The sequence below is a fragment of the Suillus clintonianus genome (assembly GCF_016758775.1).
Source record: "Suillus clintonianus strain FC179 chromosome Unknown DEU56scaffold_151, whole genome shotgun sequence".
Lineage (NCBI taxonomy): Eukaryota > Fungi > Basidiomycota > Agaricomycetes > Boletales > Suillaceae > Suillus > Suillus clintonianus.
The window spans coordinates 1-66,783 of NW_024539375.1; the positions used below are offsets into that span (position 1 = coordinate 1).

The window sequence follows — 66,783 nt, forward strand, 5'->3', positions numbered from 1 at the left end:
AAACCACTATAGTAAGGCTTACTTAATGGGAAGCCCAGGTGGCCATGTGACCTCCCTCAAGAGTGTGACAGCTGAGAGCGGTACAAAACATATCATTTTCTATTTACTGCTGAAGTACGAATCTATTGTTGTCTGCTTTGCTCCGCGAATTTCCTGCGCACACAAGCCCTAAGTGCCCGCAGCCGTTTTGAGAGATCAAATGAGAGCTCTAGTTCACCAAATTGAAGGCAAGCATCTTCGAGTTGCTGGCACAGCGTGAATACTTGTGTGAAAGTGTACTCCGGCGTCACGATGAGGTTTGGCCGAGGCAGGGGGTGCATCTTTATTCTTTGTGACTGTCTCCGAGCGCTGCTTGTAGGGAGCTGGCTTCTCCCGCGGTTTGCGGGTCTTATTGGGCATTTGAGAGGAGAACAAAGACAATTTTTGACACCGCTATGCACTTTAGATAGTCTAAACTACATTAGTATAGGTGCTGACAGTGACTGATGCTGACCCGAACACGGCCTCATAATGCATAAATCAGCCCGGAGGCTTATGCGTTATGCGTTATGTGTTTTGCATGCATAATGCCCGCGTCCCACAATGGGACCCACCCAAAGGTGATGCATTATGAAAATTATGCATTATGAGGCTATGCATTATGAAAAAGTGTACTGTAGTCAGGTGGTTTTTTCCTGATGTTACCGCGTCCTATGGTGGTAGCATTCTAGTCTTCATCATATCTACGAGGATTTTCTTCGATCTTGACGTCGACGAAGTGGCGGTGGCAGCGCCAATACCTTGGAAACTTCGGGGCCGTTCAAATGCTCGTATTTTCCGGCACCGAATCGAACATGGATACAGGAGAATTGAATGAGGAATGTATTGGCGATGCGCTGGCGGTTATCGTTATCAGGGATTTGCCTGGTATACCACGGTCCGTAGTCATATCAATTCGCACTCTCGGGTCTTCCTCTCTTCGTCGGTCATACACAACGACCTTATGCCAACTCGATGTGCTCCTTTTCTTGTTCGTCTTCAGCGGGGCAATTTCGGCAAGGGTAATTCCGGCCCTCACGAACTGATGTACGTCATACCCGTTATACCAGTCACCCCAATATATCTGGTACTGACGAACACGATATGTTCACGATGGCATAGATGTGCGACGGCTGCTACGTCATGTAGGTTTATTGCATTCAACGAGGCGGTCCCTCCCCAAAACAACAAGCTGAACTTGGCTGACCAGTCCTTGATGCGAGCTAGTATTGACCTTCCCCCCAAGGGTGATATTTTGTTCCACGCCAACTTGATGAATTGCCAATAGCCCTCGCTTCGCAAGGTAGATTTCAGTAGGTAGCAATAAGCTGGCACCGACATTGTTGCGCATGGCGGCATCTCGCTCTATACTGAATTACCAATAGACCTGGCTTGAATTCACAAGGTAGATGTACGGCGGCAATCCGCTGGAATTGCAGATATCATCTGTTCGAAGTGGGATTTTATGTGGACAGGTTCATCCTATATCGCCGTGGTGGCTATATTCAGCACATAAAAGCAAGGAAGGCGTCTTCCTACTGTCCACTTCAGATTGATTTGACCCCATACCAATATCACATCCTCATAAACAATGCGTTTCTCCTTTATTCTCGCTGCTGCTGCTGCTTTGACAGCATCAGTATCTGCCAGTGACGCTGTCAGTCAGAGCACTCAGGGCAGTGAAAGTTGTCCTTGGCTCTGCATTAAGAAAAGCCAGTGTGCAGGCTGCCCTCATGGGGCCTCTTGTGTGAGTACGAGTAGCTTGTGTCTTGTGGATATAACTAACCGACGTCGTAGATCTTTTTTGCATGCTGGTGGTAGTGTGGCAGTGAGTCGTGTCTCTGTTTTCACATCGACGCAGTGTGGTTGATGGGCTATTGGAGGTGCGTCTGGTTGAAGTTGCGTCTTCAATGGCTACAATTGGTCAAGAGAGTGGGGCTATTATTAGACTCAAATTTGCTATACTTAGACGTTCAACTCAAACGTCACTGACATGAACTCATTCCCGAATGCAATTGTTGTCAAAGACTCATCAGTGAATTTATCCGCCCGCGTTTCTCCAACAAAGTGTCTTACCTCGCAGTTCCACGTGCACCTGCCCACTACCCCATCGATTCCACCTGGCCCCCACATGCTATTTTCTTTTCGTCCGGTGTCAAAAGGGTTGTGTCTATGTTTATGCCCTCGCCTGCCCATGGTTCACCGAAAAAGTGTCATGTTTCGGATTTCAACCCACCCACTGGTGTGCCATCGACGAATCACTCGTGATGAGGAATCTCGGTGTTGTCATGCAAGCAGAACGAAATTTTCAACGATGTTCACCAGCTACTCAAATTCGTACTTCGGAGTTGGTTTTTTGGGCTGCGGTGGGGATGGATCTTGCTCAATGGTCGACGTGACAATTGATTCAGAGGACATGGTGCGTTACGGTAAGTCGTGTGTATTTTTTCTGGCCCTGACGCCGTTCATGATTGAATATGAAGTGCACAGATGGCTACTACTTACCTTTCTGCTGCTGGTCCCTTACTGGTAGAAACCTGACCTCGAGGGTGATCCCTGAGCGCTCGAATAGTAGCCCACATTATCAGGTGATTGATCTTCGTGTTCTTGTGATTCCGCATGCGATTAACGTCTCTTTGCCTACCACAATGGAACAAAGGCTTTATTGCCTGTCTGCATTTCACTTCTTCTCGGGCTCATGTTTTCCATCCGTCATTGGAGCACGGAAAACTCGCTTGTCTGTGCTCATTTGGAGTTCAGCTTAACTGTCTCTCGGGCATGTTTTATCGATATGGTTTGCCAGTGTCTTGTTTCGGCAAGAGCCATGAAGAAATGAATTTAATACAATTGTCAACTCCCTTTTCAATGACGGGTGCGTTACTTATCTCGGCTTACTCTCGCTCATTGTCTTCTAGTTTTCTTGACCTACGACAGCTCGGGCGTATTTCGTCACCAATCTATGGGACGCTGGTTCAAGAACAGAACCTTCTTCCCCTTCGCCCTTGGCTAAACGTGTGTGGTTTCTGCTTTGATACTGAACCACTTGCTGGAACTTCGAGCGTGCCATCCAATTTGCCCTCATGGAGTTATGTGATCACGCTGGCAAGGCTCTTCTCTCCGTTCTCTTCACTGGCGAATATATTGGCGCGCTGATTCTGTTCTGTATTCAGTTCAAGTATCATATTCGAAGATACACATCAAGACCTGTCACCCGCCACCCCATTACCCATTCGCGTGGATCGAGCGTGCGCAGACATGATTTCCAAGCGTGTTGAGGGGTAAGTGCCCTTTCACGTCCAATCTGAGACTCAGCCCGGACTCAGCCTTATCCACTAACCTAGTCCATGCACGCAGAAAATTCTCCTTGGAAGAAGCACTGGGTTTGGCTGAAGCCAAGTAACTTGGAGCCTCACCCGACAGATGAGGACGTTGTGGGATATGTCGTCTTATTACATGGGGAAGGTGAGCTTGAGTACCGTAGGGTGATCTCTGATGTCTTGATGACAGGTGACCAGCGTCTTCACCATCTCAAATTGATGCATAGCCAGACTGGTTGCGAGTCTAGTGTCAGGTGAGCATATGCACTGTTTCGCTCGAAACTTTCATTTCATATACATATATGCTCATCCTGACAAGATGAAGACCCCTACGACACAATTTACGCTTCCACCCACAACAGCACCTTCGCTCTCACTGCTCAGCGGATCATCCATTGACCTCACAAGGAACGGCTCACGCACCTGGCTGCCTCCTGGCTTTCCCGAGGCTCCGACACGAGTCCACGATCTGGTTATGATTCACCCCACCTCTAGTCGCCGTTGTGTTCGGCGAAATCTATCAACGACAGGACGTAAATGCATACAGCCCCGTGGTTATGGGATCGTCGATGGTCACCTCCGAGTCGATCTGACGACGGATGCACTCACCCTTAAAACGGCGATTCTCGAAGGTGCATACCTCCATCTGAGCTCAATACTGGCACATCTAGCTAGCTTCCTCACCTTTGAATATCCATGGAACTGTGAAAATAAACGACGGAAATACCTCGTCGATATCTGGTTTGCGACGCGCTTAACTTATACGAATGGATTGTTTGTCAGAAACAATTTGACGCCCGGAGAGACGCCGACGGGTACAAGTAATCATAACAGCAAGGATCGTTCATTTTTGACGAAATGATGTCCTGATATCCGTACAATGTTACAAGTCTCTTATCGAAGATGATATAGTCCTGCGACTCAGCCAGTGTATTCGCAATCACCTTCGATGTTTCTACCTGGCTGTTCAGCATCAATCACACTGCCCACCATAGTGCGAATCGGACAGCATCAAACTAGTTTCGCTCGAGATGATGGGGTTACCAAAAGGTGACATGTTTGCCTGCTGAGCGATTCTTCAAAGGGAAGCAGCAAGATACTATGATAGTTTACCCGGTTAGTCGAAATATCGAGACCAACAGGATTAAACTCACTAGAATCGGATCCGGTGTGCGCAGCTTGCGCTAGTCCTCTATAAATTCAACATAGACATTGGCCATGCCAGAGGCGTTCGTACTTCCGGTGCCAACCGCCATAAAGAGACTTGTTTGCAGTTGGTTAGAAAACAAGCGGATCAGGCCCTCAAGAGCTGTGATCCAACTCAATTTAAATCCTTGAAGAGGAATAACCACATCAGTGGCAATGATACTAGTGAGTGTTGTGTTGAGTCATAATGGTTTGAGAAACTGCGGTCAAGTAAATGAAACATTCAGCGAGATATGGATATGATACGCACGCTGATGTACGCAGGCGCCTATTTGTTACCCTCATCGAGAGGCGCCTATGTGAAGGCAAGGGAAATCCATCTGGCGTGCTCTCATGGAAGCAATGAAAACGCTCGCATCTCCGCGCGTGCTGGAATGGCGAATATAGCTTTCACGAGTTTCTAGAATGATATTTTCATATAAAACAATGAAGCAATATACCGCCTTGATACCATCGTGGTGATTGCTTCAACAGTGACGCCTACAGGTGTCACAATATCTTTAGAACCTAGGAGATCAGATATTTTATCCGCCTTGAATGAGCATATATGTTTAGAACGAGGTGGCACACTCACTGTCATCTGTGAGGTACACCAGAATATCACTACAATAGCGAATGTGCAAAGAGAAGTGTATAGTTGACAGATGCAAAGCTGAAGCACCGCGCATCAAAGAGTGATAGCTTGCAGTCGAGCCGTTGAAAGTTGCCATATATGCTGACCGTAGGGACATGTCAGCTGTGACGCTAGGCGTGAACTTGGAACAGACACACCATACGCACGGTATCACTGGTACTCGCCCGTTACTCGATGATTCTCATCATTCTCAACACCAACTTCATCAAACATCGAACTTGGGCTCCACCCTGCACCAGCATCCCCTCCTGTACACGCATTCCTCGTGCAAAGCGAAGACGAGCTCGCAGCCTCTGAACTGTGAAAACGTCACACGAAGGACCATGGTCCCGCAAAGAAGCATACTGGTTGATACATGAATAGTCAGAATCTCTATCTTTAATCATAACGGTCGAGAGACGTCTCACGATCGCGATCCAACCAGCTCATCACCGACTCCAAAGTAGTGCCTTCGCGGTCATACAGACTTAGCACTGAAGTTGCGCCTGCTCTGTCCTGCTTGAATCGATTGACATTAACATTAACGCCAACAGAGCCTGCCCTCTCACGTTCGAACCTTGCACCAGACCCAGACCCCTCTCTCATTCCCCATCGAGCAGCCCAGCAGCAAAGGTTTCGGAAGTCCTTGGACCGAGCCATTTCATGGTTGGAGGTCCTGGTGTAAGTGTGCTACGGGTGAGTGGGGAGGACACAAGCCTGCTTTCTCCGGGAGAGGTTGACTCTTCTTGTTTTACCCCCAACGCCAAGCCCGGACATCTCCGTCCCATTGAGACGATTCCTGGTCTCTCAACATGAGGCAGACAAGGATGAAGACTCGCCGATACTTAAGCTTCTCTTCTGGCTGAAAAAAGGTGTGGGTGATGACGACAACAGAGGTGAGTTGGGTCATGGGGGCTAGATTTTGATAGCCTTGCGAAAGAAATGCTCCAAACCAGGCTCCTACATAGGCAGGGTTGAAGTCGAGGTGTCGATGCGGGTTTGGAAGTCAATGAGAATAGATAAGTAGGAAATGCCCCATAGCCTGTAGAGTTTGCTTCCGCTGCTAAGTCACTTGTTCACACGCTTCGAAGCCGACTCATTGGCAAGCACGTCTCTACTCACCACTACAATGTTGATGCGATTCAATCTTGGTATATCGCAGAGCTGAGGACAAGGCTACCTGCAATATGTTTGGAAATTGCACACCTACCCCATCTACGAATTCCTACTGTGTAACTCTGTGTTCCTCAGGAGACGTGAAGTCAGGCACGATATTGGGTTTACGGCCCAGCTGGTCCCTGGATGAGTAAGTAATGGCATCTTCTGACCTGATCATATATACGGGCGTCTTGCGCAGGATGACACCGACAAACTTATACGTTGGTCTTTTACTTCGTCACTCCTTCTCGCCATCGCCACCATGTCGTCGTCTGCACCAGCATCGACAAACTGAGCGGCGAAATCAGTTGCACAAACAACAGCAGCCCCTACTTCTACTCTACCTGGTACTACTTCTCCTATCTTCTCCTACTAGTCAGCCACCCTCTATTTCAACACCAAGTATTTTTCCCCCTCTCCTTCTCTTCTTCCGAATCAACATCCAGTACTTACTGACTGTTCATCGGTTTCTACCGTTCCACAATAACACCACCAACAACACCCACAACACCCACTACGACACCCACATCTTCTATGTCATCTTCCTCGTCCAGCAACGTACAAACGACTTCCTTTACTATGATTACAACACCAACTACAACCTTTATGACCTCCGTGTCAACAACGGTACCTACAACGATAACGTTGGTAGTCTTTTATTTGTTTTTATACCCTAGCTCACCAGATCTATCAGGTCAATAGATCCATACGGATCAACAATCACAATCACCACCGAGATCTCCACGACAACTTCTATCCCTGTCCCAACTCCCACTTGCATACATGACTCAACCAGCAGTGTTATTGTCCTAATCGGCGTCTTATTGCTCTATTGCTTCTACCCATGCAGTGACAGACGTCGAGACAAGTTAGAGAGAAACTTGGACCCCTCTGATGTTGTATCCCATCCCTCAGGGGGCGGAGCCCCACCCCAAGTCGACCTCGGCGACGAAATAGAGGTTACTCCCTACCCTGACCGTGACGGAAGCATGCCCCAGTACAGAGAAAGCCCCTTCTTCGCTGCTGGCGCGAGTGCCACTGCAGCAGGAGCAGGTATTCACCGCACAACGCCACCACTCAGCTCTCCTTCTCAGCACTCCGACGCCGCCACCTCTCCCGGCGAGGGGTACCCCTCTCAAGGCTTCGTACGCTCAGGCCTGGGCCAGTACCTCCAAGGCGGGCCGAACACGTACGCACTGCTGCAGCAAACAGACTTGGACAACCCACGACCGCTCACACGCCCCGCCCCAAGCGTCAGCAACACCTCAAGCGGTCGTGAGATGAACGACCAAGAAGCTGCTGCTGGGCGTCAGGGGCTCGCGCTCACTACGCAGCAAGAAGTTGATGGGGAAGGGTCAGGTGTTGAACACCACGATGCGGGTCAGGCGCAAAACGACGAAGGAGGTGAAGAGCCGCGAGATGTACCGCCTGCGTATGAGTCTATTAGGCCGTAGACTTGCGCATGCTCAAAAACGCACGAGCATGACCCGTGAATCTGAATCTGCGATGCCACCCCCTACCACGTTTCATGTGTACGCCACGATGGACACACTACTTTTGGACGTTCATACATATGTAAAGTACATCATCATGATCTTTAGACCATTCATTCACTTGTTTCATTATTTTGACGGGTGTTGTCGGTGTCGTTGGTATTCTGTTGAGGCGTGGCGGCTGAGTACTCGGTCAATTTTTCTGTAGTATTACCAGCATACGTATTCGTATTTCATGCACACATTGTCATATGATTTTTCTTTCACTCGTTTTACTCTACATCAATGCAAATTGCGTATATGATATTGACATTGTTGGTAATGTATTCCAAGTATTCCCTGGACGTCACTATATAGATTGGGTGTGACAGTTGTAATTCAATTGGACTTGGAAAGGTCAGGAATTGAACTGTGCTTGAGGGATTCACTTTGGGATGCGAATAATGGGGGTGTGCTCCCCAACACATACAGTATACAGTGGTAGTACGAGGTAAGAGACATGGCTTAAACGATACAGTGAAACTGTGAACCACTTAGCACTTTGAAGGAAGGAGATAATCAGACGAAGGACAGACTTGTTGGCGAAAGCAGGATCATTCTTGTCGACATGAATCACTGCTGCGAAGAACTTGTGACCGACAGTGGGGGAAAAGGCCTTGGGCTGGGGCTGGGAGGTGAAGGATGTACATCGGGAGATCGACTGCGTGGCGTTAGTGACATAGTGACCAAGAAGGGGAGATGACTTACATTTGGTATATCAGTGGCGCCGTCACTTATATTTGTGAAGTGCTGGAGGGAAATGTGTAAGTTATTGTGATGTCAGACAGAGCAAGGATATACAGCCTACATGAAGGAATGCGTGCACGAAATTGTGATGTTTGCGTCGGGATGTGTTGTTCAAGGACGATCTACCTGAAGTTGCTGGGCGGAGGTTCCACAGGGTTTATATGCTCCTTATTGACGATGAACATTGTGGGTCGGCCATGACACTGTAGGGCGATGAGAAACTCATGGACATACCCGTGCTGGGCATGTCGGTAGCCAAAGTTGAGCTGGATCGCGTCGGATCTCTGCCATGTCGAGCGATCCTAGAATGTACTGTTTGAAGAAGTCCGTCTCCATCTTTCTGACACGCGAGCTTGGCGCCAAATTTTTGGTGCAGGGTGTGTTTTCAGATACGTACACATTAAAGAGTTAACATTGGGAATGTTTAAAGTGTAGGGGTGACATACTTGGGCGACCGAATCACCACAAATTCAACGGTGTACTGCCCAGCCATCTTGCGAAACTTGTTCAGCTTCTCAAATTCCAGACTTGTTGCTGCTCACGGACGAGGTACTATCTAGGTCCTATATTACAAGAACAAGACCACCAGAGGGTCCGAACATGTGAGCAGGCGGGGGTGTTAGAGGTAGTACAACATGGTGTTGCTAGAGTGGTGTGATGGCAACTGTGCGGGAGGGTCGCTGAGTACGGGTTCTCGTCGTACTGGCAGATGCCGAGATCGATTTGGACAAGCGTGTCGCCCCCAGATATTGTGGATCGGAATCAATATTCATGGCAAACTCATCTGGACTTCACCTACGCCGTATGCAGAAAATGAAGCGTCTGAGGAGGGCGCTAAACTCGGCCCAAAGTCGGGACTTGCATCAAGTCACATGTGGATACCTGGTTGGCGATATGTTACCATACACCTGGATTTCCTGAATGTCTGAAGTTAAGACTCGGAAAAGACAGTCACTCAGTGTGCCGTTAGTAGTAGTTACGGTAAGGGGGTCACGTGCCACAGTTGAACTTCTCAACCCCCTATTTTTTCTCTTGCATTCGCTGATCAGCTTGTCTGCCTGCAATGGTCTGCATGGATCTATTGGAGGAGTGATTTGAAATGTGCTTCGCAAACCAATCGCAGACGTACTTTGATTTTACGTACACAATCACTCTTCCACATTTCTTTTCATTCTCCGTTTTAACGTGTTCGTTTCCCTTCGAAGTCAAAGTGTTTACGAGGGTGTTTACGAGTATACTATACAACTCCTAATACTCCGCGTAGTTTCTTTCTCTGTTCTAGGTATGCACATATGCAACTGTCATACCTTCAATCGAAGACTGATCAAGTTTTCACCTTTCTAGTCCGAGCCTCTTATCATTTGAGACGCAGTCTATAGCTAGAGCGCACCTTTACCACGCACCACTAGGACGCTCGAGGTAAGGCACCGAATATTTTACATATATTCGGGGATTGAACATATTCGGACCATTGACAGATTGAATCGACGTTGTACTAATCTCCGAGGTGAGTAGGATTATATCGTACTCGAGATTCCAATGTCTCACAGATAATCTGTAGTCGGACAGGGACCTTTTCAACATTTTTTCGTCGTGTAGACATTGCATCGGAGGGGCTTGACATCCACGCAGGTGAGTAGTATGTTACATTATTTTGTTGCCCAAATTCATCGTGATTTGCGGCTGGTAGTGACCTGTCATGGATGAGCTTACAAGCTCGTGTCTAAACTATTTCGACGAATATGTGATGAATGAAATCCCAATCCGCCTTATCCGCCTGTCAGACATGAAGTTTGTCGGCCGTATTGATGTGAAGAAGCTTTTCCGGAGCTCTGTGTATTCAAGTCTGGAATATAGTCCCTCCAACCATATCCGGTACGCTATGCTGTCTCACCGATGGCTGGATGAGGGAGAACCCACATATGAAGAGATGAAGACAGGTACAGCGGCGGGCCCAGGGTACGAGAAGCTGCAGGCATTCTGTCAAGAGGCAGAGGAGTACGGCGTGGAATTTGCGTGGTCAGATACCTGTTGCATTGACAATAGCAGCAGTACCGAGCTCGACGAGTCAATTCGGTCCATGTTTCGGTGGTACAAAACTCGGCTATTTGTATCGTCCACCTGGCGCAAAGCGAGACCATCGATAATATAACTCAGGACGAATGGACTGAAAGGGGATGGACACTGCAAGAACTCCTTGCGCCTCGTAATATCAAGTTCTTCAACGCGCGTTGGATGCCCATGACGGATGATGCAAATGACAAGGAACCCGACGAGTCACCCTACTTACTAAGGGCTCTGGAGGAAGCCACTGGCATCCCTCATGATGTCCTCACGTCGGACCTTATACCAAGTCTTGTGAGGGTAGATGAACGGATGGCGTGGGCAGCCGGACGCCAAACAACAAGGGTTGAAGACGCGGCCTATTCCCTAATGGGCATTTTTAACGTGAGCCTGCGGATTGCATATGGTGAAGGAAGAATGCGCGCATTCTGCAGGCTCATTGAAGCCATCACGCGCGTTGGTGACCCCTCTGTCCTCAACTGGACCCCCTCCGTCTCCGACAATCTAGACCACATGTCCATGGAGCACTACAGTGGCTCTCGTGCTATTCCTGCATGTCCAGCGAATTTCAAGGACTGTCGAAGTCGACAGTTCGATTTCGATCGGCCTCTGGAAATGACCATGACCAGCCTCGGCTTGCGAATGCCTGTAGTAATCCTCCCTCTCATCCTCCATTCGATTTCAAAAGTGACTTTCCAAACCCAACTCACGCTTAGGTGTCCGTTCTGTCCAACCATTGAATTTACAATTATCGATTCCTCTAACCCCAGAGGGTGTCAATATGCATTCGGGATAGTCAACTATTCAATTATTGGCGGTGGGATACGCGAGGTCCTAGGGATCCGAGGCAGGTCCGCTGGTGTGGTCCTATTCCGACGGCCCGAATCCTTACCCAGATATCAACCTCCCAACGATATCATTGGGCTAAACTTCGCCTCCCCCCCCCAAACCAACACTCTCTGATTGGAAATTAGTAAACCATTATCACGACGGTGGGCGATTGACCGTGGTCGACTTCCCGAACAGACCGAGTGACTCCCATTTCTACATTGGTCGTGAATACCTACAAACTGTCTACCTATAGCTTTGGCTTCGCTTACTCACAAACTATACTTACATCTACTGGTGCCAGTTTCTTCTTGAGACACCCCTTCCCACATGTTAGTATGATCCCTGATACGGGTTCTCCTATTGACTCTGCCCCACGTCATGCTACCCCAATAGAATCCACCTTGACCGGCTCCCCACAAGCCCTGCAGTCTGCGCTCACATCCACATTCGACTGCTTCTTCAACAGTGGATGGAGACGTACCCACAAACGATACCATCCTTTGGGGCTGTCTGTCGCGATGAACTCGCTCTCGCTGCCGCCTAGCTTGACCGCTCGTATTTTGCGATAGCGACGACGTGATCAAATGTGTCACGGGGTTTTGACTAACCAGATCATGCTAATGATCGTGATTGCCTTTCACATGGTGCCTATCCGCATCACAATCAACAAAAAGGACAGGTTCGTGTCGATGTAATGCATTATTTACTGTAATTGTAACGCACCAGTGATGCATTTTCCTTGCAGTTGTAGCGCTCTTTCCTCCCCTACAGTAGTGAGTACTGCTAATGCATCACTCTCCCCTACAATACTGGGTCCTGGTGCATCCCTGATGCATCAGCCTGACTCGAGCAGATGCATCCCTTTCACTGATGCATCCGCTCGAGTCTGGCTGATGCATCCCGTCTGATGCATCGTCCCTCCCGCCCTTCGTGCGTTGCTGCCCTGATGCATCCCGTCTGATGCATCATCCCTCCCGCCCTTTGTGCGTTGCTGATTCATCCCCTCCCGCCCCTCGTGCATCCCGCCCTCCCGTCTGATGCATTGTGATGCATAATTCTTCCCCTCCCGCCCTTTGTGCGTTGCTTATTCATTTCCTCCCGCCCTCGTGCATCCCGCCCTCCAATATAATCTGGCGCATTGCTGATTCGTCCCCTCCCGGCGCCCTGATGCCATGGCACGTTATGATCATAGTGCATGTATTAATCAATCTACGTCTATCGAGGCCATTAATCAATCTACGTCTACCAAGGCCAGTGTCTCCGCCCAGCGTGCCTCAAACGATGACGCTAGATGTCGGCGCAAGTCAGCCTGCCGTTTCGCATACGCCACACAGCCATCCTCGTGTTCTGCATTGGTTAGTGTAGCGTCGTCTTGCCTTCCATCCCAGCGTGCTGCTTCCCACCTTAGAAAAGCTAATATACGCCGCATTTCTTCCTGCAGGAGTTGTACTTCTTCCCCCCAGCGCATTGCGCGTGCCCTTGCCTTACACCACTCTATCCTCATATCTGTTGCACCATGAGTAAGAGAATCATTTTGTAGTATCGCGCTTACCTTCTAGAGCACCGTTATCGTCCTTCTCACTTCCCGCAGCGCCACGCATATTCCATATCCACGACAATTTTCGTCTGCCCTCCGATTCACCCCAGAGCAGGTCAGACATAGAACGAATATCCTGACGATTTAAAGGACGCAGTGATGACTGCCAGCCAGACTCGTTCAGGAGTCCGCCCAGGATCACCAGGGCCTTGTGTGCGCCTTCGTATTTGCTGGCGGCAGCATCGATTCTCGCGTCGATCGTCTTAAGCGTGCTACGTGCTCGAGTATTGGCTCCTTGCCCTCGAAGGTTGCGGTCCTTGTACCTGAGTACGGCAGTCTGTGCACGAAGGTTGGAGCGTAAGGAGCGGAGGGCATCATGGCCTTGTGCGTATCTCAATCTCCATTCTGTCCTCTGGAGTCGTTCGTCACAAGGCGCCAGCCTGCCGATCTGTGATGGCAACCGCAGATTGAATGTTTCTGCAGCAGGGACGGACGTGGCGTTGGCAGAGGTTGATTTGTCCAAGAGACGCATATAGTACAACCGCAGCTCGGCTACGGCCCGCTCCGGCTTGGCGTTCATCGGTTTGCAAGTATTTTGGCTATCCTAGTGAGCCAAGCTACTTATATATAGTTTGGTCTGGTTCATTAGCCGTTTGGAGTCCCACGAACCAACTGTGAGCCAAAAATAATCAACAGCGGCTCGAGCTGGCTTGAGGCCAGCTCAAGCTGATTTATAAATACGAAATCACGTCTTTGTCGAAGTCTCATACCCAGTTAGTTCGACTGTTGCTCCTCGAGGCCTCAAGGCTCAAGTTATCTCATAGTATACCCACCATGAACCATAAGGTCCCGATACGAGTTGACGGTAGATTCAGACTCGGAGATGTTTTGGGATCTGGTTCATACGGTGTGTTGTTCACAAGCTGACTATAATTATAAAAATTAACATACTATGGACCCTACTTAGCTGTTGTGTACCACGCTCGGAATATCATCAAAGATGATGCAGTTGCCGTAAAACTCGAATCCATCACAGCCCAGCCATCTTCTGTACAACGCGAATACGCCATTCTGAAACGACTTGAAGGTGGAGTTGGGATACCCCGCGCTCTCTGGTTCGGTCGAGAATCAACATATCATGCTTTGGTTCTCGGCCTCCTTGGGCCATCACTGCATGATCTTTTCCTCGCACATGATCGAAAATTTAGCCTTCATACTGTTGTCAATCTAGGAATCCAACTGGTCAGTCGGTTCGTGCTGGGTTGTTGCAGATAGGCTAACCCGTTTTCCAGCTCTCACGTCTTGAGTACATCCACTCAAACAATTATGTTCACTGCGATATCAAACCGCAGAATGTCTTGATGGGCCTTGGACATTTGAAGCACACTGCATTTATAATCGATTTCGGTATCACGAAGGAATACTGGGACACCGCAACCAGAGTCCATATTCCCTTTCGTCAGAATCAACGTCTCACCGGCACTCCTGCCTTCGCTTCAATCAACAACCACTTAGGAGTTGACCTGGGTCGTCGTGACGACCTTGAATCGCTTACATACATGTTGATCTATCTGTTACGCGGCTCCCTTCCATGGTTAATCAGTGACCACGAGAAACTCTCCAGCTCTTCCATACTCGAGCGCAAGGTCAACACCACCATTGAAGTCTTATGCAGTGGAATTCCCGTCGAATTTGCAAGTGTTCTCATCTACACGCGCTCTCTTGCGTTCTCGGAAGACCCCGACTATGAGCATCTTCGTTCATTGCTTTGTGGTCTTCAAGACACCTTGGCTGCGCCATCTACATGCTCGCTGGATTTCAGCATGCCTGATAATCACACCACACATCACCCTCCAATCTCCAATGAACGCTGGATGGTCGAGGCGGCCCCATGTCTGCCGGATGCAACACCACTTTGCAGATCTACTCGTGTGTGAGTATTCTGTCTCATTTTCTCATTCACAATCTGAAGCTAATGTAATTTCGAAGTTTACACCAACGTAATGCCTCTCCCATGCACCCAACTGCACTGCGGAAAAAACCATTAGTTGCTAGATCACGCTGTTGAATATGTCTTTCTATTTCTACATAACTGTACAGTGTACAAGTCTACAATGTGTTTCTCATAGGTTTCAAATCTTGATTCTTGAATCCTACTGCGGCTAGGCCTGATTCCTGACCCCCGAGGGCCGACTCCACGCTGAGTCACGCAGCTTCTTATCTTTTTCTCACCCTACCATCTCCTTGCCCATCGTCCTTGCAACTTGCAAGTGCTGTTTTTCTGCAAATCGGTCGGCCTGCTACAGAAACAAACTTGTCCTGGATACCTGTACCTTACTCCTGAAGCCTGAGTCCCAACATCCACCAGCCTCGCCTTATTGAATCATATCACCATCATGACCAACCTTCTGGATGACGCAGGGGGGATTTTCCACTAACACCCCAATGCCTTTCCACATCGCAATTAAATGCACAATCAATCAGCCATCGACTCCTGGAATGAAGGTAAGCATTAACTTGCTCGACCTTGACCCAGTGGTTGATATTTGAAACACGTGTTCAGTGATCGTCAAACCACGCACCCTGGGTCCCTGACAACCATCGCAAACCATTTGCAAACATGAGATGTCCCTTTCGCTGGATGCCCTTTCTATATCTATATTGCAATCTGGCTTCTGGACAGCCGATTGACTCTGAGGATGTAGGTAAGCCTTACTGTGCTCGATATAACCAACTGATTGCAAGATCTAGGGTACATCTGAATGCACATCTTATGGTATCAGTATCCCTCTCATTGGGCAAGGTAGTGGGCATTGGGGAAACCCCACACATATATTGTGCTGCCCAGGACCACTCGAATGAACAAGATCTTCCAGTACGTACGCTGGCCATACGTTCAGTTGTCCCCTGGTGTCATCACAATTAATAATGTTGTCCAGACCTTCCCTTGTGCGTACACGTTGGACTTGTCATTGGTTGACTCGGCACTGGCATTTCCCCGCTGTTTCCCTTGACGAAGATACATAAAGACTGTGTCTTTGAATCTTTACTCTCACTCAAACATGCCTCCTCGTCGACGAGGGCAGAAGTCTCGAGTTACCAATGTGCCTACTCATACTGCCGCTGCTCCCATTGACGCTACCCCCATCGTTACCCCCATCGCTGCCACTATCGTGCCCATCGCTGCCAATGTTGCGCCCCCCATCGCTGCCAATGTTACGCCCCCCATCGCTGCCAATGTTGCGCCCATCGCTGCCGCTGTTGCGTTGAACGTAACTATGCTTCAACACCCCCAAAGGCAACGTCAACTGCCTTCGAGGTTCCGCAATAATAGCCCAGTTCGTGCTGGCACTGGTCGCACGCCAGATGATGGAGAATACATTGACATCCCCAATGTCTCTGGGGATGAAGAAGATGACTTGCCTGCACCCAACGTCAGGGCTCCTCCAGTTCCCAGCCCTCTGCAGACACTTACCAGTACTATCTACTCCACCCAAGTCGATCCCTTGGCTACGGGTGTCCGAGGAGCGCAGCCAAAAACCAGTGCTGATGTCAATTTCTTCTTTAGGGAAGATCCATTGACAGCTACTAAACACAGGATCTGCCGAATCTGCGAGTGAGTTTTGCGTCTGCAATTATTTCGTTCTTTCTAACGGCCTTGTCCAGGGGTTTGCGGGTGGAGGACCCTTCACACCTGGTTATGTCGTATAAGCACTCAACCGGCACTTCTGCCCGTCGTACTCACGCTTTCTACCACCACTCTGACGTTTTCCTGCAAGAGGCGGAGCGCCTACGCTGGCCTATCTTCATACAACCACTCAATGACCGACTCGCTGAAGGATGGACTTTGGCAGCTATCCGTGAGAGGCTCCGGGACCCTGCGTATCACATTGAGTCGCTCGGTACCATCCCTAATCAGGGACACGGCAATTTTCCACCTGGAACCACCTTATCTCCAGACGATTTTATCCCCGATTTCAGCATTGACGAGATGCACCGTCAATTGGTGAAATTCATCGTTGCGGATGATCAAGCAAGTTGATATTTACTTTCTACGTGCCCTTGCTAATTCAATTTCTGCAGGCGATGAACATTATAGAATGTCTAGAATTTCGACGCCTGATACGTTTTTTGCGGGAGGATTTGACCGATTCAGACATTCTCCACCGCACAAAACTTCGTGAGCTCATAATTGTAGCGTGGCAAGAATATTTCCAGGTGTTGAAAGGTGATCTTGCCGTGAGTGTCTAGTTATCGAGAATCCCGCCATACGTCTTATGTATTCTTACAGAGGCGCAAGGAAAAATATCCTTTACATCTGACCTCTGGTCTGATCAGAAGCTCCGCCCCTTCTTGGCTCTCACGGCTCATTGGATTGCCAAGGAAGAGCAGACGTCGGTGCTCGTCCTGAAGGCAGCATTAATCGCATTTCATCACGTTCCAGGAAGTCATACCGGCAAATCTCTCGGTTTCAGTAATACTGAATCTCCTCGATCGCGCTGACGTTGCAAAGGATGTGAGTGTTCAGCTGTACCGTATGATGTGCTCTGACTTCGTTTAGCCTGGACACTTTACTTTGGACAACGCGGCGAATAATCAAACATGCATGAAGGAACTTTCAAACCTACTCGAAGAACGCGAGATCACATATGATCCAATCGAAAACCGAATTCCTTGCTTTCCGCACGTGATCAACATATGTGTAAAACATATTGTTGACGACTATGCGACAGCGGATTTCTCATCCGTGGAGAATACCTGGAATGTGTGTGGTCAAATCGTCGTCAAGAATGAGTATGTCGGCGCCATCACCGGTAAAGCTCTCGAACGGGCCAGAAATCTTGTTCGCTCCATCCGTGCATCAAACCAACGACGTTCGAATTTTAGGGATACCATCGTGATAGGTAATGAAAAGGATTGGTTCCGGGGAGATACAGGCGAGCCTATAAAGCTCCCTACAGTCGAGCTTTTGCTCGATGAGCCAACCCGCTGGGATTCAGTTTATGTCATGCTCAATCGTCTACGCAATCTACGTCAGGTGAGGTCTCATCTCACTGAATATTTGTCGTGGGCTAACCATTGCTCAGGCGGTTGATATGTTCTTCGAGTCTCCCAACCAACGTTCTATATACGACAAAAAGTTGAGCCCAATAGAATGGCATTTCCTACAGGACTTCGAAGTCATTCTGGAGGTCAGTATCGACATCTTCGTAACCTATGTTGTATTTAACCTTGTAATTTCAGCCCCCCCACAGAGCTCAGCAATCCATGTCGAGCGAGAGCACTCCCATGTTGGGTCGTGCGGTTCCAGCGTTTGAAAGGTTACTTGAGGATTGGAAGCAGGTGGCCAATAGCGCCCCGCACTGTGCACCGCTCATCAACATTGGTTTGACTTGGGCGGAGAAGTATGACGACAGGATGTCCTGCACAAATGCATATGCCGTTGCGATGTGTGAGTCCCTCACATTTTTATAAAATTTGATGTCTTATGATCGGTTTATAGTTGTCGATCCAACCTGCCGAATGTCATGGGCTACGGATCATTGGGATGAGGACCGGGTAAAGTCAGCAAAGGAATTCATTTTCAAACTAGTACGTCTATCTATCTAGCAACAGCATGCGCTCATATGTCCTTTAGATGCATATCAAAGAGCACAGCGGACCTCCAATACACCGGCTCCAATCCAACCACCCCCAAAACTACAATCACGCACGCTAGGCTCCCGTGTCTACGGACTTCGTGAGGGGGATGCACCGCCAGTTGGTGACGATATCGTCCAGACAATCGATCAGGAGTTTGCGGCTTATACCACAGCTAACATCAGCCCCAGGGGAACAAATATACTCTCCTTCTGGCAGGTGAGAGTCGTCTCCGTCAAGTGACGTATTTTGTTGTTGACCACGAGATTTTGACCAGATGTCTGAGGGGATGTTCCCAACGGTTTACGCCGTTGCTATGGACTACCTCCCAGTCCAGGCATCTGCTGTTCCCTGTGAGCGAGTGTTCTCGTCGAGCAGCGAAACGTACACAAAGAGGCGTAACTGTATCAGCCCGATCCTCATGGAAGCGCTACAGATGGTGAAGTTCTCCTTAAAAAAGGAGCGACTTAACTTCACCAAAGGTTGGGCGGCATCGCAATGGGCCATGGAAACTGGGGTGGTATCTGACAATAGCTTCGATGAGCTTTTGGGGCCTGTTTCAAGTGGACCTACAGATGACAGCAGCGCATATGACGCTGTCCTCAAAGCCATCGCAGAGCAAGAGTGCGATGACATCGACGACGAGGTTGTCGTTTGATATCTGACATGTCCTTGATCTTTCATTTTTTTTTTCACGTTTTGTTTACCCTCACGCACCTTATGATTCTTCTTGCATTGTGTTTGCATATTGAATTTCAGTTGTTATCTGACAGTCTCCTCGTCTAGGCAATCCGGATATTCTTCAGTCCACTACTGGGTAAGATCCTTGACATATGTTGAGCTCGAGGATCACCCTTTCTCGGCGCCAGTTTACTGACCGACGAACAATATACTCGAAATGACCGTGTCGCACTTCTTCTATGAAGACCCAAAGACACAACTCAGATGCCACTGACCGTGTATTTAGGTGGTCTTGGTCCTCTCAGAGCTCGTTTCTATCAGGCTGCCCCCCCTGGACTGTTGACTAACATTGCCGCCTTCTCCTCCTTACCACCTTCCTGCCTCTGCCGCCATACAAACCTCTGCCCCCCCTGGACCGTTGACTAACATTGTCGCCTTCTCCTACCACCTTCCTGTCTCTATATCGTTTGCGGACTCCCAATACCCACAAGCCCCTTTTGATATCCAACCAGATGATCCAGGACTATTCGCAGAACCGCGTCGATACCCTGCACATGAAGAACTTGCTGCACCTTGGAGAAGATCGATACCTTACTCGCTCCTCCTAAAGCACTTCCCGCTGCACAAGACCCAATTCGTTCGTGACGCCCATGCGTTTACCGTAGCGCCTGATGACTGGAAGATTCTGCTCTCTCAACGTCGTCGCTGGATCAACTCGACAGTCCATAACCTTGGAGAGCTGATGTTCTTGGAGCAGCTTTGTGGTTTCTGTTGTTTCGATGCGGTTTGTGGTCATGATCGATTTGGTTTCGACTATCATTCAGCCTATCACTGTCGGCTATGTGCGTCCGATTTCTGTTCTGGGTTTTCTTCGGATTCTGACTTGAAGTTGTAGATCGTGTATCTCGTTGTGGAAGTCATCACGAAGGCGGAAACTCTCCCTGTCATTTCGCTCGTCATGATCGGTGCCGTGTATGGCTTACAAGCCCTCGTGTTTATCCTCCGGCGCAAGTGGGACATGGTTGGATGGATGGTCTTCTACATTCTGGCCATCCCGATCTTCTCTCTCATGCTCCCGCTCTATTCGTTCTGGCGTATGGATGACTTCTCCTGGGGTGCCACCTGTGTCGTGTTGGGTGAATCTGGCAAGAAGATGATCGTTCATGTAGGTGTTTTGTGGTCCCCTTATTTTGATTGATACTGATAAAGTTTCTTTAGGATGAAGGCAAGTTCAATCCTCGCGCGATTCCTCTCAAGTCATGGAATGATTACGTGCGTGGTTTTAGGTCCCTTTGTAGATATATTACTGATCTGGTTTACAGGAGAACGAGCTCTGGGACAAGGAGTCGAACCACAGTATTGGCTCATGGGCTCCTCCCAATCAGTTCCACAAGGAGGGATATGCAGCATCTTCCCCGCGACCACCTACTGTACCCATCATCCACACATCCCTAGCGCACCTTCCGAGCTCATCGCCGTCGTGGAATGTATACCCAGAGGACTTGTATAGCGGAGGTGCATATGCTAACCTACTCTAGGGCGGGTACGTACTTGCTTATTCGTACTCGTGTTCTAGCGCTGACGTGATATACAACCCAGATGCAGTTATGGCTTATAGGACCGGAGGACGGGCGGCATGTGCGTGTGTTCGTGTGCACGAGTATCATAGCGGCTAAAGGTGCGTGCAACCGACGATCGAGGTAGAACATGTAACTGATGAACCCGCTTCTTTCATTACCACCCGCAACTATCCCCCTATCCCCCATACCCTTCAACGCCCTTCGCGATCTCTCAAACGCCTCCACCCAACGCCGCCGACTCCCCCGTTCGCGACCAAACACCCTCACCATCCAACCCCGCCACCTCGTTCTCCAACCCTCTCGTCCTCTTTCACCTCCTCGCTGCTTTAATTTGCAGCGTTTCTTCGTCATGGATGGCTCACGTAGCTGCCGTGGGGGAGAAACGCAGCACAGTTCCTACTTTAGTTTAGTTTTTAATCAAACATTAACGAAATAATCACATACTTGGTCTTGGGGGGCCATTAGCGCCCGTGTGATTATCGATCGTGCGTTGGTAGTAGTTAGATCTTCGATAATTCTAAATGTAATCTATTTTTGATCAATGTGTAATCATAAAATTAAAAATATAAAAATATAAAATTCTAATTTTAAATCAGCTGGCTTGAAGCCGGCTCGGAGACAGTAAGCGCGCTTTATTAACTGGGCCAGGCCATGAATTATGTAAGCCATAACTAATCACACGGCTTGGCTAATTACACGCTCCGCCCACGGCTAAAGCCGGACAGAAGCCGGACCCACGGCAACACTAGTCTCGTAGGAAAGCAGAAAATGTCTCGGAATCATAGCCAAGAAATAGCAACTTTCTTTTCAAACTCAGGTCTTCTCTCACTGACGCGAGCCTAGCATCCCTAAGGCGCCAAAATCATGGTTTACAGTCATTCAAGATGGTGTGTATCACGCACACTTATCTGTCTTGATTCAGGGTCTTGCCTTGAGACCCACACATGACCAGCATGAGGCTCTACCTGGCTCATTATTCCCTTACAGTTCTTTTGTGACTTTTACAGGATTGCAACGTCAGACTGGTCGTGGTCGCAAAAAATAGCGCACCCTGGTATTGCTGTGGTCGAGCAGGGTCGTATCAGGGTCTCAAGAGCTCAAAAGCGCTTAGCAGGAGCTCATGGAAGAGAACAGGTGTTTCGTACAATATTGACTTAATCTTACTGACCGAAACGCTCCCTTCGAGTGGCGTTCAATTAGTAGATTCTTGCGCCCACGAACTAATTTTTATGGTGAAATTGAATGCAGGGACACGCTACGTGTTCCCCCATATATGGCATACACCATCAGCTGGTGAGTGCTTCTTGATCAAGCGTGATGTGCAAAGCTTAGATTTATTTTTGCAGCTGCAGCGTGTTTTCATATCTCAGTCACTGCTCCAGATTCCACCGAAGGAGATCGGGTGATGACTCCAATTTAATAGAGGCTTATCGTGCCTGTTTATGTGCTCATACCGCGGCTCCTGAAATCAGTGCCCACTCGATCGGATGCGAATTTCACGATTAGTCAGTTGTAGTCTGGCTGGCCACTCGGTCGTTCTGCCCGCCACACTGCGTATTGGCAAGAGTCATGGATCCTGGGGAAACCAGCGAACCCTGACGCAAGCAAACTCACCACGACATAAGCTCTAGGAAGCTCGGTGTTTGTGATGTCGGGTTACATTCGTTGGCAGTGCTACAGAACGTTGAGTCACTTCTTCACGTAAGAGTAATATATTCGAGACGGGCAAGCTCACAACAAGTGGACCCTACTTGGTGAGGCATCCAAGCTACACCGGGTTGGCCATGCCTTTTGCTAACGCCCGTGCGATGTACGCCCCCGGCTCCTAGCTTCGACTCGCTGCTAGTCTGCAGCATACTCTGAGACTTCAGCTCAGCGCGTACTACCATACAGCTGCTTTGTGGTGGGTGTACGATTCAGGTTGATTAGCATCGTCTATGTTAAGCGAGTGTCAACTGAACGTCGAATTCTTTGGCTGCTGGTTGAGGTATCCCGCAACATCATACTCAACGAAGTCCTGGGTACGGAAAAGGACATCAAGGCCCTAGTGAAGTTTATTGAAGAGTCCAGCGCATTCAAAAAGGTCACACCGGAACGAGAAGAGGACTGGGAAGAAAGGAGAGGGATAGATGCCTGATGAGGGCGGAAAAGGAGGAGACGAAGGAGGGAGGAGACGAGGAGAACATGGAACGAGGAGAAGATGTTATAATCAGCCTGGACGCCGAACAAACTAATACGCGCACCGGAACTTTTCAAACGTGGACCGCTTGGCTATTCGTACTATACTTACACCCCCTACCCTGTTACAATACTCCCCAGTACAGCCCCCAACAGGGCACCGCGTCTTAACAGTTTACTTTGTTTGTTGCGGTATATAAATATAGAAGTTCTCTCTCTCTCTCTCTCTTTGGCTGCTGGTGCTTCGACTCAGATGGTTGTTCGATGGTGTATTGCGGAACACATGAATTGTCAAGAATACAGTGACTTGATATCAGACAAGGAGGACGATATACGTATACGCGATTATTACTGTCATGAATGGAAGGTACACATCAACCCGAGTGCGCTCCGCTCGGCTCTATCACAGAAATCGAGAGTTCACTTGAGCGACCTCCACCTTCCATCGGTTCATCAGAACCTACACCTTCCGTTGGTTCCTCAGTTGAGCAACCCCCATCTTCCGTTGGTTCCTCACTCATCTTTGCTTTCCCTTTTCCTATATGCCCCGAGCATCAGTGAAGTATGTTTAGTAAGTCGGGTAACATACTGTGCCTTTATTTTTGTCGGCTTCCTTCTGCTTATCATCATCCTGAACAGAGTGTTTTCAATCAGCTACACATTACACGATCTCATACAGAAGACTTTACTGACCGAACCTGAAGCAGACGACCTACTGCCATTAGCGGCTCCATTCGCTTCCGGCTTCTTAATGATAGGCACTGGATTTGGTTTCCCCTGCGGCTGTGCGCCCTGTCGGTTAGTGGCGTTCAGACTGAACACGTCATTCAAAATCTTCTCCAGCTCCTCATCGTCTGCATCAGCGGAGGTTGGGCTACGACACCCCCTCTCCGCTGCGCTCCTGGCTGCACGCTCGCGAGCTTCATGTATCCCAAGGACAGTGGGCATCTTGAGCTGCTCACCCTCCTCGGCGGACATTCGGCTCGCCCGCTTGCACAGGAGCATGTATGCAGGCAATAGCAGCGATTTATGGATGTGGTATTTCTCGTACGTGGTGATTTTTCAATGGGTTCAATATCGAGCTTTTGGAGCTCGTCGACGGCGAGTTTCTTCATCTCTGGGAATTGCCAGATCGTGGAGAGCTCGAGTATGGTGAGCCAGTGTTCTTTCGGTTTGCTTTCGCGTCTGTACGAGCTATGTCCAGTGATTAAGTATGATGACTGTAGAACACAATAATTTAAACGAATACTTACGGATCGTACCAGACCCATAGTAGCTTCGCAAAGTCGGCGGTGCTTACCCGATCGATTCGAAATGCAGTGGAATCTGAAGTTCCCTCCTGGGGAGCTTTTTCAAACTCCTTGACAAAAAATTGCGACTCGCACTCAAAGAAGTGCTTGTGGACACGAAAGAGATTTTCGACCTACTCGTACGTGGCGATCAGCGCGAGCGGGATATACAAAAGTGTGGCGTACATGGAAGGTGACATTACCGTCTTCGAGATAGTACTCTGGGTGGTGGTGTACTCGTAACACACCATTTCGAGAGCTGTTTGATGCCATGGTCGATAAAAAGCAGATGATGATTTGTGGGTGATGATAGTTTCAAAGCTGGTCGGAGTTCGCGGAAACGACACGGGCATTTTATGTGCGTATCTAGCGCTTGAAGGTCACAATAGCCACCAGTGTGATTCGTTTGAAGATAACTCGGGACGATCCGCTGGAACATGCGCTGACTCCCGTGATCTTACAAGGTTTAGAAGCCTCGTGTTCGTTATTCGGGCAAGCGTACTTGGGAAGAATGGGCTAATTGTGAACCGTTCCGCAGCCAGAATCGCCGATGTAGCTCGATGGAGCCTGATACAACGATCGCCAGCATTTTACACGAATCCAGTGCACACAGGTGCCTATAAATCGAAGTCTGATGAATCAAAGATAAGACGGCCTGAACACGAGGTGGTCATGTGCAGCCTGATCCAATTAATTGCTGCGGAGAGCTAGAACTGTTACCTAGAAGAGACGAGCTGATCACTCCACCAGACAATTTACGATATGAATGTTGTAAGAGGCGAGTCAGACGTGTAGCGAGTGTGCACCATGTGTATTCTGTTCCATATTCAACAGAACCCCTTTGCATACTCGCTGCCGCCGGTAGGCAGTAAAGATATAACACATGGAGAAGCAGACCAGCAAAGAGGATCTGCATCACTGGCACTCTGAAGATAACCATCAAGAGCATTGCATGAGAGTTTAAGCTGAATCGTCGAAGCTGTAGCTTATCATCCAAGTGGTAAGCTCCTTGGTTTAACAAACCGCCATTACTTTTTGCGTTATGGTATACACAAGGAGCTCGGGCGTGAAAGTACGAGTCAAGTCGCTGAGCGTGCTGGTCAGATGGAAAGAACTCTTATTGAAAACCTGAAAACGGTACAGTACCACCGGCAACGCCCGAAAGACCTGCTTACACAGCAGTTCCAAGCTGGTTTCTGTCAAGGTCAGGACTGTATGATAGACGCACTTGATTGACTTCTGACCTGCTCTCGCCCTTGCTCATGCTGGATCGGAGCGTCTCTGAATTTCCCTCAACGATTTATTGCACACGGTTCGCCACATGGATGACCTCGCGGATTATCTCTCTAACATGCACCGGGGATTTCATTTGCTGCCTTATGAACCTCCACGTTCTCTGCGCCTTCGCTTCTGCTGTGGTCATCGTGTCAGCTGAAGATGAGAGCGCGGATTACGAACATGACTGACGGGCGTTCCATCTTTCACGGTGCCGTATTTGAAGATCATAAGTGACCCCAGTTCGTGCTGATGAGGGCCGGTTACCCGAAAGCCAAGATCAAGTCATAATGAATTGACTTGTGCAGATACGCTGTTCTGACTTCTGGCCTACTCCTCGCGAGTGGAATCCGAGGTAGTTGATACCGACAGGAAAGCAGTACACTTGGAGTATTTTTTTTGTGCCGCGATGCAATATACTTTTTCTTTCTTTCCGTTTTAGGCCACACTATCGCCGATATCCGCCACAATAAGGCTTGCTCGACATAACATGGCAGTACCTCTCGCAGTGAATACCAAGGTTTCTGAGGTCTCATCATTACGTTTGATGCACCGCGGCTGCGGAAAGTTCGAGTTGGACTTAAGGTACGATCACTTGCATTGAAGTTTGTTTCAAAGAACTTGATTTGTTCTGCCACATTTCGTTATTTCTCCGACACCTTAAGTCCCAGCTTCAAGTTATCATGAATTGCCAATACACGCAGCTACAGCTTCGAAAGAGAGCAGAGTGAACAGATCATAGTAGTCGGATTACACTTCATGGCCCTCCTTCGCTGCGCTGTCCTCTCATACATTCCGTTTGTTTGTGCTTCACTCCTGTGTCTCAATGGCACCGATATCGAGTGCACAACCTGCTGAAGCCCGCGACCATCATCTAGATGTAGAAGCTACGTTGCGTAAGGAATGTCCGGAATCGAGTGGAAGTTCAGGCGCTCCCAGACCTGCAGAGTTTAGAGGTCAGTGCTCAGACTATTCGGTACTGAACATGCAACCAATGTTTCCGCAGATTGGACAACTACTCATGGATTCTTCACGTAAATAGGCAGATTCATCCTCTACGATGATGGCCAGCCGCAAGCAACTCTTACACCTGATGAACTCCTACAATTTGTTCTTCAGGGATCTGTGGACATACCTGTCATCCCGAAGTCGGATATTGAAGACCGAAGCAAGGGTGACATACTATCCAAAGGCGTCGCCATTCTTCAGCTCGTATGGTTCGTTTGCCAGTGGATGTCCTCGGCGGCTCCGCTTCTGCTGCCAGTGGTTATCGTGTCAGCTGAAGATGAGAGCGCAGAGAATCAAGCTGGACACGTGGGAATATGAGAATGCTGTCCAGACTCCATGCAGAGCGCTCGTGAGCCACGTAAGTCTTTCATCCTTGAGCAGTTCTCTCAGGTGATGATTAGGACGAGTGGGTGACCGGAGCGATGCTCACTGATATGCCGCTATTCCTTTGGCTTGTAATATACACCACTACAGCATGACTGACAGGCGTAACAACGATCGGCCATCGAAAATCCTTCCGACATAGTGGCAAATCGAACCGTAACCAGGTTGAGGTGATATCGAATTTTGCTTTTGCTCAAATTTTGTATGGTATGGGGCCTTCAAGCTGCTTCAAGCGAAGATGTTGAATGGAGTCTGGGGTCTGTGAAACGTTTGTGAGTGCTGTGTCACAGCCTCACAGGGGTAACAGTTCAAACTTTGTTTGAAGTTACTCAAAGGAACCGACTCGGGAAGGGTACGACACCTTTTTGTACCTGGACCCTGGCTTATCATGAATTGCCAATACACGCAGCTACAGCTTCAAAAGAGAGCAGAGTGAACAGATCATAGTAGTCGGATTACACTTCATGGCCCTCCTACGCTGCACTATCCTCTTATACATCCCATTTGTTTGCGCTTCACTTCTGCACCTCAATGGCACCATTATCCATACACTTGATGCCAACGACTCTCCACCTAGCAATAACACCAGAACTTTGTGGGACATCATCTGGAGTTGTGGTGTAACCTTATTTGCATGCGCGTGGACCGCCATTCATCCGAACATTCAGGGTATGGAAGAGAAGACACGCTATATTGTCTTTCGTCGTATATGCATCATGGCCATGGTATTGGTCGCTCCAGAACTCATTATCACCTGGGCTTCGCGGCAGTTTTTCAGCGCTATTGCAATTAAAAAACGGTTCAATGATGCCTTGAGTGCACAACCTGTCGATGCTCAAGACCACCGTCCAGATGTAGAAGCTACGTTGCGTAGTGGAAGTGCAGAGTTTAGAGGTCAGTACTTGGACTATTCAGTAGTCAAACGTGCAACCGATGTCTTCTCAGATTGGACAATCACTCATTCGTTTTTAGCATGGATGGGTGGGTTCATCCTATACGTCAATGACGAGCCGCGAGCTACTCTTACACCCGATGAACTCCTACAATTTGTTCTTCGGGAATCTGTGGACATGCCTGTCATCCAGAAGGCGGACATCGAAGACCGAAGCAAGGGTGACATACTATCCAAAGGTGTCGCCATTCTTCAACTTGTATGGTTTGTTCTCCAGCTCGCCGCTCGTCGTGGCCAGAACCTTCCAATATCACTGCTTGAAATCGACACCCTGGCTATAGTTGTTCTGACATGTGTTGCCTATTGCTGGTGGTGGAAGAAGCCAAAAGATGTGAGACGTCCTTATATTGTTCATTGGAAAGCAACAGCATTACCGTTGGGCGACGCAACCTTAACATACGAGTATGTTATTGTCAATATTCTTGCCTGAAATTGCTCTGATTCGCAAACATTATAGCAAGGCAGATTCAAGATTCAGCCATGTAGGCTATTCTCGTTATTGGTTCTATGTCATCTATCCCTGGTTGAGTTCTGCGGGCATGGGCACAATAACGTCCCCCAGTGCTGCCCGTTCACGTCGTGTCGCGTCTCTAGGTGGCTACGGTGGGCCTAGTGATGTCACCACAGCTCTCAAAATCATCGGAGATCATGTAGGAGGACTTGCCATGAAAGTGGCTATGAGGCTGTTAGGAGAGGACTGGATCACATCTCTCATGAGATCTCGCGTTATGAGAGCAGCTACATGGCTGATCGCAGAGGGCCAGCGGATCGGATGTCAGATGATATCTCCCCTTTTGAGAGCAGCTACATGGCTGTACGAAGTGGACCAGCGGATCTCATCTTCCATAGGATCTCATTTTATGAGAGCAGCTACACGGCTGTTCGGAGAGGAGCGGATCGCATCTCTCATGAGATCTTATGCATCTGTCAATCTAAATCCCAATTTTAGAGTAGGTATGAGGCTGTTGAACCGGATTGCACTTGTCTCCAGTGTTATATCGTCCGGAGCCTGGGTCGGAATTTTAATCCGTGGTTACAGTGCGACGCTGCTGGAGGGAGGGAGGGAGATCACAGCTTTCGTTGGAGGTCATAGTGGAATGTTGCTAGGGGGGATACATTGTCTGGGTTGGAATTTTTTGTTTCAGACTCACGCAGAGCAGATATTATGGCGTGTGGCTTCCTTTGTGATTGCATGTGCACCACTGTTTGTTTTGATTTTTCTTGGCTCCCGCATGATTGACGTATACCTTGAAGATATGGCACTCACAATGACACCTCCGAGATCCGTCATATTGTGGATTCGACACTCCTATGCAGTATTTGGTTCTCTCTTATATATTACTGCGCGCATTATAATATTTGTACTCATTATATTGAGCCTTCGATCACCGCCTCCTGGTTTGTACAATACAGTAGATTGGACCGAGTATCTCCTACGTTTCTTTACATAGCCGTAACTTGCCACAATCAGAAGTCGATCTGACGCTCACTGTGACTTCATCGACATATGATAGGGCCGCTCCATATTTTCAGATTCTGCGTCTGTACATGAGGAAAGTGCAGCGCCTTTCAGTTATGTTCGTAATGGTTCATACCAGCGAAATGAATATCAACGTGCCAGTCAATATCGCTCCAGCCTGCCTCAACATCGAGTGCGTCCAGTCTTCCGTCCTCTAGCCACTCGAAAAAAGGTACGGGCGTATTGAATGTGAGGTCAAATGCTGAACGAGGCTATGGATCAAGACGGGGCTTAGCGGCCTCCCGGATTGCATACAACAACTGGCTTCGTGAACCCGAGCATAAACATGGTTCAAAGGCGACTGGAGCTGTTCCACACAGAATCGTGTGCTTGCACGAGAAAAAGAACGTTCCCGCAAGCCGCTTTTCGATATTCGTCCGCTCTATCACTTTCTGACTTCTTATCTTCTCAGCGACGGTGAACGCAACAGCAGACTCTTCAACGCCCGCTGTGACATGAAACCAAATGAATCGACTCTTCTCTCGGTTGTCCATTAACCCGTAGGAGTAGTTGATAAGGCCTACCCGGGTCCTTTTCACTTTGGATGGGGCTGAAGCCTGTGGGAGTCGTACTCAGCACCCTTGACAGCGACCTGGGACAGCCCTCTCCCAGCTTCATTCCCGTAATCGAGGGTCAGTACGGCAAGAATTGTTGATGAGGTCAGAGAGCTAGAGAGGATATGACATAGAAATACTAACATCGACATCGATCTCAGCGATCATACACTGTGGCACGAATGGTGAATTGAAACAGAACAACTCGGGGAAGTACTACTTGTATCTGACAATGTGGTCAGAAATCATATCGGTGATGGCTTATCTCGAAAGATGGCATACCACAATGTTTTGTAATTGAAAGATCCAAGTCCAGGCTGTATTGGAATAGGATGGTTTGCGGTTAACGTTGTGTATATTTGTGAAACACCGATGCTCTCGTGTCAGGTTGCCCAGTGAGTCCACCGTTCAACAATGACCTGAGAAGCGAAGTCGCGCTCTGAAGATAAAAAGCTACCGAGTTTTGGAAAATTCGAGGCTGGACGCCGGCTGCGGGAGCACACAGGCCCCGCTAGGGTTGTTGTTGATGCTGATTCAACTTGATTCCGTGCCACCGTGGAGTCCGTTCAGCGACCTTCCTTACATAGCCAGACAGGCCGGAATTCGCGCGCCAACGTTTGACCAGAAATCGAGAGGTAACATGCTGAAAAAACTACCAAGGTAAACTTGGCGCAAAGCAGACTGTGACTGTTACGTGACGTTGTTCCCCATCCGGAAAAACTGTTACACCCTATATGGTCACTCATAATGAGTTCGTCGTTTGACGACTAGTGAATGCAAAGTACATATTTGAACACAAATGCGGAGACAAAGGTATCGTACAAAAAGGATGATGTATGCGACTATACTGTGATCAAGGACTCGATGAATGACATAATAGACGCATAAACTAGCGCGCGCTCCACTCTCTTCTCTGACACGAATGTCGAGCGGGCAGTCGAGCAACATTCGTCACCCGTCCATTCGTCACTCATTTTTTTGGCTGCATTACTTCAGCGTTAGTGGAGTACATTGAGTGAGCCGAGTGGCATACCTGTTTATTTTTATCGGCGTCTTTCTGCTTATTATCATTCTGAGAAGAATGTCCTTAATCAGCCACACAATACACGCCCCAAGCGAAAGACTTTTACTTACAGAACCCGATGCAGACGACTTGTTGCCATTATTGGCTCCATTCACCTCCGGTTTCTTAATGATTGGTACTGGGTCTGGTTTCGCCTGCGACTGCGAGGCCTGTCGGTTAGCAACATGGCCATTGAGACTGAATATGTCATTCAAAATCTTCTCAAGCTCTCCATCATCTGCATCAGCGGAGGTCGGGCTTCGACATCCGCCCTCCGCTGCGCTCCTGATAGCGCGCTCCCGAGCTTCCTGTATCCCGAGGACAGTGTGCATTTTGAGTTGCTCACCCTCCTCGGTGGACAATCTGCCCGCCCGCTTGCACAGGAGCTTATATGCAGGTAATAGCAGCGATTTGTCGATGTGGTATCTGTCGTAGGTGGTAATCTTCTCAACAGGTTCAATGTCGAGCATTTGGAGCTCGTCGACGGCGAGCTTTTTCATCTCTGGGAATTCCCAGGTTGTAGAAAGGTCGAGTATGACAAGCCAGTGGTCTTTTGGTTTTCTCTCGCGTCTGTATATGCTGTGTACAGTTGTTAATCGCGATGTCCACGGGACACAATAATTTAAATAAATACTTACGGACAATACCAAACCCATAACAACTTGGCGAAGTCGGCAGTAGTTACATTGTTGAGTCGAAACGCACTCGAATCTGAGGTTCCCTCCTGGGGAGACTTTGCAAACTCCCTGACAAAATACTGCGACTCGCGATCGAAGTAGTACCTATGGACGCGAAAGAGTGTATCCTCCACCTGATCACATATGGCGATCAGCGCGAGCGAGACATACAAAAGGTGTGGCGTACTAGGAAGGTTATGTTGCCATCTTTTATATAGTAGTCCGGGTGGTGGTTCACCCGGGACACACCGTTCTGAGAGCTGGGTGACATTGTCGATAAGAGTGTAGAGGATGGGATAGTTGAGTGAGGATGGTTTCAAAGCTAATCGGAGTTCGCGGCCACGACGCGGCCATTTTATATGCGACTCCAGCACTGTGATTCGTTCGAGGATATCCAGGAACGATCCGCTAGAACACGCACTTACTCTCGTAATCCTACATAGGATTTGGAAGCCTCGTGTTCGTTGATTCGTAGAAGAAAGCGACTTTTGACCCGTTCCGCGGGAAGGACACATCGATGCGAGCCTGATACAACAACAGTACAGCATTTTACGCAAATACAGTGTACACGACGCCTACAGATCGAAATCTGATGAATCAAAGATAAGACGGCTTGAAACACGAGGCGGTCATGTGCGGCCTGATCCATTCAATTGCTGCGGGGAGCTAGAACCATTACCTAGAAGAGACGCACTGATCAGTTTTCCAAGGCAGATTTATTACAATGAATGTCGTAAGAAGCGAGTCAGAAATGCAGCGAGTATGCATGTATATTCTGTTCCATCTTCAGGAACAAATAAGACTTGCATACTCGCTACCTCCGTTGGGCACTACAAGGACAACACACGCAGCAAAGAAACAGGATCTGCGTCCCTGATGAGGCTCTAAAGCTGAGAGCATCAAGAGAATGGTCCGAAGAGAACGTTATTACTATGCTGAGTGGCAGAAGCCGTGACCTGGAATCTAAGTCAGAAGATGCTTGTGATTACCAATTGGCCTTATAATGTACGACGTACGTACACACGAGGAGCTCAGTAATGAAAACACGACTGAAGTTGTTTAGTGACGAGTGTGCTGGTCAGATCAAGTCAGAAGACTCCAACATGAAAATTTTGGACCACCGGCAACGTCCGAAGACCTGCTGACACGGCACTGGTTCTCTTCTGCTTTGGTGCTTGATTGACTTCTAACTGTTTTTGCCCCAAGTTCATGCTGGATCGACACGTCTCCTTCTAATATACGGCTCACTGCACACGAATGTCCTCGGGTTATTATTCCCTCGATTTGCGCTTAGGATTTCCATTTGGCTGACTGGTCTTGTGCCGCTTCTGACGCGATTCATTGTTGAATATGGATCGACCCACATATCCTCGCCCTTAGTCCACCTCCACAATTGTTTTCAACGCATCACATTCTGCAGAGAACAGCTCCAACTTCTAACGCACATCGCGAGCCTGCTTAACAGAGATCGCGGGATATCGTGGCGATGTCTTTGCAACGTGCATTGTCGCTTCTCTTTTCTTCCCTCACCTATGCCCCCAAACTTAATACAACAGTTAATAGAACCGAAATGAAATGAAAATTTCTGGCATCGCCGCTTTCGTCGGCTTGTGGTGCGTCTTCTGGACATATACATGTAAAGTAGCGGTGCCCGACACAAACGAGCTGTTTAAGTCAGCTGCGAACCTCACGGAGTCGTTCACAGGTTTTCATCTACCTCCCAGGAGTGTCTCTAGAGGGTGATGAAGCGCATATATCCTCTCTGAATGTCCAAAATATATGGGACAGCGTGCGTCCATCCTGCTTTCTAAGTGATACGGTGCATATATCTAGCCCTCTAGCGCATCCTCGGCCTATATGCGCCAAATCTCCCGATAGTCTCCACCCAGAGCATCTAACCACTACATCAGCAACGCAAACATCCACATCCCATCGAAGCTGCGACGGCTGACTCATGTGCTCTGTCCAAGGGCTAAACAAACCATGCTCCTCGTCTATGGGATGCTGCCAATCCCTGAACCACTCTCCCGCACAACGCCACATAATGAAGCCTCGTCAGTTAGAGCGCTTAAATTTTCTACGCTAGTCTCGCACCTTCTGGAAAGCGCCTGCGGCCATCCTGACTGGTACGTTACTATTCGTTTCGCTTGTATGACCCATTACATGACTGAAAGGCACCGCGCTTTCCGCAGACGCCATATATGACGATCTGAAATCAGCTTCGTTGTACCGATGATGCTCTTATCAAAGCCAAGAGTATGTCCATGTGTGTTAAGTGTCAGATTGACTTCTAATTTACAGATGCCTTGCTACCCATAAAGCTCGAGCGTAGGCATTGTTGCTCCTGCAATGATCTTGCGTCAGAGAACATTCGGTGTGCCGTGGTGAAATATAGTGAAGGCGGTATGCCGAAAGTCTTTCCAGGTATGAGCAGGTTGCACTATCATGTCGGTTGCTGAAGCGCGAGGTCGACAGGGGAAAAACTCGCGCCATGTCACTTGTCAAGAAGTTCGATTTACGCAGGTTCGATTCGGTATTAGCTGTCATTGTCTACATGTCACGAATATATTCTTGCCATCATGCGAGCAGTTGTAGCCTAACGCCTGTGTGCTGAACCTCTTGATCCCTTTGCACAGCATGCTATATATTTAGAATCATCAAATCGCCGACCCGAGCGCTTCGAAAAACAAATGGAGGAAGTCGAAGAATGTAAGTAGATAATTACGCCCCATTGCCTACTGATGATAATCATACAATGCTCATGATTGCTTTTGACGTCTCATAGGAAGCCTACAGAGCCGGAGCCTAGCAGGCCAGCGCGCGAACAGAACGCTCCATTTCGAGTGGCGTAAATATCCAAGATGGAGTTCTATGACATATAACATCGTCTGGTATGCACTCCTTATTAATCAAGATGTCCCTCCCGAAGCTTTCATTTGTTTTTATATCTTATTACTCCAGATCCCGCTGGTGGAGATTGGGTGGTCAGTACATGCTTCCCGCTCCTGAGCTCGTGACGCGGTTTCTGAAGCTCAGTCCTTCAAACTCAACATACACTGGAGTGCGTGTATTGATAGGTATACCTACTCGAGCGCATGTTGAGTTTATCGACTAGCTAGGGTACATTATGGCGGGCGGCTGCTGCTGAGACTGCAGTCATTCTTCCTGTCGCACTACGCCGTTATGGAACCCTGACAACAAGTAGGGTATCATTTGATGTTCGAATCCGTATGTTTTGAAGAACCGGCCCGAGCACAAACATAGCCCTCGACTTTCTGGTCTTTAAAGTGAGTGACTCACAATTTTTTTACCGGGAGGGATGGCACGCGGTAACAACCAAGCCAACTTCTATCCCAGACCGCTTTTGCGCATGCTCACGCCGGATCAACAGGTTGCAGAATGAGGTGACTGGTGCGCTACATATAAGTTATCATATTCCGTCACGGCAATGTAATAAAACTACAAGTGTGGAATATACTCAGTCCAAGATACTGTATCATATATACCAGCTGGAGGCAGTGATCGTAAGCTCTGTATCGTATAGACAATTAGTGCAACCCGTCCAACAAAATACATCATGACGATGAAAACTGCAATCATCGTTGTCATCTTCTTTTTACGACTCACATTGCTGTCGCCCCGCCACATTTCATACCCAATAGTAAGAAGAAAGATTATCGGCATAAATGTTATCCAAACGGCAAACACGCGCCAATTCCTCTGTTGTAAAAACGGGTAGTCCCATCCCAGATAATGTATCCCTCCGAACACCATCCCACAGGTGCATCCAATGAGAAGTGTGACCACAGCATGAGACTCGCCATAGCCACCTAGAGATGGAACACGACGAGAACGGACAGCCCAGGCAGAAATGAGGACCTGATTTCCCATAAGACTCTCAAGGGGATGTACCATAACTTCCAAAGGTGAAAATGACTTGCTAGAATATAGGCTAAACAGAGCGATCTCGGGACAGAAGTATTGATAACGTACTCGTAGGTTAAGTCGCTGGGTGATGTGGCTCCCTTCCAATGAACGGCGTAAGGAAGTCCTACATCCTTGGGCTTTTTCCACCACAAGAGATAGAAAATGCAGGTCAGAGCAGCTACGGACAGGGTGTCGATTTCAATCAGGGTGATCGGAAGCTTCTGGCGATAACGGGCGGCGAGCTGGGTGACGAACCACGCCAGTTGAAGAATGGTGACGCCTTTAGATAGTCCGTCATCCTTACTTTTATCATCTATATCTGCCTCTGTGATGACAGGCATGTCGACGGATCCCTCACGAACGAACCGCAGGAGTTCATCAGGTGTAAGAGTGGCCCGTGGCGAACCATTGACGTAGAGAATGAATCCACCCATCCATGCGAAGAACCCATGGGTCATTCCCCATCCTGTGAAGACTCATCGGTTGAGTGCCAACTTATATAGTCCAAGCATGTGGCCTACCTGTAACCTCCTTTGCAGCTTTACGAGCACTAAAAAATTGCCGCAAAGCCCAGGTGACCACGAGTTCTGGGGCAGCCATTGCGAGCCCCATGAGTAATATACGACGAGTAATTTTGGCAACTTTGCTCTCGTTTATACCCGGAATGTTCGGATGGATTGAAGTCCATGTACATGCGAATATAGTCAAGCAACAGCTCCAGATGATATTCCACAAGGATCTGGTGTAACTGTAGGATGGAGAGCTGATGACATCGAGTGTGGGGATGCTTGTACCATTGAGGCTGGGTAGTGAGGCACAGACAAACGGGATGCATGACAGGATAGCCACGGTTAGAAGGGTCATAGTGAAGTTGAGAGAGTAAGTCTGTTCATTCTGCTCTCTTTAAGGTTGTGACCCTGTGTATCAATACATTGGATGGCACACCGGTTTTTGGCACTGGCGCTATACCATAGCTGCCAATGACACAGGAAATATCATCATGATGCCGTCGTACAGGTTCCATGTGAAAGTCTTGATGGTGCCAAGACCGCTTGTATTGTACCATGATGCCTCCCTAGATGCGACTGTGAGAGCAAAAATGATGGTGGTGGAGAGTGAGCGACAGCGTGAGTAATAGGCGCTAGTACTGTGGGTAGTAATAAGTATACGGCGCTCAACCGTTAGATACCACACATGTACCCGCACTACACAATCAAGAGGCTGATACAAGTGCAGCCACAATCACTACCACAAGCGCAGCCACGATCACCACCACAAGCTCAGCCACAGACATGACCACAAGCTTGAATGTGGAAAATGTTGATTGGAGATACAAGTCAAGGTCCAAAAATGTGCCCCGTTCCTAAGGAATATTGGAAGTGAGTCCAACGTCCTCTCTACAAATATAATGTCTGACCTTATGCACAGGAAGTTGTGTGCTACTATGAGATAATTCGAGTTCTATTGGTGTGCTCGATCGATGGCCCAGAGAGACGGGTACCACGCTGAAGTTGATATGAATTTTTAAGAGGCGAGTCAGAAACTTGGTGTGCATGTTCATATCTCAAATATCCTGGAAGAACATGCGTACTCGCTGCCGTCGGTAGTCACTACCGTGACAGCGGCGTAACACATTGTAGAAATCGTAGTTTGTGAATAATCACCCAAGTGAGCTCCTTATGTCTAAAAAACTGCCATGAATGTACACAACGATTGTTTGGTACTCACAAGGGGTTCAGGCATGAACGGATCGATCTGGCTGCTGATCGATCAACACTGGCCAATGAGTCTGAACATGGAAATACACCACCGACAATGCCTGAAAGACATGCTTACTAGCATATGCAGAAAAATTCTCTTGTCTTGAAAGGTCGTGAGTTAATTTTCCTTCGATTGGTGACTACAGGTCTGCCTTGGAAGCTCGGAGGACGAATGATTTGTGTTCTTCTTACATAATCGATTGTTGCACAATGTTTGTACTTGAACTGTCGGAGATCTTTTACCGGCATCATAATGGTCACGTGTTTTGATGTGCCTCAAAATAATTTTGACCTGATTATGATGCCCTAGGCGGAGTTTTAATGTCGTTCTGATGCAAGTTCTGATGTGATTCTGATCCGTGCTAGCCTTCGATACGTTAATAATAGAACCGATCGATCAACGTTCGATCAACACTCGTTCATCTGCTACTCATACTCTCTCGTTCCCCATAATGCCTAAGTCGAAACAAAGAACATCCGACCTTGTGACATGCGATCGATGCGGGGCAAATGTCCGCTCACGTGGGTTAGTATCTCATTCAAAGTCTTGCGCAAAGAAAGAACAGGAACGGCTGGAAGACGCAGCATATGCTGATATGGTTCGGAAAGCTGAAAAGAAGGGTAGGCGCTCCAATCAGTTGTCTGATGTGCTTCATAGATTGATGACAATTGTTCAACAGAGCTTCGAAAGCAGCGTCGCATAGTGCGCAATAATCTACGACGTTTTGAGGATGCGCAGTCGTCTGCTGCAGGTGAGCGCTTATGTTTTTTATGATTGTGCTGCACTTTTTATACTAGTCATGATATAGCGGACGCCACTGCTATCTGGGCACCAGACAATGGTATATTTAATTCAATTTCATTCACAATGTACTAACACTTTGTGCTGCCTGTCAGATGTTAATATGCAAAGGTCGTCACCTCGACAACTCCCACCAATAGACCACGACGTAGCATTATCCGACTCCCACAATGCCGGTCCTGACTTCGACAATGCTGATCACGGTCCCAATGAACCGGCTCAGGAGCTCGACGATATTCGAGTTGAATACCATCCTCACAGCCAACTCCCTTCCACTACACATCGCTTCTCCGAGTTCTCCCGTAGCTGCCCGACGGAGGATTATGTACCTCGTAACAACTCACCATGGGAGCCCTTTCGCACACGGCTTGATTTCGAGATTGCAGAGATTGCACTCGAAGCTGCCATGACGAAGGATCAGACCAATCGACTCCTTGATCTCGTCCATCGGTCTGCCAGCGGCAATGATTCCTTCACGCTGCAAAATCACGACGAAGTTCGCTCGCTGTGGGAGCTTGCTTCACAGCGCTATACCAAAGTAAGTAATATATATTGTGCAACTACAACTAATCATTATAATAAGCTGATTGCATCGTGCGCAGTTTCAGAATGATAAAGTGTCCGTTCCTCATGGACAAGAGGTGTACGAATTCGAGATGCATTACCGCCCTCTCTGGGATTGGGCGCTTGACTTGTTGCAAGACAGACGTCTTGCACCTCACTTCGTGTTCGATGCTCAACGTCTTTCAAAATTTAACGGAGAGAGGTTTGTCCGCTTCATCGATGAACCATGGACTGCTGATGCCTTTTGGAGCGCACAAGTATGTATTGAAGCTTGATTCTGTTGTTTATGTACATTAATAGTATATCACCACTGTTGTAACTAGTCGCAGCTCCCCCCGAATGCCAAACCGCTGGCCTTCATCCTCTACGCGGACAAGAGTAAATTGTCATCTTTTGGGAGCCAAAAAGGCTATCCGATTATCGCCCGCATTGCCAACCTGCCCGTTCATATTCGAAATGGTAATACTGCCCTCGGAGGCGGCCGCGTCGTTGGTTGGTTGCCGATTGTTGGTGTATCAGGCGCTTGTTTTGTTAGTAGCATCGCTGATTATATTGTTGATTCAGATTGTTGAAAATCAGGAGCACGCGAAAAAGAAGAACTACGTAGACTTTAAGAATGCCGTGTGGCATACCTCCTTCTACCAGCTTCTCGCCTCGGTCGCGAAGCTCTCAACAACGGGATATTGGTTTGAATGTGGGGATGGCATCCAGCGTCATCTCTGGCCCCTTATTTTGATCTTGAGCGCCGATTACGAAGAACAGTAAGTCTACATTAGTTTGCTATGTATACTGTATCGCGAGGCTGACGTCACATTGCAGATGCGTCATGGCGTTGATCCGTGGACTTAAGGGAAAATTCCCGTGTCCAGTGTGTTTGGTTCCGCAGGATGAGCAGTCTGTTCTCCGTCCCCACGAGCTGCGCACAAGTCGCCAATCTAAAGACACCCTCCATACTGCAAGATCGAGGCCTTCTGAGAAGGAAAAGGAGGATCAGCTAAAGGCTTTCTCACTCCGAAATGTTGAGGTATTGTGCTGTTTTTATGATATCTATGGACACGCTCATTATGTCATTGAATTGTTAGAATGTCTTTTGGAGGATTCTTTACACAGATGTTCATCGCGCTCTCTCTGTCGACCGTCTGCATACATACGAAGAAGGACTGTGGGGCGACCATCTGTGGAATGAAGTAAAATTTTGGATTTCGGACCTCGGGCGGCAGGCAGCCGTTAAACTCGACACAAAGTATGTATTGGTACTACAATGTATTGATGCTAGCACTGACTTGTGGCCTCAGCTTCGATGCGCTGCCACGATGGCCTAATCTGACCCATTTTTCATCGGTCATGGCGGTGGATTTCAATGACGGTACTGTTCTTGGGGATCTATCAAAGGTGCGTCTATACATTATAGCGTGATTTGCGGCACTAACACGAACTTAGATGATTATATTTGCAGCGCAGGATATTCTCCACCCGTCCTGCTGTAAACTGGGACACCTACTACTACGATGCATCCGCTACTACGTGGAGCTCGATATGTACACTTCGTTTGAAGTCCAAACAGAAGATACAATTTCGGCAGGAAGGTTTGCCCTGCAAAAATTCTCAGAAGTGATGGAGGTAAGTCACCGTATTTGTTCAGATATTGTCGTTGATGATTGATGTTTCATTATTGACAGGAATACATTACCGAATCGCAGCCAGAAACCTTCAAAAATTGGAACTTTCCAAAGAAGCACTTGATCTCGCACGTATTCGACGATATTTTGGCTAAAGGTGCGACACGTAACTACAACACGAAGCCGAATGAGAAAATGCACGGCTCTTTGCGAAAAATTTACCTTCAACGCACAAACTTCAAGAACGTTGCTTCTCAGGTTCGTCGCCTATATCGTCTCACAAGCTCAGTCTAACCAATTATAGATCCTGCGCTATGATGAATGGCTTCTGACCTCAACGTCTATGCGCACCGAACTTGATGAACTTGACGAGTACAATCAACGAGACACTCGTGATCCCGAGACCAACGAAGCCCTGGACGACACTGGAATCCCCGAGCCAGGGACTATACATGCACATTTAGGTTCAAAGCAAGGCAATCACTCGTTTTCGGACATCATGCACTCCCATGGGACCGACAGGGCTTTTGCCGACTTTCGGATGAAGCTTAACGGCTTCCTGAATGGTTTCTTGCCACAAAACAATATTCCCCTGCCAGACGGAAGGCGCATTCACCTACGCGCAGAGGATATGGTATGTTAATTTACCTCACCCAATTGACAGTACTGATATTTTCTATCAGATTACAGAGTTTCGGTTCTTGCGCATAAACTATGAATCAATGGTTGACTGGCGCCTGCACCGAGACTTGCTTCGGTGCAACCCACAATTCTATGGATCGCCAAGGTACGACTGTGTCATGGTGAAAACTGCAGACAAGCCGTTTTTCGCTCGCCTTGTATACATGTTCAGCTGCTCGATCGGCGGCGCTGATTTCCCTCTCGCCCTTATACATCCCTACGATGTTGGTATTGCCAGTAGCCGTCGAAGACGAGATGATGATATCGGAGTGTGGCGTGTGCGAGCCAAACCTCGCTCATCCTCCGAGATCATTTCTGTCCGGTCAATCGTTCGGGGCGCTGCTCTTGCCAGCGATCCCGAAACACCTGGAGATTACTTTGTCATCCACACTGTGGACACTGACATTTTCCTTCGAGTCAAGGCTCTCCAAGCTCAATTGTTATGACCAGGCCATTCTCATCACTAGTATGTTTTGGTCTCCTCATCCTTCACTTGCACCGAGCTATTATTTACATGCTGGTCCTTCAGCAGGTGACCATCTCGTTTTGACACCCATCCCAAATCAAATCCAGCACGATCACAGCCCCTACTCTGCGAATCCTAGTATCACCGTAGAACCCCCACCACATCCATACCATCGATCTCACCATCGCTACACTTCATCATCCCTCAGTTCTGCTGCTCTCCCTCCAGGCCCCCTCCCTCCTCCCCCATCCACTCGTGGTGTCCGTCCTCGCTCAGGCAGCTTCGATGACACATCTTATCTCATTGCACCCCTCCAGCCACCTTCCAAACAACCTCGCAATGACCGTGGCGAATATGACCACAGGCCTCCACTCTCTGTAAGTTCCCTCTCATACTACCTTTTTATCTTCTCACATTCTCCAGGCTACATCCATGTCACGCGATCGCATTTCTGAAATTGACCCCCGCCCCCAACAGCTTCCTCGAATTCAACATCACCTCACGATTGGTCCTACTCATAAATCTCACTCCAGATCCAGCAGCCGATCCAGTGTCCGTCATACATCGAGGACCTCCTCCTTGACACTACCACTGATGAAAGGAGCACTCTGAATGCCCATGACCAACAGCCAGTCTCCCCGTGCCAAATTGGCTGCCCACCAGTCCAGGGGTATCCCAGTAGGTCCATTAGATCAACCTGGCAAACTCAGGACCTATCAAACCCACATTTTTGCCCCTCCCGTCGCGGGCGCCCCCCAAAATAAGGGAAAACCAGGGTCTACCAATGCAAATGTGGGTGGCTATAGCAATGCTAGCACAGCTCGATTGCATTGTACAGATACCATTCCTGTCGGTGTGATTTCTGGGATGCAGAGACAGACGCAGTCACAAGTCTTTCCAAGCTCAGCGTCTTTCTCAGCGCCTTTAGTGATTTTGCAGGAGAAGAAACATGTTGGTGTGTCTGCAAAGGACACAGATAGAGACTGGAACTGTGACCCCCCTCCCCGCCCGCAATCACTACTCCTGGATGAAGACGACAGGGTGCGGTGTCAAGACAAACCACTCCTGAGTATTGGTCGTCATACAATTCTTGCAGCCACGAGACATCGCAAAGGCGTACAATCTGGTGGGTGCGGTGTCCTATGGTGGGTGAAACATCCTCCATTCTATCACCCCCTAGTTGACACATACCTCTCAGTGCAACGCCTTCCTTCTCCCCACTCCGACCCCAACACACGGATGTGATACAAGAAACTTACCAACACGCAGAGGTCAGGTCTTAACCAGATTCCCAACCACTGGTTCACGCTTTGGTGGAGTCCAACAATCAACCGTGCCAATGTGTGCCGGTTTCTAGGTCCAGCTTGATCTGGCAGGTGTTTTCATGCACAGCAAGATCCCTGCCCTTAAAATCTCACTGATCCAAATCTTCCGTGCGGCGTGCGCATTTGTGGCAGAAGATTCACGAAAGTGTGGTTATGGACTTGTGTCAGGTCTTTGACCAGGAGCTAGAGTCACTCCAGATCGAGACGGTGCAAAAGGAGACTATTCACCCCATCTCTCGGCCTTCACTGATTACAGATGTAGGTCACCTTTCATACCTTTTTGGAATTTTATCTACATATGTGTTTCTTTTAGAACAATGACATTTTGGATGATACGACCGACATTCAGCTTCATTGGGGTGATTTTCAACACTCATGATATTTGAGCGATACACTCGTGCCAAGTTCCTGGACTACGTTTCCGACTCCATGAGTATCTGCCCCTCGCCAACTGATGTCATGATCGGCATGGCTCTAGTGTATATTCTACCTCCTGTGCTAACAGTCTCCAGTTGAGTCCCGCCGAGTCTTATCACGCATAATCCCACTCAAATGTCTAATTGAGGCAAGGGCACCCCACCCCCTAACAAGTTTTCATAAACTCGTTTGTCATATCTAGATTCTAAAGTACCAAAAGGCCGATATTTTCAATAGGTAAGCCTCCACTCTTGGTACCGTGACACAGCGGTTGAACTTTATACAGTAGTTTGTGAGTGCTTGTGCCCCAGAGGCCAATGTTGGCGTCTGACACATGTATATAGCGAACTCTGGTTGTGGGAGAAATATCAAGCATCCTCGCAGGAGGATCGAGGTCTTTGAATAACTCCAAAACCACACAAACCCCCAACTGTTCATGCTGCGTCTACGATGGGGCCGTCATCATCTACTCATTGCATGAGCTTCCATTGTCTGGCGGGGATTCTCAGACCGTAAGTAGACCGTAAGTGGTCCGATTCTTCCCGAAGAACAGGTATGTCTCTCAGTTACTACCTCTGTATCTACATGATTATTGAACATATGTATAGGAATGAAACGGACAAGTCTGGGAACGGCCCTGCAGGATTCATCGCCGACCTGGGAGTGGGCAATCCCACAGTTCGTAATTTTTACTTGCAGTCACACAGGGGTCTCCTCAGAAGTTCATTCATCACCATCACTCACTTTGCCGATCACTGATTGTTTATATAGCTAGCAGACCAAGTCATTACATCACACTGATTCAGAGTGGCGCATAATTGATGGTCTGTGTGTCGCAACTGATTCCCTGGTATGAAACCTCTGATCCAGCAGGCCATGGCCAAGATCATGAAGGCCAATCCGGCATGTCATGTCTTGTGCAAGCATATCCGCAAGGGTCTTCAGTTGTACTCTTCTGAGCCTATGGAGCCTTACCTCAACAGCCAACGACTTCCTCCTCAAGCCTCAAGGATCTCGAGCCTCTTGGGTGGGTAAAGACGCAAGCTTTTGAGCGCAGCCACCTCTCTCCCACAGACATCACCATTAAAATGAGGGGTTCGAGTATTCGAACCAGACCTTTGTGAACACGTTCTCAGTGGTCCACTACTGAAATGGTGAGTTTCTCTCTGGCTGTTTGCGTTCATTATTGGCTAATAACCCATCAATACTTCTCACCCCTTCCGCAGCTTATTACACTCTGAGCCATTATGTCGATTGTGTGCATACCAGTGTGCCCTTAATTTTCGCTTCACCTGGACCATACAAAGCAACTTGAAGAGTCCTCGTTCAACAACCTCGTGTCAATTTACGTTCACAGTTTTACAGACGTAAGTCACCTTATTCTGTCTCTGAATCACAAGATTTGATCTGTCCGCATGTTATTGTGTAGGCTCGCAATGTGTACCATCGTGCTGCAATGTACGTCTTTACCTGGACCATTCAATTTGACTTACTTTTTCGGTTACAGCCTCATGACCTCAATGACTCATACTCCTTCTGGCGCAATAAATTAGTAAGCATAATTTATTAGTGTCCCTTCTGTTACACCAACTTTGCGACCGCATTATAAAATGACATCGACTGTGAGATGGCTTTGACTCGGTGCCCTGCAACCTACCCTCTCAGATTTGCCATTTGAATCATCAATGTCTAACTCTGATTCTAACTCGATGACTCTATCTCATTCAGGCTCTGAATCAGGCTCTGAATCGGAGGATGAAGGCATCCGACGGCCTGTGGCTCCACCGAGCAGAGGTGCTTCTGTTGAGCACTACCAAGAGGTACGCTCTTGCTTCTGTTCATATCTGTTCTAAATATCACTAATGCACTCTATCTAATAGTACATCAAATATCTACAGCTTCAACATGGGCAGCTCCAGCAGCGGAATGCGTCTCTGAATGAGAGCAACAATGTTCTCGCTGCGCAACAGCTGAAGCGTTCTCGCAAACGCCCTCAATTGTCATCACCTAGAACATCATCAATGTCTCAATCAGCATCTGTGACATCGTCCACACCCGAATCCGCTGCGACCTCTGTCACTTCTGATTCATCGAAGACCAATGAGATCGACAAACTTATTTTAGGTTTGGCAAAGAAGTATGCTTTGACTACTGAGATGTTTCTCCCCGACAAAGTCATTTTTCAAACGGACTGTCCTGATCCTCCAGCCGACTTCTCGGCCCCAAATCGTTATGCGAAGAAGTCTACAGAAAAGGATGCTCTCGTCGCTGAACTCTACGCATCCATTGACCACGTGTTGCATGCTCGGATGCGAACAAACATGTTCTTCAACCAGGTGCGTAGTTCTTACTAATATCTCAAGCCATTTTATTAACTAAAGCCTCGAATAGTTTGGTAGTGGAATGCAGCAAGCTCGTTCTTCATTTCTAAACAGCCTGCGCACCGTTGCAGGTGGTATATTCGATATGCCAAATGAATTCTTCGTGTCAAAATACGACCGTACTTCACTTCCGCAGGTCACGGGCTTAATTGGATGGGAAGCGGGCAAGGGAAATGTATATGATATCTTCAAGGCGCCCATACTTTACCCTGATCACATCGTAAATGAGAAGAAAATTTTCAGAAACTGGATCGTCATTGCGAAGGTAAGTTCTAGTTTTCGATGACAGACCTCACTGCTCATACCTTATTTTAAAGGTCATCAAGGTTGCAATATGCGGAAAGATGTCATTGTATCCCAAAGCACGCGGTGGACCACCTTCCTACGCCAAAATATGGCAACTCACGAACTGCACTCCTGGGCTGATCGCATTTGGTGTCACATCAGTAAGATTTTCATACTCTAAATGTACAATACTCATCACACGCTGTAGACTATATTTATCCTATCCCCAGATCAGGAGTTTTCAGGCAATGGTGTTGGCGCTATTTCCTCGATCGCATATCACTCCATCTTTCGGACAGTCAAGAAGTTCTTCGTCGTCAAGTGGACCCATCAGCGCATCAAATCCATCATCGACCAAATCAACGGGTACGTCTTCGATGGTTTTGCGAAGATGCAGCCATCCGATGATGCTCTGTGCACCATGGAGGATGTCACTGAATCACTCGATCGCGTTATGGCGGCGCTTGACGCCAGTGATTCAGACTCGGAATCATTGGAATATGTCGACCTTCCAGTCCACGCTAATGAAGACACGCACCGTTCTGCTGCAACCTCTGGACCTACCAGTGTGGCAGCCATGCCCACCAACGCCAACACTCTTCAACTAGAGGTTGTGGCACCTGTCGTTAACAGTAATCCTGACCCACAGCCAACTCCATGTCCCCCAACTCCATGTCTCCCAACTCCTACGGCACTTCACGCAGAGACTTTGGCTACCGAATCTCAGGAGCAGGTACCCAAGTCTAAGGGCAGGAAAAAAACCAAGTCAACCAATGATTCCGCCGCTACACGTCGCTCCTCTCGTCACACATGATTTGTCGTATTCCATAGTTATATACATGCTTTGTATTAGTATCACAACTAGTACAATCTGATTGCAATGCAGGCTTCGCATCATTGTCAAATAAATTTGTCACGTTAGAATGAGCATTAAAATTTGGTTGATAACCTTAAAATGCACATTGATACCACCGGGATGCCCATTTACACTCAGTGGGTACCATTTAAATGTACATTAATACTTGGTGGGTTACCATTGAAATGCGCACTAACACTCGGTGGTTACCATTGAAATGCGCACTGACACTTGGTGCGTACCATTAAAATGCCCATTTCAATGTGCATAAAAATAGCGTGGTAATGCTCATGAAAATGCTGACTGTTATCTTAGAATATATCATAATGGGCCCGTGTCGTTAGGCCATTTTAATAGATTAAAATGCCATAAAAAAAGTTCCGACAACTCGTAACTTACTCAAGGCCACAGCTGGCCGAACATCAGTGAACCGGTGAAGTTTTGATAAGAGCATATATAACGATATATAGTTCAAAATAACAAGAATCATCATAATTCTGCTATGGGTGATTACATTGTCATTTTTGGCCTTGTAGAGGCAGATACACTTCGTGATTGTCCTACAGAGGTTTATGATGCGAATAATGCTGTGATATCACTCACAATCAAACTTGGAGGAGAGGTGGAGCACAAGTTGGTGGTAAGTCTAAATGAATCAGCGCTGCCACCTTAGAAATAAGGTCAATATTTTTGAAACTAAGAGCTAAGGCCAACGTCTTCCAGAAGGCCGGAGCATGTCCGCCAGGCCAGCAGACCTAAATTTGAACCCTACTTTAGCTATCAAGGTTGTCGTATTCACACGGGTGATGATTGCGAGCTATATATCAGTTGGAAATTTGTGTGAACATGCCGCACATTTTGCAGCAGCGCAGCACGTGTTTATTAATTGGAAAATAATTCATTTATACCATGCTTGGAGACCTTAGGCGATCTGATTTAGTTGAGTAACAACTGACAGCGGTACACCGCTCGCGATCGCACTCCAAGAAGTCATACCTATGCATTGATACTGCTTAGTTGTTGCACAGTAGCTTAGCAGAGAACTTTAGAGCAAAGGGTCATGCCTCGCACTCAGATACTGCTTGCTACTCAAGGGCTTTATGTTACGCTGCGTCATAACTCGACAGTGTGTTTATTAATTGGAAAATAATTCATTCATTACCATGCTTGGAGACCTGAGGCGATCTGATTTAGTTGAGTAACAACTTACGGCGGTACACCGCTCGCGATCACACCCCAAGAAGTCATACCTATGCACTGATACTGCTTAGTTGTTGCACACTAGCTTAGTAGAGATCTTTAGAGCAAAGGGTCATGCCTCGCACTCAGATACTGCTTGCTACTCAAGGGCTTTATGTTACGCTGCATCATAACTCGACAGTCGTATTCAGTCGCGATACGTCCCAAAGAGGTCATAGCACTGCGCAGACCGGCAGTACCTTTATGGTGTAGTACCTTGGTGTGAGAGTTGAAAGCAGTGAGTAATGGTTTGCCTGGGTACCTCACTTAACATTCGACAAGGACCTCAGGTGTTGCGCCACGCCGATCAGCATCATGGTGTGTTTTTGCGCCGTACGAGAGGAATTCTGTGTGCGGGCGTTCACAATCTTCGTAGCTTAGCTCCTCCGTCTAACGATAAAATTATTATCAGGGAATATTATGTTTTGCCACGACGTTGTTCCGCTCTACTTTAATGATTGCTGACCTGTCACTGTCGACGATGATCTTTTTGAAACGCTGATCTTCTTCAGTTGCGTGTTGATGATCCATGCAAGACTGAGTGTTTGTATTGTCCCAACAACGCGGGCGAGCATCACTTTTGTGAATCCGAGTGAGTGGGTATTACCTTTGTGAATCAGCCGGACGTGTTCACCAAGTGAGCGGCAATCAATTAATAATGTGATTTGACTATCCATGGAACCTTCTGTGCGTATCTAATGTCTGGGAGATGTGTTCCACTTGCACCACTGTCCAAAAGAGGCGGTAGCTTGACGCAAATACTGTACCGTTATGATATAGTGCATTCGCCCGGGATTTGCCAGAATTGAGTGATTGCTACCATGCAGCTTTAATCCTGCCTTCGAGGTCATTTATAGTTGTAATATGCTGTCAGCGCAAAATGCAAAAAAATCCAGTTTGTCAAAAAGAAATAGAGGACTGTGCAATCTACAGCGTGAATTGTGCGTTTGAGAAAATTCATAGTTGTAACAATGTTGTCCACACAAAATCAATATTATCACTTCGCTAGGAGATCATTTGAGGGTGTCTACTTTTGGTCACACACAGACGGTCTAACTTTAGTCATATCAAGCAACGCATCAAGTCATGACATCAACAGAAAGGTATATTGATGACAACGCTACTGGGAAGATAGTAAAATAATGATAGGTCTTAGGGTGAATCGAAGGCAGCATCATCACGCATTGCCCTTTGCCTTGCGAGGGAATTTACTGACATGTTGGCCTTCGCTGCATCGCTCAGCTCTTGACGGCACCTCCGTCCGAACACTTTCCTAACAGGAGAGCTCAGCTAGAGTTTGTTGTTGGAACTGTCAGTGACGCACCTAGTCCACCATTCAAGTAACCTGTCGACTCGGCGCCGAGCATCTCGACCGGGGGGCCTTTCGAAGAAGTCTACAATGGTGCGCCAGAATTGGACATAATCAAAGTCACCGTCGAAGGAACGCCAGGAGGTAACGGAAGAAAGTGCGAAACGGATCTGTCCGTTTGATCAGCCTGGGCTGCTGCCAATGTCACTAAGTGCTACCACATACCTGGCACGCAATATATGCGAGCGAACGAGGGGTGACCTTCTCCAACTTGATGATTTGCGCAACATGCTTCTTAACCTTGAGTCCAGAGGAAGACCTTCTAGCATGTCGGTTGTTCTGAATAACATCAGCACCATCACCGTCACCTTCAGTATCTTTGGCTGAGGAGGGCGATGTAAACACGGCTTTATAGCCCTGAAAATGAAAATGCTCGTGAGATCACACATGGGCGACTCCTGAGCGACATACCTGAAGAAGAATCTTGCCCTTGAAGAGGCCCTCCTCCAAATCATTTGGATCGGCGGTATACCTTTCGTACAGGAATGCTGGAAAAGATAGATCCGTGACGATATGGCCATCCGAACGATTTCGAATCCCCGACTTTACTCTGGTGAAAGGTGAGTACTTCTTCAAGGGATTTAAATGTGCCACCTACGCTGGGTTGTTCCAATCTAGCTCAGCCGGGCAGAGCAGCCGGCCGCAAGCATCATTGGCGAAACCACGCAAATTTTTATCATCTGCGTCGACTGGTGGATCGGGCTTAAATTCGCGATTGACCCATTCGGAAACGAGACCCTTCAACTTGGAGGTATCGTCTCCTCGAGCGCTCTCAGCGCCCTGTCGAAGCTAGAGAAAATACTTCAGCATGAAAGCTGACGGATGTGATGAAAAGTAACCATTTTCAACATTTGTACGTAGTCGTGATTCTCCATGTCCGTAGCCTCCTTATGAAACCACCGCAAGTTCTGCGTGAAGATGACATAGCCTACCTGCAGCCGATCTTGACTATATAGACAAGCCCATCAGTGGCACTCATGAACCCGGTGCGAAGAACATACTCGATGGTAGTTTCTGCATCCTCATCAGCGTCGCACCTTCGGTCATTTTCGACCACAAGGTCCTCGATGTTATCGAACAAAGCAACCACACGCCTCACCGCCCTTCCTTGAGCTATATAATAGTTTGTCTGCCTGACAGGTTGTGAGAAAAGCCAGCTCGATGCCTGAAATAATAGTCGCACCTTTGTTTAGCTGCACGGCCCGCCTCGAGGGACCCCAGTTTCTCCTCCAGTTGTGCGATTCTCCTTCTCTGTCGGGCCTGCAGAGATGCGTCCGCTGCATTAGATGTTTCCCGCTGGCTCGGAAGGCTGTCATCTTGGCCTTGCCGACCTTCAGCATGCGACGTGTCACTGCGATCGTCCTGCAGCAGGTCGTCGTTTTGCACCTCGTGCGGCATGAAAGCAGAGGGAAGGGAGGAAACAGGTTGATGAAGTTGAGTAAGGGAAATACGGGATAGAACTGGGATAGAACTGACCTGCTCACGTCTTATATGCTGTGGAGATTGGTGCTAACTGCCTAACAAGCGAATGCCATTAATGGTAGCAGGAATCGCTTGAAGAGAGATACCCTATTTGGGTATTGATGTTACCCGACGCCATCACATAATATCTTGGGTGGGACGCACGAGCACAGACTCGGATGATGTCTAGGTGTAACGGACCTTGAGTTGTACGCTAACCCGGCACCATGTGGAGTGGAGTACCCGTGAAAAGTTTGGCGACATCCAGCGTTATGAGTTCCTTCGAGTCACCAGATTAGACTGTACGTAGCTATAGTAGTCTTGCGGAGCCTGGCCACGCTGGGGCAATCCAGCGGCAATTATCTACGAAAAAAGCTACAAGTGACGTGAATACTAGCAATCAAATCAAATTTTCAGTCATTCTGCACGTACTAGTACTACATCCGGGTCAAGCAACATTTCAAACTCTCTTCCTACTTCAAGTTGCCCATCCTCTGCTTCCTCATCAAACACAACAACGATTTCCTTGCGAGCCTTCCCAGGAGCGGCGTATGGGACACCAAAGAGCAAGTTTTTGAGACAGCTCTCCTCCGAGTCGTCATCTGCACTGGTGTCCGATTGTGGGGGTCAGCACCTACTAGTAGCAGGACTAGTTGATGGTATGTTTTGGAGTTTTTGACCATCGCGATGGTTAACTTAACACTTGGTGGATGTTCGTGAAGCCCATCATGTGCATGATCGTTGATCAACGTAGGGTCTCTTTACAGAATGACTGAGTCCAAGTCCAAACATCACGTGTGCCAACTTCCCTGACCTTCGCAAAAGGTACCCATTCCGAGTCGGTAACTTATTGTCGGTCGATCTCGAGTTCAACTGCCTTGTATGAAGTTATGACTTTTGCCTCATGGACGGGCTGGTCACCAGTCTACTCCGAGTGGCCCAAGTCACTGGCGGGCCGCTTGTCTGCCCAAAATTTCAATACACTCTCCGCACCGTGACGGACTTCAACCTACGTCACCAGACTACTTCTTTTCCTCTGCCACCACCTCTGCCACCTACATTCCCAGATACAACGGCTTTACTACCATTTGTCATGTCTGGACTCTTCAGCACCACTATCTCAGTCATTACCGGACAACGGAGCTTAACGTGCACATCCGTCACGCTGCGAAGCATTTCGAGCATTCGGAACACCTTGAGTCTGTCCGACGAGCGAGCGAGAAGCTGCGATTTTTTTTAGCAGTATAAGCGGTCGTGGAGCTACCAGCAAACACAAACCTAAGCAGCAGCTTCGGGGGAACTTCTGTTGGAAAATGAGAACGCACAAAATATTTGGAATAATTATACTAGCGTTCCTCGACCGGCTACAAAGGAGGGATTTCACAGCATTGTCGTAGGTCGATCATGTGAAGCTCGATTTGCAGGCATCCATGGGTATGTATGTACAACTCAATTTGCCCACAGTATAAAAGATAATATTTCGCGACAGCAAAATTATACGGTGCTATACTTCCCACGGTTACAATATCGAGAACTCATCAGTTCTCTGATGCCAAGGGGCAGAAAGGTAATATTCCTCTCTGATGTTCAGGAGTCCTTCTATTGACTCACTTCAAGTTGGCGCTTCGGTCTCTCCACCCTAAGGTGTTCATACCGCCATTCGTGGCAGGCACGTCAGCCTCCAGCATATGCAATACATATTCGCACTGTGACCATTTGCAATACTGAATTTTATCTGATGTTTATCGCCTGTTTTCGCTACTGAATATCGTGCGTTTTCATCATTTTGATTGTGTCTAGCTAGTTAACGATAGATTGAGGCTGTTTCACCTTTCTCGCAATCCAAATCTTCTCAAAAGCCTATCCAACCTGCCCATCATCCTCGTGATCGCGCCGCTGAAGTTCGTTGTGCATGGTTTGTGTTTCTTCGCCATACTTGATAATATCGAGGACTGTCTGCCAGTCAGTACCAGTCTTCTCCCTGCAGATGCGCTTCACTGTGGCAGTCACGGTGGTTGGTGCGTCATTCAGAAATAGAACCTTGCCAAAAACGATGCCGGTGAGCATGCCGCAGCCAGTAAAAGGTTATAGTAAGTACTTCTTGATTCTGCAGAAGCGGTCTCGCATTGTTTTGAACTGCTGCCGCATATTGGGAGGTGCAGGAAAGGGTAGGGGTGGTGCTGCCTTCCAGCGAGTTCATTGCAAATTTGGGGTCTGTCCAAGTCACAGCAGAATTGCATGGACTCAGACCTGCCAGTGCCGCTGACAGGGAGTCCTGGACCGTCTTTTCAGTGGCCCAAGGGGGCTGAGTAGTTGTATGAAGATGAGAAGAGTAAGACATAGCTGCGGCTGTTACCATTCAAAAATTCGCTGAGATCCACTGGTGAGCGCTAGCGCTTATAAGTAGCTGCCAGTCTCGACATAGTGATTACGATAGAGTAGGCACGTCATACCATATTAGGTGCAGGCTAGTAGAGTGGCTGTGATCAAGGTGACTTGGTGAGAAAAATGGCACACTCAGCGGGCTCGACTACTTCTAAGTACTATCTCGCTGGGAGTTCAACGTTCAACAATTGGCACTTTCAAGTGAAGTGTCACTCGTTTTTACACTTAACTTGCAGAAATTTGAATAGATACTCATGTTTGAATATTTGATACTTTATTTTTTCAACCTTATTTGAAAACAGACCTTTGCCACGTATACGTACCAAGTAACATCCATAGAGCACATGCCAAAAATGGTAATAAGTGATTTTCAAACCCAGCACATACCAAAATTGGGTCTGGTTAATTCGGGCCATCAGATCATGAGGTTCAGGGTTTTGTAAACACCCACTCCTCATGGCATAGTACATGCCAGTACCTGAGTCAGTGTGGCTTCAGCCCAATCACATCTGATAGTTTCTAGCTTCATAAAAGGCATAGAGTCAAATAAATCTACTGCTCAATTAATTCAGTTTATTCGAGAGGGATCAGGAATCTTCTAACTTGAATTCAGCGAAGGATTTTAAAACTCCGACGCCTATATTACTAATTGCTTATGCACTCACGGTATGCCCCCCAACCAAGTTTCTCCCCGTTGAAAAATGAACCCAGCCGCTACTGTAACTGAGGCCTGCGATCTTGAAGCTCTACATTTGTCGACCACACCTAAGCTCCAACACCCCTATTCCCATGTTGTCAGCACTTCCAGGCATGACTCAAGCTCTCCTCCTCCAAACTCACATCTCCCTGTACTGAGCTCACCTCCTTCAAATTCACCTCCAAGCACTCCCCCATCCATCAGAGTAGCCAACTCAGGTACTATTGATGTCACTGAGAATCATGTTTTGTAGACTAATAAAATAACAGACTCAGGGACAAGTATGGTCTCGGATGCGGATTATAATCTTCCTCAGACGCCAAGCCCTACACATTCCAGTCACATACACCGTGTCCGGTCTCCCTCCTCTCCTGGGGCTGGATCAAGTCGTGCTCATCGGACGCTGAGCAGTAACGCGTACCATCCTTATCGCTCACCGCTCTCTCTCGAAGATAATAACCGCTTCGAGAGGATGATACTCAGACATCTCTACACCAACGACGATGATTCATTGGAGCCAATGTCTCGCTCGGTGAGCCCTATACTGAACTCGTGCAGCTCATTATATTTATTTTGTAGTCTAAGGAGGCATTTTTAGCTTACATAGATGGCATGAGTGCCCATTCCTTCCGCTGTGCTGTTCATTTCAAGGAGGCGGTTCGTGAGTGCCTGCGGATGGAATATTATACCAGACAATGGCGGGTCGAGGTCTCGAACAGGCTGAACACTTTTTCGGTTGCATTGTCGAATGATGCAGAGGGGGAGTTCCGAATGGCGGAGAAAGAATCCAAATGGCTACTGAATGTGTTGCTTGACCGTGAAGACTTGACCGCTGCTATCGGAGATCCCCAAACTCTCGCTGCAGCTAGTGAACACAGCAAAAAGGCTCTCAATCATGTTGACGCTGAGCTAGATGTTTTAAGACGTCGTGCGGCGAAGGGCACCGTCCAAGCTGATGCCAACGTGGTAAGTACGGTTTAATCAGCGATAACACGGATAACTGATGTTCTTTTTTTGGAATCAATGTAATAGAATACACGCGCCCTCATGTGAATTGCCCTCATGCTTCGGAGTAGTTCTTCTTGTACCTTATAGTGTCGCACTTTCGTAAACCAATGTTTCCTATCGCAGAAATCTATCATTCAATCGAAATGCATTCAAATAAACCTAATCCCGCTGGCAAGGCTGCCTTCAAGTTCACTCACCGTCCGCGATGCAGCCCACTGGCTACCATCCAGGACTGCCAGCCCCGAACACGATAACTGATCACGACGCTGCGTCGCGCTTTACCCCAGACCAGTCCATCCCTGGCGGTCCTTATTCGCCCGATCCCAGTATCTTTCAAGATGGCTACTTACAGTTTGATTCTCCCCCGCCGCCCAATATCTATGATGACCCACTGCATCATTACATGACTCGGACTCCTCCTCCTGTCGACTCGCCATTCCCGGAAATGTGGCAGGGCGCCGCCTACTATGGCTTAGAAGCCCATCTCGGTCATGGCATGGGTCCAGATCCCGAGCCACCACAAAACGTTGGCGATTATTTTCCGGATTTCCCTGTGCCAGCGCAGTCAATGGATGGTAGGTCAACACTGCCATCAGCAGCAGGGGACATACCGTCCATCACAGCGCCAACACATGCTCCCCGTTCGTCAGCAACCAAAAATCGGCGAACTTCGAAAAAAACCCATGGACTCCAGATTATTGATTGTTCGGGTCCGCCACAAAAGCGGCGGCGAAAGGTTAATTCTTCCCAGGTATGTTCGTTATTTAAAAATTCGTACATGGAACTCACTTGGAGAGTCCCAATCAGCCCGCTGCCGCAGTGTCCGAATCTTCTAACCCAGCCGCTACTGGCTTGATACTACCGCCGCCGCTCACACTGCCGCCTCTCACACTGCCGCCTCTGTTGTATGACGAGACGGACTCAAGACACCGGCGGATCATCGAATCCGCGGAGAGAGGCATTGTCAGTGCAGTCGTCAACAACTCCGCCGTAATGAGACTTCTCGAAAGAGATGATCTTGTTTGTCAGGAGCTGACTCGCGCGGTGACGTCCCACTGTCTCGAGGGTGTCAATGAGCCAGACGCCGAAGTTCGTCTTCAACGGATCGGCGAAGTTCAACGTAAGCAGGTCGCAATCGTTTTTGAAAGATTACTGACCTTATGGCTGTGGGTCCATAGAGTTTAGTAAGAAGTGGACGGCGGAGAATGCAGATTCCTTGTACATGAAGCTCTCAGCTCCCGCCAAGCTCGTGATGGCCATGTGCAAGAAGCTGGCGCGGCACAAAGTGGAACGAGGGTACAAATTACGCCCTTCAGCTTTCTCGCTTTCGTCCGAAGCAGAGATGAAGCAACTCAAAATTAACAGTCTCATATCCGACAAAGAATTTCCCCTGAAGTTCATTTTCGGGGAAGATGAGACTGGCAAGTTGCATCCGTTTGAGCACGAGGTTGTCTGGGATGTGGTTCTCGACGTGGTCTCTGAACTCAAGTACCGAGACTACGTCACAGACCTAGACAACTTGTTTTGTACCGCTGCTGCTGCGGTGCACTGTGTCTTACAGGAGCTCTCAAGCGGGAGGTTTGTCTATATCGAGTTTTCGGCTCAGAATTTCGAAGCCATTTACATCCGACTTAAAAACTACATACGAGACTACATATATACTGATCAAGAGCGATCGCAGAGATGGTCCGATTTCAAGGGTTTCACGACATCCAGATTAGCAGATATATACTAGGACTACCGAGTTTTCATCGATATCTACCTCTTTACACATCATGATGCACACAGTAGATAATTGGTTGTTGGTTGTTTGTGTTCGTATAATCAAGTGTACTAGTATGACCTCGGAGTATCGTCAACAAAAGAGCCTTCGGAATTCATGCAAGCTTACCAGACTGGTAGAACATGTGCAAACCTCCCTGACACCATCACAGATTCTATTCTATTCGTAAAGCATTCCTATACGCCTACGGTGTTCGGCATCATCTCAGGGTACAGCGGTGCTGGTACGGTCACTGGCACCAGCGACGCAGACGGCAAACCGACAACGGTGCCCAAGGTCACACCAGCCTCGCGGGTGGTTTCCGTCCGTATTTGCTCACAGACCACATCCATGAGCGCAAATCAGGCCGTCACCTAACCAGTTTACTCGCAGATCTCACCAACCCCATGAAAGTCGCCTTCATACTCTCAGTCGCGCCTTGATTCAGCGGTATCATCTCGACACTGTCCATACCACTTAGCGAGAAGGTTACTGCACGGGATGTCCAGGCCCTGTATGAAGAGAAACATGGTGAAGAGAAGTTGGTACACATCAAAGCGGGTGTTCCAGGATTGTTGGACATCGAGAATAAGCACGGCTGGACTGTAGGAGGTTTCCAAGTTACAGCGAAGGCGATCGAGCTGTTGTTGTGGTATGTGTTTCTTCCCTGTATGCTAGGACATGTGGCTAACTAGGATCAGGGTGGCTTGGACAATCTTCTCAAGGGCGCTGCAACCCAGTGCTTGCAGGTACGTTTCGCCTAGTTAATCAGGAGGCGTCAGCCATCTGATTTCTTGGCAGAATTTGAACCTTGCTCTCGGCTACGACATCATCGCTCCCTCATGTCGATATCCGGCATCGCACGAACATTCTGATACTTTTGATGTTGTCAACACTCATTGACGAACCTGGCCGTGGACTTTTGCGGGGGCACTCAAGAACCTGCCGACACATACCGTTGAATTTCGGTCGTCTCGACCTAGCAGACCCGTGTTAAGTATTAACACGGACTGTGTGACGATTTGCGAGCTCATTGCACGTTTCAGGCATTTGAGCTTGCCTTGTTCTAGTAAGTGCTATATGTCTTACTCCCTTGATCGAGAACCTGATAACTTGTGGTTTAAAGCCGCAATTTGAACACGCTTGAATCGACGCACTATGAGCGCCATTCCTCCGACTACACCTGGCAACTTTTCTGGCTAGCCTCGCTCTGATCGTACATCCATTTTCAACTCATATTTAGATTTTATCAGTCGAGACCCACACCGGGACCATCCACCATCGCATCCTCTGTCATCGCTCCCATTACTTCGCAACCTGTGTATACCGTTTATCAACCTCCGTTCATGCGGGTCATACACTCCTTCCGCGCTCAAAAGGCCGCAAGATCTCATGCAATCTTCAGGAATTTATTCTCCCCCCGTACTTGCACTACCTATTTGCTGAGCCTTCCTCCCTTGTCGCTGCTATCCCTCCCCTACATCGGTCTCGACATGGAGGCTCAAGCTTACAGCAGTGCGACGAACATCCCCGCTCTTCAGAACCTTCGCGCCAGAGGCGTGCCCGATGTTCCCGAGGATGTCGACTCTCTCATGGAGCATCTCAATGACCCTAACTTTGATTACTATGCTTCACTTCCATCTCCTACCTCCTCCACTACTGAGGTGCATGAGCTTGAGGATAAAAAGATAGCCATGTCAGAGTACTCTGGCGGTGCCTCAGACTTTGATGCCGAGTCCCGAATTGAGTCTAGCACGCGCTACTCAACTGCTTCGAGAACCACCACACCTTCAACATTCGACTATGACGAGTGAGTCCCATGATGTCTTGCTAGTGCTCTGCTGACAGCCGTATGATAGCGAGTCACCTTACCCTGAAGTTCGCGCCGCTGTTTCTAGCATTGATGACCCCACCATGCACGTCAATACGTTCCGCATGTGGGTCTTGGGTATCTTCTATACCATTCTCATCTTGGCTCTTAACCAGTTTTTCTCTATGCGCTGTAAGTTGACATTTTCTTATCGATCTTGGTTCCGCTTGCTGATGTCGCTTTCAGACCCTTCCATTATTATTACCGGCATTGTCGCTCAGTTGACCTCTGCCCCTTGGCAAAGCGATGGAGCGATTCCTCCCCACCACGCGCTTCGATACCATGGGGTACACTTGGTCATTTAACCCGGGACCACATCAAAGAGCACGTACTCATCACTGTCATGGCAAACGTTGTAGTCAGCGGTGCCTACGCCACCGACATTATCGCGACCCAGAAGGTTTTCTACAACCAGACCCTCTCTACCTCCTATTAACTTTGCCTCGTTCTTTCAACCCAGCTCATCGGCTTCTCTATGGGTGGCCTTCTTCGCAAATTCCTTGTCTGGCCCAGCAGCATGATCTGGCCTGGTGCACTTGTCACCTCCGCCCTGTTCAATACTCTACACAAGTCATATGGCAAACCTGAGCATCGCCACGTCTCCCGGGAGAAATTCTTTTGCATTGCACTGGGCTGCAGTTTCGTGTGGTACTGGGTACCTGTATACTTGTGGACTGGACTGAGTGTGTTCAACTGGGTCTACTGGATTGCTCCTAACAACGCGGCTGTGAATGCACTCTTTGGCACGTCCACTGGTCTTGGCATTGGCATTTTCACTTTTGACTGGTCCATGATCTCGTATATTGGAAGCCCATTGGTGACGCCTTGATGGTCTGAGGCCAACACAGCCGTTGCCCTTGTGATCTGCTTCTGGATCATTACACCGATCATCTACTGTACGTTCTCTCTATTTTGTATTGCGCAACATACTGAGGGTATCTCGCAGTTACCAACACTTGGTTCACCGCATATTTGCCAATTTCGTCCTACATGACCTTCGACAACACCGGACTGCCGTATGACCTGCTCAGGTGGTCGCCAATGCCACTTTCAACGTCGCGCAGTACGAGGCTTACTCGCCCGTCTTCATGACGGCGACCATGGCTATTGCATATGGTGTTGCGTTTACCGCTTTCTCCTCAGTGGTCGTGTATACCTTCTGTGAGTTATCTTCGATATCTGTGTCGCCCCATTCTAACAGTGTCATCACAGTGTGGTACCGCCGTGACATCGTTCGCCGCTTCAAGAGCAGCCTCAGGGATGAGCGCGATGTTCATTCGCGCCTGATGCAGGCATACTCCGAAGTTCCACAGTGGTGGTATGTGATCCTGGGCCTCCTGATGCTTCTCCTCCTCTTCATTACGGTGGAGGTTTTCCCTACGGATCTCCCTATCTGGGGTGTTTGCGTTGCTCTCGCCCTCGCTGCACTCCTCGCCATTCCGGTCGGCATGCTCCAAGCAATTACCAATCAGCAGATCGCCTTGAACGTCATGTTCGAGATGATTGGTGCCTATTTGCTGCCTGGAAAACCCGTCGCTGTCATGATCTTCAAAGCTAGCGCATACATGGGTACAAACCAGGCGGTTGGCTTTGCTGGCGACTTGAAGCTTGGTCATTACATGAAGGTGCCCCCGCGTCTCATGTTCACAGCACAGGTCCTCGCTGCATTCCTCAGTTGCATCGTTGTCACCCTCGTGCAGAACTGGATGTTCGCCAACATCGTGGACATTTGCCAACCTAACCAGCCCCAGTTCTTCATCTGCCAATCCACCGGTACCTTCGGGAGTGCGTCGCTCCTCTGGGGTAGCATCGGCCCCCACCGTCTCTTCAGTCCTGGTGCCATGTACAGCCCATTGCTCTAGTTCTTTGCCGTCGGTGCCCTCCTTCCCATCCCCTTCTACTACCTCGCTCGCCGCTTCCCCCTCTCTTACTGGAGATACATCAACATCCCCGTTTTCTTCGCCGGCATTGGTGCCATGCCTCCTGCCACTGGCATTAACTTTGCGTCTTGGGCAATTGTCGGCTTCATCTTCCAGTGGTTCATGCGCTACAACTACATCCTCTCCGCTGGTCTCGACGCAGGCGTCGCGATCAGTCTCATCGTCATCTTCTTCACTCTTCAGATGCCGAAAGGTGGCATTACCCTCAATTGGTGGGGTAACACCGTATGGATGAACACCGCAGATGCACTAGGCACGCCACTCTATGTGATGCCTCCAGACATTTGGCCCTTCGACTTGGTCATAAAAACGTTACATCGGATGGGTGGCCTTTGTATCAGTATATGTAAAATCTCTTCGCACTGCATGATTCCCCGCGCAACATATTACCCGCTTCTTTCATTTCACTTATCCGACCACAACACTGTCCTTTAGCAGGCGCGCTAACGAGCATCATAGAGCTCATCACCATCCCTGTCGCATACTTTGCACTCTTGGGCACGGACCTCCTCACGGGCGGGACAGATGCCGCTGTGCAGGGCGTGAGCGGGATGCTCATCGATCACGCGTGGTGGTGACTATTCTAGAGATCTGACATTGGCACAGGCGGTGTCGAGCAGGGCATGTACTAGTACGCAGGGTGGGGACGCGCTCCGAAGTATAGGGTTAGTTTAGATGGAGATCGCACACGAGGAAATAAATTTGTCAAAGCGAAAGCGTTTTGATTGCAATTCAAGCATTGTTTCTCCCATGAAAATTCACCCAATCGAACTCCAGAATTTGGATAATCGGAGCAAGGTCATAAGTTCGCACGGCGGACTCCTACTAGTAGTTTTGTTGATGATTATTGTCCAACGCTGCGGCTTCCGCAGTTTCTGCTTGGTTTCTGCCTCTGCTCGAGTGCGGCCATGCGGGCTTCGGGGGCTTTTTTACTTACATTTTACTTGCTGCTTTTACTAATGATATCTTGTGGTGCTTTAGGTTGCTCTTGGGAGAAGCCTGGGACGACGGACTCTCGAGGGCTCAGCAGGCATCGCGCCAGTTGCCATTTCCATAAGAGAGCCAGCGTCCTTGCGAGCCAGAGGAGACGAGATCGCGTGAGGGAGTCGCCGGTTGTTTCGAATCCGCTTTCGAATTCTTCAGCCAACATATCAGTGAGCTTTTACTAAGTTAAACACTTGGGAGTACCAGTGATAACCTGTTGTCAGTCTCGGAGAATCTCAGCTGTGCGGTATGTGAGGGACGGCTTGAATTTGAAGCCTATTACCCCTCGCAGACTCATTAGGCCAATGTCTATGGCGAGCGCATTGAGCCGTGCCTCCGAGTCCGAGTCCTGTCCCGTGTACTTGCAGGACTCACAAGTGGAACAGAACGACCATACTGATGTTGAGATGGGGACCCATTCTGAAACCGCGATGGACTATAGTTCAGGTTAGTGTCTCCTTCAAGTTAGGCAGCTTCTGAACTCTGATGAGTGTTAACACATTGCTCGAAGGGGAAACCACGGCCCCAATGAGACATATTCCGGGATCTCTCAATGACATTGAGCATTCATACACATACAATGACCTCAATCATTCTCATGATGCTGGCTCCCGAGTCCCGCCAGCTGAAAGTTCGACCTCCCTACCCGCCCAATCCCGAATCCAACGTGTCCTTCTCACCCTAAGGGACACTCTTCAAACGACGTTCAACTCATTTGGGCTCTGCAGATTATATCCTCGGCGTCCTTCCTTTGAGCCAGATATCTTTGTCCCATCCACGCTACTTGCAAGAACATCCCCAGCAGCCACCGCAGAAACAGATTCTCCGCCGGACGTCTTCCCACCACCTCACCCCTTTCCTAACATGACCATATACCGCCTCATGTCGTGGGCGAACTCCGGTAGCAGCCTCCTTTCTGAAACTAAGATATCGCGGCTCGTGAAGGAGGTGATGCTGGCCGAGGACTTCAACTTAAAGCACCTCGAAAGCTTTTCAGTGAGGCGCAGCCTGCAAGAGCTGGATAGACTCGGAGAGGAGGGCGGGAACGGAACCACTTTCCCTGACGAATGGATCAAAACCAGTGTCACCATCGACATCCCAACAAAGTCGCTGGACGACGGCCCTCGTCCTTACGTCGTTCCCGGATTCCACTACCGTCCTCTCATTGATGTAATTCGCGCGGCATTTGCGGATGTCCAGGCGCGCACCTTCCACATCCTGCCTTTCCAACGGTTGTGGAAAGATCCCCTGGATGGCCATCAGGAGCGGGTGTACGACGAGCTGTACACATCTGACGCCTGGTTAGAGGCTCAGGACGCCCTTCAGAGACTGCCAAAGAAACCTGGTTGTTCGCTGGAGCGTGTCATCGCGGGTTTGATGTTTTTTTCTGATGCCACCCATCTGGCCAACTTTGGAACAGCGAAGGCTTGGCCGCTGTACATGTATTTCGGCAATCTGACAAAATATGCACGGTCGTCACCTCGATCAGGGGCTTGTCACCTTGTTGGATTTTTACCCTCTGTAAGTTCAATTTAACGCAACATGGCTTCTACGTCTGTTGATAAATTTAGCTTCCTGACAGCATCAAAGATGTTCTGAGTGGCCTATCTCGCGTATCAAAAACTGGTATGGCTTCCCTCAAAACCCACTGCCGCAGGGAGTTGTTTCAGGGATGCTGGGAAATTTTATTGGATGAAGATTTTCTTGACGCATATCGCCACGGTATCGTTCTGAAGTGCGCTGATGGTGTGTTGCGGAGGGTCTTTCCCAGAATCTTCACCTATTCAGCAGATTATCCCGAAAAGTATATTCTTCCACCAACCTGGCGCTGTTGAATCACTCATCACCTTACAGGGTTTTAATCGCGACTATCAAGGACATGGGTTTGTGTCCATGCCCTCGCTGTGTCACGCCGAAAACCATGTTCAATTTCCTCGGGCTGGTTGGAGATATGAAAAGACGTGTAACTAACCTTCGAGCATATGCTATGACAAATGTTGTTAAGGCTCGTGATTTTATCTATGGATCGGGAATCACGGTGGATGGCGCAAAGGTAGAAAACGCTCTCGGGGAAGGCTCTTGGGTACCCACTCTAGTAAGCACAACAAATTCCCTTTGATTTCACGATCTGATTCAGACCATCTACTGGAAGAATCGTTTTGTGAACAAGCTCGGACAGCTCGGCCTCGATCCATTCCGCATGTTGGTGGTCGACTTGATGCACGAGGGCGAACTGGGCACATGGAAATCACTGTTCACACATCTTATACGGCTTCTTTATGCCCTTCCCCAGGGTGGCCAGCTTGTTACGACCCTTGACGGCAGGTATGTGGAATTTGTACAGAACGCTGCTGCTGTCTGCTTACGGGCTCGTAACTTTCGCTTCAGATTTCGCCAGATCTCAACGTTCGGTAACGGCGTGATTCGAAAGTTTTCAGACAATACCTCTGAGATGAAACGATTAGCAGCACGCGACTTCGAAGACATCCTACAGGTTTTTTTCGGGCTGCTTTCATCTTCTGTCGGACTCGCTGACATGCCCTCCTTTATCAGTGTGCTATTCCAGCCTTTGAAGGGCTGTTTCCCGGCAACCACGATGCACTCGTTCAGTCTCTGCTTTATCGGTTTGCACAGTGGCATGCGCTCGCGAAGCTCAGGATGCACTCCGAGTCTACGGTTACCTTTCTCGAAGAAACATTCAACAAACTCTCTCAGAAGTTGTGTCAGTTTCAACGCTATACCTGTGCTCCCTTCAACACCGTGGAATTGCCCAAAGAAAAAGCAGCCCGCCAACGAAGGGCCGCTCAACGCTCTGAAACCAGTAATACTCCTCCAGAGTCTAGCGGAGCAAGGAGTAAGAAGTTTAATTTGAGCACTTACAAATTTCACGCGATGGGAGATTACGTGAGAACCATTAGATTCTTCGGAACTACTGATTCATTTTCTACTCAAATTGTGCGTATGGCTTGCGTTTCTACTTTACGCCTGAGCTTAAGCTGCACTAGGGGGAACTTGCCCACAGGGCCCTGAAGGCGTTTTATCCACTGACTAATAAGTTAGACACCCCAGCACAATTAGCAAAACATGAACGCAGACGACGTGTGCTACGGCGGGTAGCAGAAGCAGGAGGTGTACCCTCATATAGCAGTCCATTACAAGCTGATACCGCTTCACCTTTATCTCAGCATCACACCATCTCAACTGCCCGGAACAATCCAGTGGATATATCTGCATTTATCCGAGAAAATGATGGTGATCCCGCTGTCAAGGTGGAAGTTTCATATTTTTGAGACACTCATATTTTGCTCACGACGATCGTCAGAATCTCATACCGAAACTAAAGGATCACGTCCTCTATAGGCTTCGGGGGCTAGAGGTCAGCTACTGTGACCACACCTTCACCGAGGAGGAACGCAACACAGTCATTATTTCCAACAATAGGATCTACTCGGTTCAGACTATGCGAATACACTATACCACTTACGACTTGAGGCGCGAATACGACACCATCAACCCTAGAACCCATGGGGACGTGATGGTGCTTTCAGGGGAGACTACGCCTAGCCACCCATATTGGTATGCCCGAGTATTAGGCATTTATCATATGGAGGTATGGCTCCAGGGCGGCGGCGGGGAGCAACCTGTGAAGCGCTACCTTGAAGTTCTCTGGGTCCGATGGCTTGCAGTGGTTCAGGGCTGGAGATCTGGCATGAAATATGCACGTTTACCCAAGGTTGCATTTGTAGAGGAATCAGACCCTGACGCATTCGGATTCCTCGATCCAGGGCAAGTAATTCGAGGAGCGCATCTGATTCCTGTGTTTGCCTCGGATCGTTGTGTAAGCTCGCTTCGCCAGGGGAAATCCTTGGCACGTCCTGGAGGGCAGTTAGACGATTGGGAGGAGCATTACGTTGGAATGTGAGTGTGACTAGCCCTTCCTGGCCCATTAGTACTCATGCTTCTGAGCCAGATTCGTTGACCGGGATATGTTTATGCGCTATACTCACCTCGGTATCGGACACTCAGCTACGTTGCGCAGGATCGTCAGAGACTGTCTGGGATCTGACACAGCGGCCTCTGCCCATAATATGGATGTTGCAAATAGTGAGCAGGATTTGGACCACTGTGGAGAGGACTCTGATGGTGAGGGCCCTGATGGATTTCATGGGGCAGGGGAGGACAGCGATAGCGAGGGAGACGAAGAGCTTAGTGGGGGGGAACAGGATGAGGGAAACGAAGAACACGAAGGGTACGAGGATGAGGACGACGAGTCCATCGAATTCTCTTTCTGACTCGGAAACCTACCGTGGCGAGTTGAGTTCCGACACCACATCAAGAACTCAAACGGATCCGAGTTGTCAGTCTCCTCATCTTTCCCGAAAATGAATTTCAGGGGAAACATTTTGTCGGAGATGAGGCTGTTGATGTTGAATTCCTAGCTGAAGGGCGTACTAATTTACACCCTCGTTCCACTTTGTGCCGCGCCAACTTCTTGCACATGGCCATTATAAGCTTGGTGGGAGCTGAGAGCTTCATGTACAATAATTAGTGAATGCCGATGAACGATTTCATTTGCTACATGTTCTTCACGTTGTGCAGCTTGTGCTTATCAGGCTTATCAGAGAAGTGTGAGAGAATCAGAGAGATAGGTATCAACCAACAAGTCCGAGTCAAACAAACACAAACATTACAGGTTTCATGTTGCTACCATCTTCTGGCTTTGCTTCTGCTCCCTAAATCCAATCTAGCATGATATTGTTGTATGTGCTGTTATCAAAACTTCACTGCGATCGGTTCGCAGATGATGTAGGCAGGGTGGAGGTGACCCTCCACTCGAAACCAGATGGTCTCTGCTGTGCGATCACAGCCCCAATACCTGGTCCTCGTTCGTTAGAAACCCTATGAACTCCAGATTATTGATTGTTCGGGTCAGCCACAACTGCTGCTGCGGCCCGGGTGTACTATGTCTTACAGGAGCTTTCAAGCGGGAGGATAACAGCTGGGATTAATGCCATCGGCTGTTGGGGAGCTTCTGTTTCCCCATATCATGTCCAGCTTATTGCGCAAAGAATCGGATGCAGATTGTAAGCTCCCTCAGATGCCAAGTCCTACACATTCCACTCACATACACCATGTCCAGGCTCACTCCTCCCCTGGGGCTG

The 66,783-nt window shown here is 48.5% G+C and overlaps 17 protein-coding genes across 17 annotated transcripts; 9 read left to right on the forward strand and 8 right to left on the reverse strand.

The window, feature by feature from the left end:
- Nucleotides 1–755: 755 nt before the first annotated feature.
- DEU56DRAFT_839159 (uncharacterized protein) lies at nucleotides 756–1,461 on the reverse strand. Its single transcript, XM_041354906.1, is given in 4 exon segments — nucleotides 756–1,060; nucleotides 1,093–1,230; nucleotides 1,358–1,425; nucleotides 1,437–1,461. 3 exon segments carry the CDS (start codon nucleotides 1,367–1,369, stop codon nucleotides 800–802), a joined length of 411 nt encoding a protein of 136 aa, XP_041202010.1. The 5' UTR covers nucleotides 1,370–1,425; nucleotides 1,437–1,461; the 3' UTR covers nucleotides 756–799.
- A 3,411-nt stretch (nucleotides 1,462–4,872) lies between these two features.
- DEU56DRAFT_761338 (uncharacterized protein) lies at nucleotides 4,873–6,064 on the reverse strand (the record flags this gene model as incomplete). The annotated part of the gene is made up of 7 exons (XM_041350522.1): nucleotides 4,873–4,941; nucleotides 4,993–5,048; nucleotides 5,116–5,144; nucleotides 5,330–5,473; nucleotides 5,498–5,519; nucleotides 5,583–5,830; nucleotides 5,910–6,064. The coding sequence occupies 7 exons, from the start codon at nucleotides 6,062–6,064 to the stop codon at nucleotides 4,873–4,875; spliced, it is 723 nt and encodes a 240-aa protein (XP_041202011.1).
- A 296-nt stretch (nucleotides 6,065–6,360) lies between these two features.
- DEU56DRAFT_159840 (uncharacterized protein) lies at nucleotides 6,361–8,132 on the forward strand. Its single transcript, XM_041344824.1, has 2 exons — nucleotides 6,361–6,956; nucleotides 7,007–8,132. The coding sequence occupies exons 1-2, from the start codon at nucleotides 6,847–6,849 to the stop codon at nucleotides 7,764–7,766; spliced, it is 870 nt and encodes a 289-aa protein (XP_041202012.1). The 5' UTR covers nucleotides 6,361–6,846; the 3' UTR covers nucleotides 7,767–8,132.
- A 2,158-nt stretch (nucleotides 8,133–10,290) lies between these two features.
- DEU56DRAFT_984829 (uncharacterized protein) lies at nucleotides 10,291–11,886 on the forward strand (the record flags this gene model as incomplete). The annotated part of the gene is made up of 3 exons (XM_041360008.1): nucleotides 10,291–10,701; nucleotides 10,749–11,815; nucleotides 11,880–11,886. The coding sequence occupies 2 exons, from the start codon at nucleotides 10,291–10,293 to the stop codon at nucleotides 11,616–11,618; spliced, it is 1,281 nt and encodes a 426-aa protein (XP_041202013.1). The 3' UTR covers nucleotides 11,619–11,815; nucleotides 11,880–11,886.
- An 831-nt stretch (nucleotides 11,887–12,717) lies between these two features.
- Nucleotides 12,718–13,795, reverse strand: DEU56DRAFT_895637 (uncharacterized protein; the record flags this gene model as incomplete). The annotated part of the gene is made up of 2 exons (XM_041356393.1): nucleotides 13,051–13,795; nucleotides 12,718–12,992 (listed from the first exon to the last, which is right to left on the reverse strand). The coding sequence occupies exons 1-2, from the start codon at nucleotides 13,601–13,603 to the stop codon at nucleotides 12,718–12,720; spliced, it is 828 nt and encodes a 275-aa protein (XP_041202014.1). The 5' UTR covers nucleotides 13,604–13,795.
- Nucleotides 13,796–13,854: 59 nt separating this feature from the next.
- DEU56DRAFT_895639 (casein kinase 1, alpha 1) lies at nucleotides 13,855–14,960 on the forward strand (the record flags this gene model as incomplete). Its single annotated transcript, XM_041356394.1, has 3 exons — nucleotides 13,855–13,930; nucleotides 13,991–14,265; nucleotides 14,316–14,960. The coding sequence occupies 3 exons, from the start codon at nucleotides 13,858–13,860 to the stop codon at nucleotides 14,958–14,960; spliced, it is 993 nt and encodes a 330-aa protein (XP_041202015.1).
- Nucleotides 14,961–27,522: 12,562 nt separating this feature from the next.
- On the forward strand, nucleotides 27,523–28,440 carry DEU56DRAFT_748013 (uncharacterized protein; the record flags this gene model as incomplete). The annotated part of the gene is made up of 2 exons (XM_041349317.1): nucleotides 27,523–27,874; nucleotides 28,004–28,440. The coding sequence occupies 2 exons, from the start codon at nucleotides 27,523–27,525 to the stop codon at nucleotides 28,438–28,440; spliced, it is 789 nt and encodes a 262-aa protein (XP_041202016.1).
- Nucleotides 28,441–28,470: 30 nt separating this feature from the next.
- DEU56DRAFT_839191 (uncharacterized protein) lies at nucleotides 28,471–29,153 on the forward strand. Its single transcript, XM_041354907.1, has 2 exons — nucleotides 28,471–28,941; nucleotides 28,995–29,153. Exons 1-2 carry the CDS (start codon nucleotides 28,550–28,552, stop codon nucleotides 29,101–29,103), a joined length of 501 nt encoding a protein of 166 aa, XP_041202017.1. The 5' UTR covers nucleotides 28,471–28,549; the 3' UTR covers nucleotides 29,104–29,153.
- Nucleotides 29,154–30,860: 1,707 nt separating this feature from the next.
- On the reverse strand, nucleotides 30,861–32,245 carry DEU56DRAFT_865995 (uncharacterized protein). Its single transcript, XM_041355387.1, has 5 exons — nucleotides 32,011–32,245; nucleotides 31,785–31,957; nucleotides 31,218–31,725; nucleotides 31,117–31,155; nucleotides 30,861–31,065 (listed from the first exon to the last, which is right to left on the reverse strand). Exons 1-5 carry the CDS (start codon nucleotides 32,092–32,094, stop codon nucleotides 31,054–31,056), a joined length of 816 nt encoding a protein of 271 aa, XP_041202018.1. The 5' UTR covers nucleotides 32,095–32,245; the 3' UTR covers nucleotides 30,861–31,053.
- A 3,015-nt stretch (nucleotides 32,246–35,260) lies between these two features.
- Nucleotides 35,261–36,747, reverse strand: DEU56DRAFT_865999 (uncharacterized protein). The gene is made up of 3 exons (XM_041355388.1): nucleotides 36,272–36,747; nucleotides 35,817–36,216; nucleotides 35,261–35,763 (listed from the first exon to the last, which is right to left on the reverse strand). The coding sequence occupies exons 1-3, from the start codon at nucleotides 36,612–36,614 to the stop codon at nucleotides 35,283–35,285; spliced, it is 1,224 nt and encodes a 407-aa protein (XP_041202019.1). The 5' UTR covers nucleotides 36,615–36,747; the 3' UTR covers nucleotides 35,261–35,282.
- Nucleotides 36,731–37,689, reverse strand: DEU56DRAFT_984835 (uncharacterized protein). The gene is made up of 4 exons (XM_041360009.1): nucleotides 37,587–37,689; nucleotides 37,168–37,526; nucleotides 36,951–37,113; nucleotides 36,731–36,897 (listed from the first exon to the last, which is right to left on the reverse strand). The coding sequence occupies exons 2-3, from the start codon at nucleotides 37,309–37,311 to the stop codon at nucleotides 36,964–36,966; spliced, it is 294 nt and encodes a 97-aa protein (XP_041202020.1). The 5' UTR covers nucleotides 37,312–37,526; nucleotides 37,587–37,689; the 3' UTR covers nucleotides 36,731–36,897; nucleotides 36,951–36,963.
- A 793-nt stretch (nucleotides 37,690–38,482) lies between these two features.
- On the forward strand, nucleotides 38,483–41,622 carry DEU56DRAFT_874099 (uncharacterized protein; the record flags this gene model as incomplete). Its single annotated transcript, XM_041355915.1, has 12 exons — nucleotides 38,483–38,515; nucleotides 38,536–38,850; nucleotides 38,915–39,133; nucleotides 39,200–39,382; nucleotides 39,441–39,637; nucleotides 39,696–39,900; nucleotides 39,959–40,119; nucleotides 40,172–40,268; nucleotides 40,317–40,496; nucleotides 40,556–40,753; nucleotides 40,800–41,129; nucleotides 41,179–41,622. 12 exons carry the CDS (start codon nucleotides 38,483–38,485, stop codon nucleotides 41,620–41,622), a joined length of 2,562 nt encoding a protein of 853 aa, XP_041202021.1.
- Nucleotides 41,623–45,069: 3,447 nt separating this feature from the next.
- Nucleotides 45,070–46,864, forward strand: DEU56DRAFT_919012 (uncharacterized protein; the record flags this gene model as incomplete). Its single annotated transcript, XM_041358204.1, has 5 exons — nucleotides 45,070–45,204; nucleotides 45,265–45,720; nucleotides 45,776–46,030; nucleotides 46,083–46,211; nucleotides 46,259–46,864. 5 exons carry the CDS (start codon nucleotides 45,070–45,072, stop codon nucleotides 46,862–46,864), a joined length of 1,581 nt encoding a protein of 526 aa, XP_041202022.1.
- Nucleotides 46,865–49,297: 2,433 nt separating this feature from the next.
- Nucleotides 49,298–50,912, reverse strand: DEU56DRAFT_748001 (uncharacterized protein; the record flags this gene model as incomplete). The annotated part of the gene is made up of 8 exons (XM_041349316.1): nucleotides 49,298–49,418; nucleotides 49,470–49,624; nucleotides 49,743–49,871; nucleotides 49,926–50,064; nucleotides 50,113–50,303; nucleotides 50,354–50,462; nucleotides 50,498–50,647; nucleotides 50,698–50,912. 8 exons carry the CDS (start codon nucleotides 50,910–50,912, stop codon nucleotides 49,298–49,300), a joined length of 1,209 nt encoding a protein of 402 aa, XP_041202023.1.
- Nucleotides 50,913–51,189: 277 nt separating this feature from the next.
- DEU56DRAFT_761350 (uncharacterized protein) lies at nucleotides 51,190–53,316 on the reverse strand (the record flags this gene model as incomplete). Its single annotated transcript, XM_041350523.1, has 8 exons — nucleotides 51,190–51,255; nucleotides 51,282–51,338; nucleotides 51,408–51,582; nucleotides 51,994–52,176; nucleotides 52,301–52,339; nucleotides 52,587–52,681; nucleotides 52,845–53,015; nucleotides 53,074–53,316. The coding sequence occupies 8 exons, from the start codon at nucleotides 53,314–53,316 to the stop codon at nucleotides 51,190–51,192; spliced, it is 1,029 nt and encodes a 342-aa protein (XP_041202024.1).
- A 3,954-nt stretch (nucleotides 53,317–57,270) lies between these two features.
- DEU56DRAFT_711550 (uncharacterized protein) lies at nucleotides 57,271–57,652 on the forward strand (the record flags this gene model as incomplete). The annotated part of the gene is made up of 3 exons (XM_041347506.1): nucleotides 57,271–57,483; nucleotides 57,529–57,576; nucleotides 57,629–57,652. Coding segments are annotated over 3 exons (285 nt in total), but the record flags the coding sequence as incomplete, so codon positions are not given.
- A 668-nt stretch (nucleotides 57,653–58,320) lies between these two features.
- DEU56DRAFT_874100 (OPT oligopeptide transporter) lies at nucleotides 58,321–61,215 on the forward strand (the record flags this gene model as incomplete). The annotated part of the gene is made up of 12 exons (XM_041355916.1): nucleotides 58,321–58,637; nucleotides 58,687–58,829; nucleotides 58,884–58,909; nucleotides 58,950–59,025; nucleotides 59,057–59,097; nucleotides 59,158–59,514; nucleotides 59,536–59,556; nucleotides 59,729–59,858; nucleotides 59,910–60,001; nucleotides 60,068–60,418; nucleotides 60,560–60,904; nucleotides 61,099–61,215. 12 exons carry the CDS (start codon nucleotides 58,321–58,323, stop codon nucleotides 61,213–61,215), a joined length of 2,016 nt encoding a protein of 671 aa, XP_041202026.1.
- Nucleotides 61,216–66,783: the final 5,568 nt, after the last annotated feature.

Excerpts from the sequence above, each read along its gene's own strand:
- DEU56DRAFT_984835 (XM_041360009.1), bottom strand. The coding sequence starts at position 37,311 with ATGAACATGCACACCAAGTTTCTGACTCGCCTCTTAAAAATTCATATC. Across the intron at positions 37,114-37,167 it reads CACAACTTCCTGTGCATAAG|GAACGGGGCACATTTTTGGA; the intron begins GTCAGACATTAT and ends AATATTCCTTAG.
- DEU56DRAFT_839159 (XM_041354906.1), bottom strand. Across the intron at positions 1,061-1,092 it reads TCAGTACCAGATATATTGGG|TTCGTGAGGGCCGGAATTAC; the intron begins GTGACTGGTATA and ends GACGTACATCAG.
- DEU56DRAFT_159840 (XM_041344824.1), top strand. The coding sequence starts at position 6,847 with ATGTCATCTTCCTCGTCCAGCAACGTACAAACGACTTCCTTTACTATG. Across the intron at positions 6,957-7,006 it reads ACGGTACCTACAACGATAAC|GTCAATAGATCCATACGGAT; the intron begins GTTGGTAGTCTT and ends CAGATCTATCAG.
- DEU56DRAFT_865999 (XM_041355388.1), bottom strand. The coding sequence starts at position 36,614 with ATGACCCTTCTAACCGTGGCTATCCTGTCATGCATCCCGTTTGTCTGT. Across the intron at positions 36,217-36,271 it reads AGCTGCAAAGGAGGTTACAG|GATGGGGAATGACCCATGGG; the intron begins GTAGGCCACATG and ends GAGTCTTCACAG. Across the intron at positions 35,764-35,816 it reads CCCAGCGACTTAACCTACGA|CAAGTCATTTTCACCTTTGG; the intron begins GTACGTTATCAA and ends CCTATATTCTAG.
- DEU56DRAFT_839191 (XM_041354907.1), top strand. The coding sequence starts at position 28,550 with ATGGGCACAATAACGTCCCCCAGTGCTGCCCGTTCACGTCGTGTCGCG. Across the intron at positions 28,942-28,994 it reads AGATCTTATGCATCTGTCAA|TCTCCAGTGTTATATCGTCC; the intron begins TCTAAATCCCAA and ends GGATTGCACTTG.
- DEU56DRAFT_865995 (XM_041355387.1), bottom strand. The coding sequence starts at position 32,094 with ATGTCACCCAGCTCTCAGAACGGTGTGTCCCGGGTGAACCACCACCCG. Across the intron at positions 31,958-32,010 it reads ATGGCAACATAACCTTCCTA|GTGGAGGATACACTCTTTCG; the intron begins GTACGCCACACC and ends ATATGTGATCAG. Across the intron at positions 31,726-31,784 it reads TTATGGGTTTGGTATTGTCC|CATATACAGACGCGAGAGAA; the intron begins GTAAGTATTTAT and ends AACTGTACACAG.